Source organism: Castanea sativa, chromosome 1, assembly GCF_040712315.1.
Source record: "Castanea sativa cultivar Marrone di Chiusa Pesio chromosome 1, ASM4071231v1".
NCBI lineage: Eukaryota > Viridiplantae > Streptophyta > Magnoliopsida > Fagales > Fagaceae > Castanea > Castanea sativa.
The window spans coordinates 12,172,019-12,244,107 of NC_134013.1; the positions used below are offsets into that span (position 1 = coordinate 12,172,019).

The following is a 72,089-nucleotide window of genomic DNA, read 5'->3' on the forward strand; positions in this document are numbered from 1 at the left end:
TGAAATATATTGCAAGATTTATATATGGTGTGGGGTATTCTGAAAAATAAGTATGTAAAAAAAAAAAAGATTTGTATGCCACAATAGACATAAATTTTTATACGAACTAATACGAATGCTCTAGTATTGCATATCATTTAGATACAAGTTCTTCCTCCATGCATTGTGATGAGGTGTCCATTTCATTTTACTATCAGTATGAACAAATAGCATCCATATTACATACCGAGCAACTCAATCATTAGGACATTTAGGCAATGGCCTAAGGCCCTCAAACGGAATAAGGTCCCCTAAAATATAGCATACTATATATCTTTGTCTTATAATATTGCACAAAAGTAATTTTTAAAAAAATTAGGGTCTTTCACTTAGGGGGAAAAAACATAATTTATTGGCTAATAGAATGTTTTGTCTATCTATCTGTCTTATGATATAAAAATTTTAATTAAGGCCCAAAAATTAATAAATAAAAATCATTTTTTTAAATATTACACCCTTTTCGGATGTTCAACATATTATTATTACATTTTACAATGTTTTCAATAGTTTAAGAATATAAAAATTTTAAATCTTCCAAAAATTGTATCATTCCTATTTCTCTTTATCGAAATTAATATTATAGTTAATAGTTTTCGAGGCAAATTTTTTTTTGAAATCCCAAGGCAAATTTATTTTTGAAATCCATTGTTTAATAACTAAAGTTCAACATTGCCAAAAGAGACCATGGCCATCTAATATATGATATTTATTTTGATATTGATTGTCTCAATATTGTTAGAATTAAAAGTTTTAAAATGCGTTATATAAGTATATGAAAATAGTCCAATTAATGTCTCAAATTATATAAAAATGTTGGATTTTTTCCCTAATTCATGTATTGCTTGTAAAATATTAAGTAATAATACATTTTACATTTGAGCTTGGCCCCAAAATATGTTCTCTAAACTACGTTGTATTTTTGCTAATCATGAATTTGAACTAGATTTTAAAAGAATGTGTCTGAAATTAAATTGAGGTATTGTAAGCGCACAATTGCACCTGGCCCCAATAACAGTTACGGGCTCAAGCCCAATGAGCCTTAAACAATATGAATTTGTAGAGTGTAGGCTTGAAACCCAGGTTAGAAGTGACTAAGGATTAAATGACAAGTCAAAGATTGCTAACACTTGAAAACAACAAGGAATATTGTAAATCAACACCTTCGACGCAAGCCGAGAGCCGTTCTTATATTATCTCTTTCTCTTTTTTCTTTTCCTTTAGATTACAAAAAAGGCCTCCCTCTTCCTGTTCTAGGTTGCTCCTTAAATACTCCTCTTTTTGATACTTTGTACACGTGTTGTCCCAACTCCCCCTTAGCCTAGATATTTCTTTTCTCAGTACCTTTGAATAGTAATCAGAAGTTTCCCTTCCACTGTTCAGGTGTCACTTCCCCATTAATGCGGCCAGGGTGGTAGGTGCAGGGTCTTTAATGTGGAGGTGGCAGCCTTTATCTTTGGTATTTCTCCAACATCGGTGCTTCCAGGACATTCAAGGGTTCACCCCTTTTAACCCTTGGTCTTAACCGTGTCATTCCCTAACCTTTACCATGAAGTCTCGGGTTCTCCGGTGTCCGTCCGAGGGGAAGTTCACCCTCGGCTGGATCCTCGTATCCTCGGCGTATGGGCCGACCCGTAGTACTAACAAATTCCAAACCCAAGAGCAGGTCGGCCTTCCTTAGTATGGCCCAAAGGCCCACATCCCCATCAGGATCTTTTTACTCCCCACAATAGCCCCTCAAAACTCTAATTTTCAACGTCTGAGGAGAAAAATAGGGTTTTGATCTGACGAGAACTTACTCCACACACTTTGTGAATGATTGCACGTGTGGAAACCGTTTCGCGTCCCAGAAGATGCCACTTGGCGGTTTTATTTTCAAAAACGCGCGCATTTATTGTTGTAAGCTACACTTTGTTCCTCACGTTCAACGGCAAGATGGGTATCCAACGGTCCTCGTTACTCCACGAAAATTTGGGCGGGATGAATATAATTTCGAGGCCGCTTTTCCGCACATCGTGACGCTTCGGGAACCTGCGCCTCCATTTAATTCCCCAGGGACTAATCCCATTAAAACATCAGCAATCATACTTTACCTGCAGAAAACCGTGGAAATTTGCACACCTTCAACTTTGTAAGTTCTTGCTCTCTCTATTCTTAACATTTTCTCCTCGGACATAGTCCTCGGCTGTCCTCGTAGATATTCTCCCCTTTAGAGTTTAGCCTTTCGTTCTTTTCTGATGGGTAGGTTTAAGTGTCTAGTTGATACCACCGCTGGAATAGAAGGCTTCAGAGCCAAATATCACATTCCCGGCGATGTAGGTTTAAAATATTGCCCGGCAGAAGCCGTAGCCGGCTCTAGAAAAGAGGGAGAGGTTATCATCCCAATGATAGCCTTTATAGAGGGTGGGATGACCCTCCCAATGAAACCAGTAACCAGGGAGTACCTTCGCAGCCACGGTTGTGCCCCCGATCGTTGCCTCCCAAACGTTTTTAGAGTTTTGGGTAGCGTCGATGCTCTAAACGAGCAAATGGGTCTAAACCTCACTTGGCACGACGTCGTCTTTCTGTACGAATCCCACAAACTCTCCAAAGTAGGTTACTACATTAAATCCCGTTCCAGCGTCGTTAGGCTAATCTCCTGTCTGCCCAAATCCAACAAAGGCATGAAGGACGACTACCTGATCGTCTCTGGGAACTGGCACGACGGCCTCCACTGCCCAGTTGAGTGGGGAGATCCAGGTGCGACACCTTAGGATTAACCTCCCCACTTCACAACTTCCTTTAATACTCACAAACTTGCACACTAACATGTATTTACATTTGTTTAACTTCATTACTTGTTGTGTGAACCTGACCATGTTTGTTTGCTTTGGTGTCTTTTTTTCGCAGATAAGCAACACGTGCGCCCACGCTTAAGCCACTGCAACGTTGCAGATCTCAACCGAGTGCTTCGCTCCGAGGTGTTTGTCAGCGAGGACTTACAACTTAGAGCTGCTCATCTGATTCTGGGGTACACTTCCATCTCTTCGGATTTCCAGGAGATAGAAAACGCCATAATCGCGGGTGACCGAAGACGAAGGAGAATAAACGTAGCTCGGCCCCACTTCTTGGACGAACACGATCTCCCTGACGCCCCTGACACCGTTTTGTACAACCAACCCATAGCGGCAATTCCCCTCGCTGTGCATTCTCAGGCAACTGTTGTTTCGTACATGTGTCCTCTTCAAACACGCTAGACGAGGAGATAGAACAGTTCCAACTTGAGGACACCGAAAGACCTCGAGGGAGCCAGTTCGTTGTACTCTCTGACGAGGAAGAAGAAGCCACAAAGGCTTCAGGAATTGCAGGGTTAGTTGTTGCCCAGCCAGAGGACGAATCCAAGGAGGACATGGACAGGATGAAGGGTCTCCTGACTAACGTAGCCGCGAAGGTTGTTGAGAAAAAGACAGGGCGTCCCAAGCTCTTCCATATTTGCCACCTCCCCCTCCTCCGGCGAAACTCCCCTCGAGGACCCCAAAAGAAGAGAAAGGGGAGGCGAAGAGACGATCAGCAAGGACCCCAAGAAACCATGCCATGACGACAACCTCCACCGGCTCAAGACGAGCCGGACAAAGGCAAGGGTAGGGGCTCGCTCGTTGAAAGCGTGGAAATCGAGGACGAGGCCGAAGTGCGCCGAGCACCGACCACCTGGTCCCCTGACTTAAGACTGGACGGCGCACCCATCTCCTGCCAATCCAGTATAAGGGCGGTTCAACAAGGCCATGCTCACCACTTGGCAGAAGTGTTGGAGCGCCCCCTTCTGCTGCCCAAGGACATGGAAACCTTGGAGAAAATGAGCCAGCCACAATTATTCCTCTCTTTAAAAAGGGACTTAGCGCTGGTAAGTTTACCCTTTTTTTAGGAAAATTCCACTTTTAACAATATCAAATTATTCATAAGTGTCTTGCTATATCTGACTTCCTCGCACTTTACTGCAGGCCATTCAAGAAGTCTTCGTAGCCGAAAAATTTATAGAAGATACTCGGAAGAAGGCCAGAACTGAGTTTGAAGTCAGGCTGGAGACTGAGAAGTCCTTGGGCACAGCCCTTGCTGAAAATGAGAAGCTTACCTCGGAGGTGGCTGATCTAAAGAGAGAGAAGAATGGAGCCGAGGCGAATCTGAAGACCATGAAGACCCAGATAGAAGGGCAGCGCAAGCTCCTTCGCGAAAAAGATGATGAGCTCTCCCAAGCCCAAAAGGAACGCTCGGATTTGGAAAAGGAACTTGCGCTGATGAAGGAAGAAGCCAGCTCATTCCAACGCTCTTTTTACGAGGCGCTGCGGAGCGAGCTATGAGGCAGGGGTAGCAACCACCGAGGAGCACTCGACAGAGGCCTTCGCGGCTTTGTGCGGGAGTACCGTCGGAAAGTACGGGGAAGCCCTAAACGTAGCCGGAGTTCCTCTATCCTCGGATCCGAGGAAGTCCGAGAACGTTTGGCTTCCCCCGAGATACAAGAGATTGAAGAGGCTCCCGCTCGCTACTCCTATCCCCGAGTCAACTCTCCCCGCTTCGCTCCGATGGTCCCACGGCTAATTCCAGATCCTACAGAACCTTCAGGTTCCAACAAAGAGAAGGAAGGAGGTGGGGATGCAGAGAAGGACTTGAGCCAGAAAGTGGAACCCAACGTCCTTCCAACGAAGACAGCAGACAAAGGAAAGCAAGTCCTGACTCCCTTTGAGCTGGAGTTGAAAAAGACCGAGGCCACCAGTACCTCTCAGCAAGACCCCTCTCCAAAAGCTTAGGACCTAGCTTAGGACTTCTCTTTTTCCATATTTGAATTAAATATGTAATGTATATTCGAATGATTAATGAAGAACAATTTCATTTAATTCTCACTTATGTTGCATCCATCTTACTTTATTCTTTTTGTATTCCTCATAAAGATTGCCAACAGTATATAATCAAAAAGGGACAGGACAAACTCCAAGTATTATACAATCATAACCTCCACACAGTCACTCGCATGTTTTAGTATTAAAAACTTAACAGCAGATGATATGGTTGAGATATTTTAAACAACGCCTTGGTAAAAGAGAGAGACCTCATATAATGGTTAAACCCTTATAACGTGTGGTTTTCTTTTTAGTAGGATGTAAGATCCAAGGACCATTCCTTACATAAATTTGCTTAACGCTTAAAGATATGGAACTTTAAGATCCGATCTAACAAACAGTAAGGCACTAATTTCCAGACGCAATAAGAAATTAACTTTAATCAAGTTTGCAGTCCGAGAACAAGACTTAACCAAGTTGCTATTTGATTATTTAGATCAGTAACTTCAAATGTTAATTTCCCCAAAGTAGGAGGTCCGAGGACCCGGCATAACTAAGGTTCTGTTTAATAAATGACAAGACATCAATTTCCGCAAGGTTTGTGGTCCGAGGACTGCACTTAACCAAGTTTCTGTTTGATTCTTAAGAACAATAACTTCAAATGTTAATTTTCCCAAAGTAGGAGGTCTGAGGACCCGGCATAACTAAGGTTCTGTTTAACAAATGGCAAGACATCAATTTTCGCAAGGTTTGTGGTCCGAGGACTGGACTTAACCAAGTTTCTATTTGATTCTTAAGAACAATAACTTCAAATGCTAATTTTCCCAAAGTAGGAGGTCTGAGGACCCGGCATAACTAAGGTTCTGTTTAACAAATGACAAGACATCAATTTCCGCAAGGTTTGTGGTCCGAGGACTGCACTTAACCAAGTTTCTGTTTGATTCTTAAGAACAATAGCTTCAATTGTTAATTTTCCCAAAGTAGGAGGTCTGAGGACCCGGCATAACTAAGGTTCTGTTTAACAAATGACAAGACATCAATTTCCACAAGGTTTGTGGTCCGAGGACTACACTTAACCAAGTTTCTGTTTGATTCTTAAGAACAATAGCTTCAATTGTTAATTTTCCCAAAGTAGGAGGTCCGAGGACCCGGCATAACTTAGGTTCTGTTTAACAAATGAGAAGACATCAATTTCCACAAGGTTTGTAGTCCGAGGACTATACTTAACCAAGTTTCTGTTTGATTCTTTAGATCAGTAGTAACTGCATGCGTCAGAGGTACTTATAACTTCGAAATGTTAACTGACAAAAGCACATTTTATTAATAATAATACCTTCTAAGATTATTTACATTCCATGGGAGTGGTACAATTCTTTCGTCTAGGTCAGCTAGGCCCAGCGTCGATATGACCATATACCCGCTACCGACACAATGCGACGAGGCCTTCCCGGTTGGGTCCTAGCTTACCCCAGTTGGGTTTTTAGAGGTGCCAACAACTTTTCTTAGCACAAGATCACCGAGTGCAAGTGGCCTTAGCCTCGCGTGGGCATCATATCCTCGTTTTAGCTTCGTTGATAGTAAGTCATTTGAACCATAGGCTCTGCCGTCGTTCCTCAAGTAAATCAAGACCTTTCTCCAGAGTCCATCGTTGTTCTCCGGGCTAAAAGAACTTGTCTTTAGGGTAGGAAAACCGTATTCCAAAGGTATCACCGCCTCGGCCCCATAAGTCATGTAGAATGGCGTTTCTCTAGTGGACCCGCGCGGTGTGGTCCGATACGTCCACGAACATGAGGGAGCTCTTCAACCCACCTTGCTTTCGCATCGTCCAACCTTTTCTTCAGCCCAATCGACAATGACCTTGTTAACGGCCTCGGCTTGCCCATTTCCTTGAGGATAAAGCTGAGTGGAATATCTATTTATGATACCCGTATGTCACCACAATACTTCCTAAAAGCCTTACTATCGAACTGGACACCATTGTCTGAGATAAGTGTGTGTGGTATACCGAATCTAGTGACGATGTTTTTCCAGACAAACTTCTTGGAGTCAACATCTCTAATGTTTGCTAAGGGCTCGGCCTCAACCCATTTAGTGAAATAGTCCGTTCCCACGAGAAGCCATCTTTTGTTACATTTGCCCTCGGAATGGCCCCACTATGTCTAGTCCCCACCGTGCGAAGGGCCAAGGACTAGAAAGGGGTTAAGAACTACTGTCAGTTGATAAATATTGGGGCGAACCTCGACACCGATCGCATTTCCCGGCATAGTCTTGAGCCTCCCTTTGCATATTGGGCCACCAATAACCCCGAGTTAGAGCTGCGTGGGCTAAGGATCTTCCCCGTGTGGCTGCCACAAATCCGCTTCATGCGAGTTCTTCCAAAAGCCCTTCCGTTGAGTCGGGGTGTACACACACAACAAGTACGGTCCTAAAAGGACCGTTTGTACTGATTCTGTCCTCGAACAACCGAAACGCACGGGCGCCTTTCGGCGTATCTTATCGCTTTCCATTTGTCCTCGTGAAGGACATCATTCCTAAGAAAAGATATGACCGGTCAATCCAAGCTAGGTCCGTGCCTTATTAGATGGATGCGAGGTGTGTTGGCAATGACAACGGAGGGTTCTAAATAAATCCTCAACGAGGATAACCCTAGGTAAACCTTGAGCCGAGGTAGTTGCCAGCGTGGCTAAGGAGTCTGCATGGGTGTTTTCGCTCCGAGAGATATGAGTTAAGGCGAAGGAGTCAAATTCAGCTTGTTGACGTTTGACCTGGGCCAAATATTCCTGCATTCTGGGGTCTCTAGCCTCCATGGTCCCCATGACTTGGCCGACCACTAACTGAGAGTCCGAGAACATATGGATTTCCCTTCCACCCATTCTACGTACCATCTGCATGCCTACCAAAACTGCTTCATACTCGGCCTCATTGTTAGTAGCCGAGAATGCCAATCTTAAAGATTTTTCGAAAACAATTGCTTCAGGGGACATTAGATTAAGTCCAACACCGGACCTGCGATTAAGCGACCCATCCACATACACTTTCCAAGCCGAGGGCACTGCGGCCGTGATCACTCCAACTGATTTTGCATCCATGTGTGCTTCCTTTAAAGCTTCTTCTAGCAATGGTTCAGTAAACCCTGCCACCAAGTCAGCAAGGACTTGACCCTTCACCGAGGTGCGAGGCTTGTATTTAACGTCAAAAGCCCCCAGGATGGTCCCCCACTTTGCTATCCTGCCCGAGTAGTCGACACTACGTAGTACCGCTCGAGAGGGCAATCGGGGTCGAACAACCACTGTGTGAGACTGAAAATAATGGGGAAGCTTTCGCGTGGCATGAACCACGGCTAGGAGCGCTTTCTCTAAGGGTTGATAACGCACCTCGGCATCACCTAAAGACTTACTAACATAATATACCGGTCTTTGCACCCCGTTATCATCTCTTATCGCAGACCAGCGACCGCGTGGACGGCAGCCACCGCCGATAAGCAAACAAAATCTCATGTGCCTCCGGACGAGACGGAGAATGGGTGGCCGAGAAAGATATTGCTTAAGGTTGCCGTTGAAAAGCTAACTCGCATCTCGGTCCATCGAAACCCTTTCCACTTATTCAACGGTTGGAAGAAAGAAAGGACGACACCGGTCGGTGGCCGAGATATGAACCTATTCAAGGCGGCAATCATTCCCGTTAACTTTTGAATCTCTTTTGGGTTCCGAGGAGGCCGCAAGTCCCGAATAGCCTTGACCGCATCGGATTTACCTCTATGCCTCTATGAGTAATCATGTATCCCAAAAATTTTCCGTACCCCACGCCGAAAGAGCACTTTGAGGCGTTGAGGCGCAACTTGTACTTTCTCGCATATCCGAAAAGTGTCGGCCAAATCTTTCACGTGTGAGGGTATTGTTTTGCTTTTCACCACCATATCGTTGACATATACTTCAATGGTTTTCCCCATTCTTTGTTCGAACATTCTCGTCATCATCCTTTGATAGGTAGCCCCAAGATTCTTCAAGCCGAATGGCATGACCTTATAATGATAATTCCCGTCGGTGTAATGAAGGCAAGTCTTCTCCGATCCTCTAATGCTGCAGGGAATCGGTAACCCCGTAACCACAGGCGTCCAAAAAACTCATCCGAGGATGTCCGGACAAGCGGTCGCATCCACCCGGTTGATCAATACGTGGCATTGGGAACGAATCTTTAGGACAGGCCTTGTTCAGATCAATGAAGTCCACACATACCCTCCACGTTCCATTCTTCTTTTTGACAACAACCGTATGGGTCAACCACTCGGGGTAAAAAACCTCTCTGATAGCACCAACCCTTTTAAGTTTAAGAACCTCTTCCTTCACAGCCTCGGAATGTTCCCTAGAAGATCGCCGAGGTGGCTGCCTTCTCGGAACGATAGCTGGGTTGACATTTAAGTGATGACAAATGAAGCTCGGATCAACGCCTGGAGCTTCATAAGGATCCCACGCAAAAACATCAACATTGTCCTTCAAGAATTCTAACAATTCCATCTTCTCTTGGTGTGGCAAAAGTACACCGACTTGGAAGAATCTCTCTGGGTCATCTGCACCGGAAACTTCTCTAACTCCTCACAATATGTCTCCTCTCCTCGTCGCCATCCCGTATGAACCGGGAGCGCTTAATTGCTATAAACCTTTGGTGATCGGAGCCGAAGATTCGGCTTCCGTCCGATGCGAGGACGACGGCCGATATGCATTGCCTCGGCCACCGATTGGCTGCCGAGGACCTCTTCAACACATTCCCCCGAGGGAAATTTGACTTTAACATGCAAGGTAGAGGAGACAGCTCCAAGAGCGTGCAGCCATGGCCCGGCAAGTATGGTATATGGAGAGTACGCGTCAACCACAATAAAGTCCACATCAACCGTTTCGAGCCGGATTGAACGGCAAACGAATCTGTCCCTTCGGCACAACGGCTCTCCCTTCAGAAACTTATGAGCGGCGAATCATAAGGAGTAAGATCTTCCAACTTCAACCTTAACCCCTTGAATAGATCAAAGGTACATGATATCCGCACCGCCCCGGTCTATCATCACCTCTTCTCACATCATAGTTCCCTATCCCCGAGGGTGACCACAAGAGCATCGTCGTGGGGCCTGGATAGTCCCTACTTTATCCTCCTCGGAGAAACCTAGGACGGGCAAAGTGCCCTTCAACCTCTTCGGCTCGCTACCCATATCCTCAACCCGAGGATGGGAAACCACCATCACCCCAGTGGGACCTGAGCCTGCCCACTGTGTGCAAGAAAGATAACATTAATTGTTCCTAATGCCGGGCCGAGATGAATTGTTCCTCTACGGTTGTTCGAGCCAACTTGACTCCGACCCGCCGGGCCGACACGAAATGCCGCTTCAACTTTCCCTCACCGACGAGCCGCTCCGATGGTTCCACAAGGTCAGAGCTTCGGTAGTGTGGCCCGACATCCCGATGGTACCGACAAAAAAGGTTTTGATTTCTTTTCGCCGGGGTCCCCGCCATCTTGGCCGGGCCATCCGAAGAAGGGCTCTTTACGAACTTTCTAGTAATCGATGCACCGGTTCTCGGAACACGCATTTACAACAGGTGCCGCCGAGCCGATTGCCCGAAATAATCCCTCCTCGGCTTGTTGTTGTGATATCCGTCCGACCCGAAATCCCTTCTCTGCGGATAACCTTCTCCTTTCCCTTCCCCTCGCTCTGGTCTCTACCCTTTTATACTCATCAATACGATCCATGAGGCGGCGTACGCCGCGGACGGGCTTTTTGTCAAAGACTTTCTTAGGTCGTGGTCAGTAGGAAGACCTACCTTAAAGGTATTAAGCGCCACCTCATCAAAATCACCATCTATTTCATTAAACATCTCCCAGTATCGGTCGGAGTATGCTTTCAGCGTCTCCCCTTCCTTCATGGCTATGGATAGCAGCGAGTCCAATGGCCGAGAGACTCTGCTACACGTGATAAACCGCGAAGCGAATGCCCTAGTTAACTCCCTGAATGAGCCTACAGACCCCGATTTGAGACCGTTAAACCACCTCATAGCCACAGGTCCCAAGCTGGAGGGGAAAACTTTACACATCAGAGTCTCGTTGTGAGAGTGCACTGCCATCCTCTGGTTGAAGTGACTCACGTGCTCCACCGGATCAGTCCGGCCATTGTAGATGGTAAAGGTGGGCTGGGTAAACCTCCTAGGAAGCCTTCCTTTTTCAATCCTCCGTGTGAATGGAGACCTGGAGAGTTGGTGCAACGCCCTACTCATAGCGTTGTTGCCTAAGCCCCTAGAATGAAGCCTCTTATGTCTGCTAGTTGGCTGGTCGTCCTCCTCACCGGAGGACGTTGCACTGGTGGGGGATCGCGACCTCGAGCTGTAGCCATCTCCCCTATCCTCCTCAGAGGAAGGATTAGACGAGGACGGTGAAAACCTGCGTTTAGCACGGCGTAACTTCCTCTTCAACCGATTAATCTCTCTCTGCATGGATTTAGAACCCTCCTCGTGAGTGGTGCTACCCCCACCATGAGTATGGCTGGCGCCTGGGTACTCTGTGTGGACGCTTCCTTCACGATCCCTTCGATGTTCAAGACGCTCGAAATGGTCCTCCGGTTGTGATCCCTGTGACTCTGCATGGTAAGAGCCTAAGCCTGCCATAATATCCCTACCTCTTAGACTAGATTTCCCAGGACGGCCAATTGTAAGCGCACAATTGCACCCTGGCCCCAAGAATGTTACGGCTCGGACCCAATGAGTCTTAAACAATATGAATTTATAGAGTGTGGGCTTGAAACCCAGTTAGAAGTGACTAAGGATTAAATGACAAGTCAAAGATTGCTAACACTTGAAAACAACAAGGAATATTGTAAATCAACTCGCTCGACGCAAGCCGAGAGCTGTTCTTATATTATCTCTTTCTCTTTTTTCTTTTTCCTTTAGATTACAAAAAAGGCCTCCCTCTTCCTGTTCTAGGTTGCTCCTTAAATACTCCTCTTTTTGATACTTTGTACACGTGTTGCCCCAACTCCCCCTTAGCCTAGATATTTCTTTTCTCAGTACCTTTGAATAGTAACCAGAAGTTTCCATTCCACTGTTCAGGTGTCACTTCCCCATTAATGCGGCCAGGGTGGTAGGTGCAGGGTCTTTAATGTGGAGGTGGCAGCCTTTATCTTTGGTATTTCTCCAACATCGGTGCTTCCAGGACATTCAAGGGTTCACCCCTTTTAACCCTTGGTCTTGACCGTGTCATTCCCTAACATTTACCATGAAGTCCCGGGTTCTCCGGTGTCCGTCCGAGGGAAAGTTCACCCTCGGCTGGATCCTCGTATCCTCGGCGTATGGGCCGACCCGTAGTACTAATAAATTCCAAACCCAAGAGCAGGTCGGCATTCCTTAGCATGGCCCAAAGGCCCACATCCCCATCAGGATCTTTTTACTCCCCACAGGTATTCAACAGAAATGACGTTGTTTAGAATTTACAAAATTTTAAAGCTTTTATTTTATATTTAAAATACTTTACGCATATAACAAATCTTTATAGAAATGTGGTTATATTTTGAATTAAATGCATTTAACATCCCAATAACATTATTAATATTTTATGTTTTTGGCATTTATTGTAGTGATATTAGTACCCCAAAAAAAAAATCAATTTAATCGACGCTAAAGTTGTTTAAAAAGCATATATCAAATTGATGCATTTTGCAAATAAGTATTCAACAAGTACCACAATTAGACACCAGGAAAAAAACTAATAAATTTTTATAAAAGATCTCATTTTAAATTGTTGTCTTAGGCCACAAAATGTGTTAAGTCGACCCAGCTAGAATTCAAACCATTACTCTTAATTTTTTTTTTTTTTTTTTTGTATCTTATGATCCTTTTATCATTTCTTAGTTAATATTCCAACCTATACAGTTGATTTGATAAGAGAAGTGAATCCATTAGTAAGAGAATGAGTAGTTGTAAATCTCGTCAAATGCAATGTTTGGTGACTTGCTTTGTCTTAATATAAGACTCAAGGTCTGGTGCATCTTGACCAACCATTGCCGACGACGACTTTCCACTTCATGGGAAAGGCATAAAGCCCACCATCTTGGATCTAGTAGAAAAACCAGTATTCCTAACTTTTACGAAGTAAGACTGGTAAAAAATAGGTAAATGTACTCTTAGTACTTATATTTTGGATTTTTTTTATTTGGGTTTCTATATTTTAATTTTATCACTTTTAGTTTTTAAATTAATTAACTTATTTTCTTTTGATTTTTTCCGTTAGTCCACTAAATTGCTTAAATGGCAAACTAAATGTATTGCTGACACATTAAATGCTAATGTGCCCAATTAAAAAATAATAAAAAATTTTAATTAGAATTTAAAAAAAGTCATGTTAGGTTCTAAATATAAAAAAAATTATTAATCAATTTTAACAAAATTAAAAACAATAAAATACATCAATTTTGATCTAATTCACTTTGAACAATAACACAATCACAAATTTAAATATCAACACAAAAGCATAAAGCACAAGCCTAGAACCAAACACAAAAAACACAAACTCAAATTTAAACATTAACACAAGATCACAAACACAAAGAACATAATAACAGCATATCTAAAAACTTTCCTTTCACGAACTCATATTATACCTTTTCAAATTTATCAAAAATCCAAAAGAAATACATCAGACTCAATCTAGATAAAGAGAGAATGAGATGAGAAAGTGAGGGGGGAGAGGGGTTTCGGATCTACCTTGAAACCCACATGATGGCGCTGGCGTCGGCGTCTTGCCACCTTACCACGCTCCTCAACCTCACCCTCACACACGCCCACCCTCACTACCAACACCAACAGATGATTCTTGGCACCATGGTTGAGCACACCAAGAAGGATCCACACCAAATCAAACCCTCCACCCTTCTCTTGCTCACCTTCAAAGACATTCAAGGCCTCTGTGAAGAAGAACCCAAGCCCCAACCTGAATCCCCTAAATCACCCTCCATTTCCCACCGGGCCCGGGTCCCCACCTCACTGCTCCTCACCAGGTCCCACCGCAATGCATACCCATTGCCATCAAAACCGTCCATCACTCTCCTCGACCCTGATCAACACATCATACTCTTCTTCACGAGCCTCTGCGTCGTGCGCAAGGCTTTCAAGGAATGCAGAGTCGTCAGATCAATCCTCCCAAGGTTTCCGAGTCCCAATCGACAAACGAGATTTATCCATGGACTGTCAGTTTATGGACGAGCTACAGGGGATCCTAAGTTGTAATAAGTTGACATTGCTTGTAGTTTTCATCGCCGGGAGATACATTGGTGGGGCCGAGGAGATTAGGTAGCTCCATGAGAGTGGAGAATTAAAGAAATTAATCGAACGGTTGCCAGTGGTGGATCAGAGTATTTGTGATCTATGTGGAGGGCTTAGATTTCTTTTGTGTGATCTGTGTGATGGGAGCCACAACAAATGGTTGGTGTGCTCAACCATTGTGTTCTTTGTGTTTGTGATATTGTGTTAATGTTTCAATTTGAGTTTGTGTTTTTTGTATTTGGTTCTGGGTTTGTGCTATATGTTCTTGTGTTGATATTTAAATTTGTAATTGTGTTCTTGTTCAAAATGAATTAGATTTGAATTGATGTATTTTATTGTTTTTAATTTTGTTTTTTGTTTTTTAATTTTGTTAAAATTGATTAATAATTTTTTTATATTTAGAAGCTGACATGACATTTTTTAAATGCTAATTAAAATTTTTTATTATTTTTTAATTAGTCACGTCTGCATTTAATGTGTCAGCAATGCACTCAATTTGTCACCTAAGCAATTTCTGTTAGTGGGTTAACGGAAATTACCAAAATGGAACGCGTTAATTGATTTAGGGATTAAAAGTGGTAAAATTAAAAGGTAGGGACTAAAATGAAAAAAAAGTCAAAACGTAGGAACTAAAAGTGTATTTACGCCTAAAAAATATAGTTGTGTGAGATAAAATAAAGAGTTAAAGCCAAAAATTCCAATCCTGTAAAGGATTGTGCTGCATCACAAAGACATACCCAAAAATGAAGAAACATGAATAATAATGCATTAAAGTCAAACCATTCTATGAAAAGTCAAGAGAAGTGGAGAGAAAAAGAGTTCTATGACGCTGTCATGTTCACCTAGGCCTTAACATACGACCCAAAAATGCCAAACAACAAAAAAATGAAGAAACATGAATAATAATGCATTAAAGTCAAACCATTCTATGAAAAGTCAAGAGAAGTGGAGAGAAAAAGAGTTCTACGACGCTGTCATGTTTACCTAGGCCTTAATATCTATGAAGCACGGGTGCAGGTGCGGGTGCGGGTGCGGGTGCGGATACGGGTACGAGTGCGGGTACGGGTGCGGGACTCGGCAATTTTTGAAAAAAGTGGGTGCGGGTGCGGCGGGACTCGGCAATTAAAAAATTATTAAAAATATTTTTATTTATATTTTCTATATATTTTTACTATTAAAATATTCTTAAAAAACATATTACTAATTTACTATGCCTTGATTCACAAAACAAAGAAAGAAAAAAGCAAGAAACACAAAACACAACACAAAACCAAAAAGAAAACACAAAAGAAGCAACAAATATTCAAAATAAAATTAAGAAATGATAGATTTAGGGTTTTTGGGTCTCATTTAGAGCCGATTTCGGCTGTTGCAGCATGAATCAAGGCCTGTTTCGGCCGTTTCGGTCGCCGGCCGATACGGCCTGATACGGCCGAAACAGCCCGATTCTGGCCGAATCGGCCCGAATTTGCTTGAATCGGCGCCGCGTCGGCGCGAGTCGGCGGGAAAAATAAGATGCCACGTGGCCGACGTGGCCGGACGCCGCACCGACGCGCGAGCAGCGGCGTCCCTCGCGCGCCGGCGAGTCTCGCCGCGTCGGACGCGGGTGCGGTACCTCCGGTGCCGCGTCCGTGCATCCCAGCTTAATATACTAACTCTTCGGTTATTACACAACCATTCACCTCTTTAGTTACTATGAATGAATCTTGTGTTAGATAAGTTTCAAATTTCCTTTAGGCTCTGTTTGTGAGTTCATAAGGGAATAGAATGAAATGATCATAAGGAAATAGAAAGAAATAGAATGGAATGGAATGGAATGTATTTAAGTAAGGGAAATGAATGGAATAAAGTTAAGTAACTTTGATTGAATGTTTTAAAATAAAGGAATGGAAATAAATGAAAATGAATGGAATGTAAGTAATATTGTTTGGGAGCAACATGGAGGGAATTGAATGAAATCAATTTATGACAATATTACTATTAGATCCCTATTTTAAAATAAATGGTTGATATATAGGGGTATTTTGAGAGTTTTAGTAAAAAAATCATTAAATCTAATTTCATTCCATCTTATTCCTCCCAATTTCGGGAAGAATGAAAATTTGAAGTTTTAAAAGAATAGAGAGGAATGAGTGTTTCCTCCTACCCATTCTATTCCCTCCTAAACTCCCAAACAAGGGAATGAGCTTTTCATTCCCTCCATTAAAACTTCCAAACAAGAGAAGTGAATAATGTTCTAAATTATTCTTTTTATTCATTTCATTCCATTCCATTCCCTCCTCCCAAACGAGGCCTTAGCCTGAACGAAGAAAATAATTGTTTTAGTCGCAGTTAAGGACATATGTTGACTAAACTTGATTTTTTTTTTTTTTTTGGAGAGAGGACTAAACTTGATTGGTTGCACTTTCTTAACTCTTTCGATCATATGGAAGCGGCTTAACGTGGCATAATTCGTCAAAAACCAACCAATAAACAATAGTGCTTTTTTTGGGCTAAAAAAGGTTAGCTGAAACTTTAGCAACAAAGAGCAAAAGTTACAAATCTCATGAAAAATGGCGCACAATTTATTTCACGAATCCTCATAATTTGTAAGTGACCCAAACCCACATAATGAAATCCATATATCGGGTCCATAGAAAAGCCTAAATAAGCCCTATCATAACTTCTAAACCATGCTTTAAAGAATACAATATATTACAAATTATATATATATAGTGGGCACACAAATAATCAAGCCTTGTTTTGCATCGGACTTGTAGGATCTTCACAAAAATGGTTGTTTAATGACTTTTCCTATTATTTCCCCATAATCCACTACTAAAAAAATATGTTCACTTCTTAAAACATCTCATATACATAAGCAAAAATAAGAGAAGGGGTCAAATTTATCCGATAGTATGGAAAATGTAAATAACAATTTAGTCAAAAAAATGACATGGTTTACCAAGAGTTTGTAAACACCTCCTAACATTTTTAACAAATATATTTAAGGTTCAAATCCTTCCCAATTATCAAATTATATATATAATCCACACTAAAGAATATATTGCATTCCAACATATCGACCAAAGAAATTAAATCAAAACTTATGTTAGGGGTATGTTTTAGAGAACAAAATAGAAATTACTCCAAACTTTGAAATTATAATTTAGTTTATTATCTTTGTAAAAACTTGTTAATTATTAATTTATTATATATTTTTGGTCTGTATATAGAGAAATAATTGTGGAAGTAAGGTATTAAAGGATTTTTTTTTTTCAAAAATACACTGAATCTCACAAATTTTCGTTAGTTAGCATGTTTTCAAAACAATTTAGCAAATCAACATCTCAAGCGCAAATGACTCAATTTTGTTGTGCTAAATCGAGTGTGATAAACTCGAGTTCTGTGGAACTCAAGTCTTTAAGACTTGATTTCCCTGAGAGACCAAAGACTTAGACAAGAAAAACAACGAACCTGAACCTAAAAGACCCAGGCAAGAAAACAACGAATTAGAGGAAAACCTTTGCCTAGAGCTTCATCACCACCGCCGTCGCCTCCTCGTAGAACCTTCGTCGTTGCTACCTAGGTTCAGTCTAGGCTAAACGGTTTGGGTTAGGGAGATCTGGGTGTATGGGGTTTGCCTTCTTCGTGGTTTCTGTTTGGGTTTGATATTTCCAGTTTGTTCATTCTTCGTGGTTTGTTGTTTCTTTGTGTTTCTTGTTTGGGTTTCTTCTTTGTGTTTCTTATGGTTTGTTTTTCTTCTTTTCTTTGTGCTATGTAGTTTAGGTTTCTTTGGCTTTGTTTGATCTAGTTATGGAACTTGAGTTTGTAATGCTCGATTTCCACGCATAGAACTCGAGTTCATTATACTTGATTTAGCACAACAAAATTGATTCCTTTGCACTCGAGATATTAGTTTGCTAAATAGTTTTGAAAACATGCTAACTAATGAAATTGTTTGAGTTTTAGGGTTTGTTTTGATATCACTTATTTTACTGAAACTGAAAACTTATTGTTGAAAGTACTATAGATAAAGTTAAAAGTTAGTTGAAATAGTATAGTGGGGTCCATGAATAATACCAAAAGAGAAATGATACGTTCACAACATTTTCACAACAAATCTTAAGTGGCAGGTTGTTATTGTTAGAGCAAAAATGTAATTTTAGTGTTAGGTTCAAATTTGAACTAATAACAACTAATCACCTGTGATTTGTTGTAAAAATGTTGTGGACGTAACATCTCTCAATACCAAAAAATACAGTAGAGAGTTTCACACACATATACACTTAGATTAGATTATAATAGAAATTCTATCCGGTATAAATAAATAAATAAATATATATATATAAAATTTTAGGAACTATATTGAAATAATTTAAATTTTTCATCATGTTTAGTGTTATTTTGGAAAAAAAAAATCCAGGTATCAAACGCAGCTAGAAAGGCCCAAAACCCTGAACCCTATAGTCAAAAACTCAAGCTCAAGCGTAACGACGTGACCAAACAAGGAGACTCCCTCCTATTCCCACGTAACTAGAGAGTGAAAATGAGAAGGGTTAACGTTAACGGAGTCGCCGTCCTCGTTGGCCGAGCAATCGGAGGCGGAGCCACCGCCGCGTCAGCCAATCGGCACCGAGTCCTTCAAGCGGCGCTGTACGGCACGTACTCAAATGGCAACTCCGAGCGCTTTGGCCTGTGGTCACGGTCAGCTCCTCCCTCTGTCACAAACGGTGGTGTCGCAGGGTCTATGTTCTTCTCCACGGCGGCCACGTCTCTGGCTCAGGACCACGCGCACGCGCACGTGCACTCTCACACGCACAAGTTCTCACCCAAAGACGTGGTTCTTTACCAGTACGAAGCCTGCCCTTTCTGCAACAAAGTTAAAGGTATAAATCAAAATTCAATTTGCTGATTATACGGTGCGTTTTGATTACTAGTAGTAGCTTAATTTCACATCTTTGTAGAAACAATCAATGTTGCTCTATAAGTATTATTATTGATTAGCTGAGAAAATGAGTATTTGTTATTTGCTTTTTGGTGAAATGAACTTTGGTTTCAGTCTTTATACAATAAGTTTAATTCGGTATTTTACGTCTCTGTTGGAAACACTAGGAGGTGCCAATCGAGCTAATTGAATCTTTTGAATTTTGATTTGTTAACACTTAACAGGAACAATAGATATACATTTCCTCTCCATTTGCTTTGACAGAAAACATTTTTCGGAAAATATCTTGGTTTTTTATTTTGTGTGTGTGTGTGTGTTCAGTGGTGACTTTGAAAACAATGTTGAAACCATTTGCAATGTGGATGTTATCTGTGTTAGGTTGTTGAGTATTTGACATTCTAGAAACTGTTTTCAGCTATATTGGGCAATAGAAAATGTTTTCCGTTTACTTGTGCGTGGACAAACTACTAGAAAATGCAGAGAACATTCCGTTTGATGATCTTTTCTGGCTAAAAATACAGCTGATATGGTTGTTTATTGATAGAAACGCACTTAAATAATAAAATAACGGAACCCTCAGCAAAAAAAAAAAAAAATGCTATGTTAGTGTGATTTTCAGGAAATTAAGAATGGATGGGCAAGTCATTAACAATATAATTTTGAAACAAATTCCACTAAGATGTAGTACTTTGATAGTTTTATACTTTTTATATATTTATTTATTTGGAGTTTGGTATTCTTTCAGCGTTCTTGGATTATTACAAAATTCCATATGGAGTAGTGGAGGTTAATCCCATCAACAAAAAGGAGATCAAGTGGTCTGATTACAAGAAAGTGCCTATACTCAAGGTTGATGGTGAACAGATGGTTGATTCTTCAGGTTTTGCTTGATTTCCTATTTATATTGTTTGCGATTTAAGTGCAAATTTAAGGCTATCACCAAAGTTCTTTTCTTATATCTTGTGGTTGTTTTCGTTAATTTAGCTTGTTTTACTTGTGCAGACATAATTGATAAACTGTTCCAAAAACTTCATCCTGATAATCCTGTTGCAAATGGTGATGAAGAAACAAAGTGGCGTGGGTATGGTGGTTTATCTTTTGATTGTTCTACTTTCTCAGTTTTTGAATTTCTTAGTTTCTTCTGCAAATTACTTTGTAATAGATTTCAGAGCCGAGGACTGATTTGTAGGTACTATAAGCAAGAGTTTTGCGTAATTGAGTTCTTAATTCTTATATGAATTGTGTGCTACTGTTATTCTAAATGTTGCTGCATTTAAAGTCATAATTTTTTGTAGTGTAAATATCCTTTGACATAGATGAATTGATGACATGCTGTTATTGAAAATGTTAGGTGGGTGGATAATCACTTGGTACATGTTTTATCTCCAAACATATATCGAACTACTTCTGAAGCTATCGAATCATTTGACTATATCACCACTCACGGTACGTTTATCAAATTAATCTCACATCTCACATTAATTCAATTTATGGTTCCATTCCCCCTCCCCCCCCCCCCCCTTTTCCCTCTTAATATATAATATAACACCAGAAAGCATGGTAGTTTGCTGCTTGTGATCCATCATAGATTTTTTCTTTGTAACTTCTATTTTATCACATAGAAATGGTGTTAAATTAGTTTTATAGTTGTTAATTGCTTTGGACGTGAAAAGCAAACATCAACCATGATCTCTCTCTCTCCCCGTTGTTTTTCCATGAAAAGGTATTTGGAAGGTTAAGGCACCCTGTCGTGTCTCTTTCTTTGTTTGAACAGTCTCATGGGATAGGATTCTCATGGGAGATAACTTGCGGGTTAGGGGCTTTGATTTCGTTGACTAGTGCATTATGTGTCGTTCTTGTGGGGAGACAATGGATCATTTGTTGTTACACTGTGAAAAGGTTTATCTACTTTGGAGCTTTGTCTTTGGAACTTTTAGGATTTCATGGGTTCCCTCATGTTCGGTGACAGATTTTCTAATTGGTTGGTGGAATTAGTTAGGGAAGCATTCATCTTACATTTGAAATTTAGTTCCATTGTGTTTGATGTGGTGTATTTGGAGGGAATGCAATTGGCGGACTTTTGAGGACTTGGATAAATCTGATGACCACCTGCTCGCTCTCTTTTCTGGTTCCCTTTTTGATTGGTCTAGGGCTTGGGGACTCACGTCTAATGATTATCTCCCTTTGTTCCTTAGCTATCTCTTTCTTTGTAATTAGTGCTTCTTTTATGTATTTGCTTTTCTCTCTTTTTTTGTACTTTTTGATATGCTTTGTGCTACTTTGCATTTAGCAGTTTTTTGAATATACATTTTTCTTATTTAACAAAAAAAAAAAAAAATTTATGTAACAAGGTAACTTGCAATTCACTTGTTACTCGTTGGAATTTTTCACCTTTGTCTAATGTGGGAATTGTTTTGAATTTGTATAGACTTAAGTTGCTCACGGTAGTGAGGCAGTCTTTGAGCATGATTGTGATGTGTTAAACCACCGAATATGGTATTTGTCACTGTCAGGACTGAATTTGTTACACTATGATTTAAACATTGACCTAGTTAGAGAAGGGTGATGCATCATTTGTAAGGGCCACCCAGAAGCAATTCATATGAGAATTAGTTAAGTGTATTTACATCTTAATATTGGTAAATATAACAAGTGAGGAGACTAGAAATTGGTGTAATGAATATTCTGATGTATCTTCTTAAAGCATCTTTTGAAAGCACCCCTCTACTTAAACAAGCAAATTTTAGTTGCAATCAGCATTGCTTTATTCTCCACATTAAATTCAATTCACTAGGGACCAGGTTTTGCTAAGACTTTAGATCTTAGACCTATTTAGGAATTTCAATACAATTCTATGCTTTTTCAACAACTCCACCCAGATAAGAAAAGGCACAAATCTCTGACGCAGGACCGTTAAGAAAGTTCAGCACTATACTAGGTTTCTTGATACATTCTTGAATAAGGAGTGATGTTTAAGAGTTTAGGTTAGAAGAGAATGAATGTTGACGGCTGTTTGGGGCTGAAACGGGAGGATAAATAGAAAATAACATAAATAAAACACTAAGCAATCACACCTAGGTCTTCCTAAGCATCATACTTAGGGTTCCTTGGCATCACACCTCGGACAAGTTTGCATCACACAAACAAAGCTTAAAATAAGCAGCTGAATTTTATTAATCAAAATATTCTGCCATAACATTACTACAAAAGAGCCCTTTATATAGAGGCTATAGTTATCCTTTTTCTGGTAGGACTTGGACTCTAAATAACCTATTCCTATAATGAATATGAATACTAATAATAATTAAATAAAAGACTTAATAATAGGTAAACATTATATAAGACTCATGGGCCTTTGGTACAGCCAAGGACAGTACATTCCAGATTTCTAGAAATTATCAAATTGCCCTTATTCTAATAAACCTTAATTAAAACTGATCTAGCAGCTTCTCAACCTAAAAGACTCAATACTAATAACTAAAATGACCTATCAAAGGTGCAAAGAAGGTACGGCATCAAAACTAGACCACAATTCTTGAATCTTTGCATATTTAATCTTCTTTTTCCTTGAGCTCTTCCTTGTCCTCATCAATCTCACTATAATTCGGAGAAACCTTTTTATTACGTGGCAATAACATTTTTGCACTTGTTAGGGTTTTCCTAAATATGCCTGATCCAATCAAATATTTCTTTGCCTTGGTATGAGCAAAAAAGTATTGTGCTTGATTTACTCAGGCATGAAATTGCTATATAGAAAGGCCAGTTTCCAGAAGAAATGAATTTTAACATATTTATTTGAATTGGTGAGCTTTTGAATAAGATAATAGCTCTGCACTTGTCTCTTATACCTTCTCCACCCATTTTTACCACAGCTCTTGACTCAGTTTTGCCCCAGTGAGTAGTGACTTTCAATGTTCTGTAGGATATCCGTAACCCAAGCTTTGGCCAACACAATTACGCCCTCTGTAATTGAGCTCATACCTTCAACCCAATTTAACAGCAAAGGTCTATGGACTACTGCTACGCACATAGCTCCGGGGTTTATTTGCTCTGTCATACATGATATTGAGGGGGGGGGGGGTCTTGTGGCCCTTAAATCTGATTTAGACAATTATAAATTAATTAATTAAAAAGACTTGGCTTTAATAAGATTCAAAACAAAGTAATTTTTTTAGTTTAATTGACACATTACTTATCAATAAAAAAAAAATTCTGATTTAGACAAAGTCTATCGTGGATTATCTCAATTCTCAAATTTTGCATCAAACTTCACAATCATTAGAGGTTAGTTTCCTAATGACCTTGTTTATTTGGTCCTATTTTTGTCCAGTCCTCTGTAAAGTAAAGTTGCATGGTCCTTTAAAACTCAAGGAGATATTAGGCAGAGAGATCCATTCACCCTATTAGACTAGAGAGAACATATGTAACCCATGAAATTTCTCTCCAAGGCTTGAAGTCTAACAGAAGGGCACTCATATTAGTCATCTGACTAGCTGCTGCTTTTTGCACATTTCTGTTCATCAAGCCAGGTTTACTGTCAATTGTTGGATAAATCTTTATCCATTCTGCTTGTCAATCCTTTCAAGACCATGCTGTAGAATGTATGAAGGAGTTTCAGTGTTCTTTGCTATATTTTGATTGTTGTCTTATATTTATATATATCAGAGTCCAAGTTATTAACCTCACTGATAACCTCTGCAGATAGAACTTCCTGAATTTAATGTAGGACATGAATTAACTACTTTCAAGAAACCGTAGAAAAGTCAATCAGGCTTTCATGCTGGAAGGCCCATTTGATGCAAGAAAAGTTACACTTGCATTCTCTAGAGAAAGAGAGAATTCACAACTTAATCTAAACTCAAATCTAAAATTCTGAAATCTACTAAATCAATCTACAATGCATGTGCATGGATATTTTAGCCCATGACTTCTTTAACTAAACCACATTTATCACATGTTAGAATACATTTGTAACATATTAATCACTTGCTAGATATAATAAAGCACGTGGGTTCTACTTCTATTTACTAACTTCTTAAAGTATAGTATGTGCATGTGTCTCTAACTGATTTTCCTTCCAATTGTCAAATACTACAAAAAACTCAGTGCATGTAGATTTAGCTACAATAGCCATATGGCACATCAAATTTTGTCATGCCATACCATTCCACATATTCCATGTGGCACATGCTGCCATGTCAGTACTCTCCATATATGCATCACCATTGCCCTTCTCTTGCTGGTAACCACAGCAATTCAATTTGCATTCTGTTGATTTTCTCAATCACAATCTCGTTTAGGACGTCTGTATGAATATCCCAAAACAAGGGTAGAGAGTGTATAAACCCAAATGGGATGGTGGACTTGGTTTAAAACTAACATTGCTTTGTATGATTTGTCATTCCTCATCTAGAGCATTTATAATTTTGGAGCAACATCTACTTGATTTTTGTTCCAGTGTGCTTAATTTTTAACCAAAATTTGTTGAGTCTATCATCTTTCTTTAAACCAGTGACGGAGCCACTCTTGGAACATTGGGGGGTAATGGCCCCCCCCTAATTTTTTTATTATAAATTATTAGTATATATGTAGGTATTAATTTTAGCAATTTTTTTTAATAAAATTACACTTTGTCTTCCTTAACAATATCATTAATTCTTTAGAGAGTAATGCTATAGTAACAAACTTTTCTACAATATTTTCACAAACAATTAAGGTAGCAAATTCTTATTGGTTCGTATATGGAATTACCACTTACATAACTTTTTAAGTACTAGGAAATGAAGGCCCAAGCTTACTAATAACAGTGATGCCTTGTCCTTCAAACCAAGCCCAAATAATAGAATTTCAGAGAGTGGGAAAACAGTTCAGGTGCAATCCAAAACTAAGCACAAGTTTAAGGCCGAAGAGTACAAAGTACTAGAGAGATGTAATTCAAGTAGTTATTAAAAATAGTGCTCCCCCTGGGTTTGTCCGAAGGTTGGGTTCTTATGTATGAACCTTCTAGTCCTTATACAAATTCTCACTGTTTATCTTTCTCTCTCTCTCTCTCTTTTCAGGAAAAAATGTTCAACCCCTAATTTGGGAGGTCCTCTTCCCTTATATATCTTTCCTTCTTACATCAAAGCCCTCCACCTGTGTGCCTCATGGCTCTTCTCAGGATATTTGTCCCATTAGAGTTCTTTTGAAGGTGGTAGAAGGGGCTGCTAGGTGTAAAATCACTGTTCAAGTGTCACTTCTCATTAATGCAACTGATAAGGTTGTTGCAGGGCATTCAATGCGAAGGGGGGAGGTATACCTTTCCAGGAAGCTTCCTCCCACCATCTTTGCCCCCCTCATGGTCTTTTCTCTTCTCAACAGGCTTTCATGAAACTATATCCTATATCCCCTCTCATCCTCGGGTCGGTGAAGTCTTCGGGATGGATACACTTCTATGGGTGGGATTGTGCGAGATATTTCATGTTCTAATCCTCTTCGATCCTTGGACCTCCCACAATAACAATAACCACTAATCGTATTAGCACTTTATAAAAACGTTTGTAACTCTAACATTTTCATCATGTTACTATAAAAATTTATAGATGTAAAATCTAAAACAAAATATACAAGCCTAGAAAATTAGCCCAACAATAAAAATTACCAATAGAAAAAAAATAAATAAATAAACCCAATCAACCAATTTTACTCAAAACAAACAACTCGGCCCTTTAAAAATATTTTAACAAACTAATTTTGTCCTTACCCAGCAATACACATTAAAGACACTAAAAAAAAAAACCCTCATAGCTAAACAATAGATCTAGAGGCCGGAATTGTAGCACACAGTCAGTAGCAAAGCTGCCCTCCTAAATTCAGCCTGGCTCTGTCCCTGCTTTAAACCCTAAAATTGATTAAGTTAATGTTAGACTGAAATCTAGCACTCAACCCAGTTGTCTTGTACTAGGGTTGGCTACTCACAGTTCTCCTTTGAACACCAACGGTAGATAGGATTTGAGAATTGAATTCTAAACACAACTTATATACCATATGAATCTGCAAACCTAGCCCTTGGGACCTTCTTCACCCAAGGATGTGATGAGTTGACATCAAGGTGCCAAACAACTCTGTTGGTAAGAGCTCTTGGTAGTTGCCAAACTGTTTTCCCCAGCGTACCTATGATCGATTGAGCTAGAGCCCTTCCACACGGGACTCCCAAATTGCCATGGCCTACTTTAGCCTCTGTTCAGCACGTGAAGAAAGTAACAAGCTAGAAAAGGCCTATACATTTTCTTAGTAAAGGTTACTGAATCCTGATTGATTATAGTGACGGTTTCATTTTGATAGGAGTAGGTGCTTGCTGGGGCAGGGCACTCTTCATTCAGTTCTGACTTGCTGTTTGCTCCATTCTCTTGTTTAAGTTGGTGTCAAATTTAACCAATCAAAAAAAGAGTTGATGTTAATTTTTTAGCTAATGACCATAATTCAATGATTATGCAGGCAATTTCAGTTTCACTGAGAGGATAATAGCAAAGTATGCTGGAGCAGCAGCTATGTATTTTGTGGCAAAGAACTTAAAGAAGAAACACAACATCACAAATGAACGAGCAGCGTTGTATGAAGCTGCTGAAACATGGGTGGATGCTCTGAAGGGCCGGAAATTTCTTGGTCTGTTTAACTGACATCATGATGTAGTTAAATTAACAGAATGTGGTATTTGTTAGAATTAACTTTGATATTTCTTATCTTAAACAGGAGGGTCAAATCCTAATTTAGCTGATCTTGCTGTCTTTGGTGTTCTGAGGCCCATCCGACACCTCAAGTCTGGCAAAGATATGGTACAGCATACACGGATTGGTGACTGGTATACTGGAATGGAAAGCGTAGTAGGAGAATCTTCTAGAATCAAGGCATAAGTAGAAAAGAAAAGGGTTTTTAATTGGTTGGACTCTGTTATCTGCTTCAGCCATCGGGTTTGTTGAATAAATCTTAAGTTGATATGCAACTAATAAACTATTACTACAGGAAATTCTGAAGAAAAATGCAAACTCTTTTTCAGTAGACTGGCAGAGGTTTAATATCTGGTGTTGTGAACAAGTTATGGCCATATTGATACTTTCTGTTTTTGGTAGCTACAGTACATATTTACTTGAGAAAGATCTTCCTTATGTTTTAACTAGCGCTTTGAAAATGTGTACACAAAACAGATTGATAGTAGCCTAGAAGGTTGAAAGGCAGGTTTGCATGGCAAATATGGCTAGGGTATCGGGATGAGTTCACATAATTCTCAGGTTACTCAAACCCTTTTCGGAGGGCAGTGGTGCTTGTGCTACCGCAAATATTATATTTTATGTTTTACTGTCTTAACTCTTTAATAAGTAGGAGCAACATGCATATGTTTCACATATCTTATAAAATTTTCTTTTACGAATAACTCCAGTTTATAGAACTCATGAAAATGTAGTTGTTCCAAAATCCTATCTAATGAACACCTCCTAACAGGTAAATAATGTTTATATAATTAACTTAAAATAAGACAAGTTCTGTTCTCTTCCTTTCTCTCCTGAGGTCACAGCTCACTTGTTAAGGGGGGAAAAAGATATAAAGACAAGTTCAAACAAAATGGAACCATCTCTATACAAATATTATGATAAAACTAATAGTTATTTTTCTGGTTCATAGGAGGTGCATCCAAAGTAGGAGATAATATAGAGATGGTTCATTGGGGTAAAACTGGTGCATACAACAGTTTTACCCCAAGTAGAGTTAAATTTCTGAGATAACCTCTTTTTTCCTTCTTTTTTTTTTTGGCTGAGGACCTTTTCTTTCCTTCTAAATACTACTCTTCTGCTATAAGAAATATTTGATATTCGATTTTAGTTTTTAAAAAATAGACAACTTTCACATCCTTGATCATTCAATGTCATCGTGCTGTGATCTCAAAAAACGAAAAAAAGCTTTTTTTTTTTTTTTCTTGAAATCTCATTTTTTGAATTTTTTTTTTTTGAGGTAGGATTCTAAAAATAATTAATATAACTGATATCTTGTTGTATGATTTTTTTAGGTAAAATCTAAAAAATTATTATTATAAGGGCAAATTACAAGTTACCCATTTGTGGTTTAAAATTTGACATTTTACTCATTTAAAGTTAGTTAAGTTAGATTTCCTTAACCCACCTCTGCTAAAAACATGGCTAAATATGCGATTTTGCTTTACTTTTATGTTTCTTCTAAAAACACAAAAACATAAAAATACAAGATTCTCTTTGGTGAAGACCCCAGTGAAGGCAATGCTCAAAAAGCTGGTACAACAAAGTCCGTCGAGGATGGCACCTGTCAGCTCGAGGTCCAGACGCTTGATGATAAGGAAGAGGAAACCCCTGTCGCCCCACAATAGTTATTTTATTTTTACTTTTGTTCAAACTTGGAAACACTTGGGCGAACAGTACCTTTGTTAATTTTATCTATCGTCTGTCGTAGGCTTTTATGTAGACATTCCTTTATAACATTTTGGTTCTGTTTTATAATAAAAAAGAATCTAGTGAAACACTTACATTATGGGATTTCAAATCATAGATAATTAACTTAAATTTTGGTCAAATCTCAAGTGAGTAAGTCAAATTTTAAACCACATGTAGGCAACTTAAATTTCAGTCAAACCACATGTAAGTAAGTCATAATTTGCCTTTAATATAATTAAAAGCGATAAATAATGTGTTCAAGTTGTCTCCAATTTTTTTTTTTTATTTTAAAAAAAAGACGATGTTGCTTACTATTTTTCCCAAACCACGTAAAAATGTGAACTTTCTAATACTTTTTATTACACCCTTTTTATTAAGAATGTTTTAAGGACATATAAACATTCTAATACTATTTCAATTTTCATGGAAGATATCACCTATATACAGAATACATAATTCCTACAATAGACCAATAATATAGTGTTAAAAAATTAAGGACACATTCATACCAAGTGTCCGTTTGGCAAAAACTATTTTTGTCAATTTATTGCTTATTTTTGTTATTATTCATGAGTTTCAATGAATTTTTTGAGTACTATTTATAGATCTCACTATATTATTTCAGCTAACTTTTTATCTTTATCTACAATATTTTCTGCAAAAAGTTTATAATTTGCAAAATAAACTAATTCCAAACGGACCCTAAGTCAACAAGTCGACATGTCACCCAAAACATATGAGTCTCTCTATTGAAACAACAAAATCTCAAATTTTCACAACAAACTGAAGTGTCTAGTTCTTTTTTTTCTGTCAAAAAAAGTTCATCACAAATCAAAATAAAATAAAATAAAATTACACTTTTAACCCTCAAACTCAAATAAAGGTTATTGTGAAAGTTTTATTAGATATTGTTGTGCTCATAAGCAAAAATAAACAGCAATCTCTCTTGCCTACTATAGGTTTTAGCCTCCACAAACATCAGATTTGATGCCACAGAATCTTCGAACCTCAACCAAAGTTTCGACATAGATTTCTAATCAATTGTGATGCAAAGTTACAACCACATCATTGATGCGCAAAGAAAGATTTGTCGTTCTCATCATATGCAATAACTCAAACTCAACAAACCTAAATAAAGTTAGAATGCAAAGGATTATCTTCTCTTATCTTTTTTTTTTTTTGGGGATATATAATTAGTATGAATTAATGATTGCCAACTTAATGCTTGAATTTAATTTGTCCACTAGTGGTTTTGTCATCTAATGCACTTCTTGGTGTTTCTAATAAAAACATTTAAAGTTTAAATTTTCCACCTCCCAATTATCAATGTATAAAAAAAAAATTTATAATTATTTTTTATCAATAAATAATTAGATAGATAACTAATTTTTTTAGATAAATTGGTTGTTACTTATTATTATTATTATTCTATATATATATAACCGAAACCTTTGAAGCTCTCACAAATTTTCACTTCAACACAATATTTAAATAAAATTATTTTTGTTTAATCTAAACTTGAGTGAAACTCTATTTCTCTAACAAATCCAATTTAAACTCAAACTCATCATTTTTTTAAGACAAAATTATTTATGTTTAATCCAAATTTAACAAGGAGTGAAATTCTATCTCTCTAACAAATCCAACTTAAACTCAAACTCAAACATTATTATTATTATTATTATTATTATTATTATTATTATTATTATTATTATTATCTCTCTACTTCACCAACATGATATTTTATGATAGGGTGCAAACTTATAGCTATGGATTATTCTTTTGAATGTAACCCAATCTTTTTCTTATATTTTTCTATTTTTTAGTCATATATATATATATTTTCAATAATTTTTAGTATACCTCACAAATAAGTAGGTTCTCATACATATATAGCACGGATTAGCGACTAGTTATTATTATTAGTAAACTAGTTCAAGCATTAGATGCATCATTAATAGGTCATACCCAAGACCCCCTTTGGTCATTCATAAAATTTGTTGAGCTCTAGATTTTTGTGGATCTAAGAGTTTTTCTTTCTTCAGTCACTAGGAAAACAATTTTTGTGTGTTTTTTTTTTTTTGGTGGCTTTTGAAATCAATTACACTCAACATCGTATTGTTAGTATACCTCACAAATAGGTAGGTTCTCATACATAGCACAGATTAGCGACTAATTATTATTATTAGTAAACTAGTTCAAGCATTAGATGCATCATTAACAGGTCATATCCAAGACCCCCTTTGGTCATTCATAAAATTTGTTGAGCTCTAGATTTTTGTGGATCTAAGAGTTTTTCTTTCTTCAGTTGCTAGGAAAACAATTTTTGTGTGTGTGTGTGTGTTTTTTTTTTTTTGGTGGCTTTTGAAATCAATTACACTCAACATTGTCTTTGATTTTAGTGAACTAAAAAAAGTTTCTTACCCATAATTTTTCAATTTTTTAATTTTGAGAGAACAAATTTCAGGCCATTTTTCAGTATTAAGAAATACTAAAATTACAAAATCAATTCTTTTTGGGGTCATAACACAGTACAGCTTGAACGGATATTGACAAGAACAAGAGGACTACATTAGTACATTAGTCAATATTAAAAGGTGTAATATGTTATTTATTTATCTCAAAACAAAAAGATTAAAACTTGAGATAAACTTTGAGCCTTTCCCACTTTATTATTTCCATGATGTGTGTCTCCAGAGTTCCTGCTGAGGCTCCTACTCCTCCCCCAAAAGAGCCTGAGTGGGAACCTCAGAATAGGCTTCCCCTTCTCCCCACCGTCAGATCATACCCTCTCTTATCTCTGAACTATGACCCATCATTCCTGTATTGGCTATATATAGGTTGGTAGTGCCTAGGTCTTGCGCGTGCTCCACTTCCTGTGTACGTCAAAAACCTGTTTGCTGCTCAGGTGTTTGTCGTGGTCTGAGGCTTGTCTGTGCGTTCTACCACCCATCATTGACCTCTTATGGCATGATCTGTCTTTTGGTCTTTCATTCCTTATTGCCCTGCTCCTTTTCAAGGGCTAGGCCTTGCTTGGGTTTCTCCTTTTAGTCCATTCTTTACTCCACCCGTAGTCTTATTGTCATTCCTGCCACACCATTCTGCTATTCTTGCCACGGTGTTATTGGACCCATGTTTGCTGGGCCTCTTTGGACCTGCTGCCCATCCTTCTTTTAATGACTCTGTATGGTCATTCATGCTACTTTGAGCTTTCCCAATCCGTTACATTGCTGGGCTATTTTGTCCCATTTCTTTCTCCCTAGGCATCCTTGGCCCATTTGCTTTTTTTGGGCATCCTCGATCCATTTCCTAATTTTGCATTTTCATTGGCACCTTACTAACTCTTTTGGGCTTCCTTGGGGTTCATGGGCTTTCCATCAACCTCATTCTTTCTTACTTCATTACATCGAGCTTACTGTGGCCTATTCTTACTTTTCTTCATTACATAATGCCCATGGGCTTACCACTTTCTCATTTGGGCTCCTCTGGGCCCATTTGCTTTTCTTAAGACCCATTTATTTCCTGCCCGTTAATGGTTCCTTCTTATCAATCTACTAACTCTCTTCTTGCTCATATTGTTGGGCTTCTTCCTTCTGCTGGGTTTTTTAAAAAATGAGCCTCAACACATGTGAATTTTGATTAAACCGTGCATTGCACGGACATAATGTTAGTATATATATAAAACCCGAAATCTCTGAAACTCTCACAATTTTTTACGTTAGCATAATATTTAAATAAAATAATCCTTTTATTTAAATAAAATTATCATTTTATTTAAATAAAATTATTTTTTTTAATTCAAACTTAATAAGGAGTAAAACTCTATCTCTTTAATAAATTCAACTTAAACTCAAACTCATCATTATTTTTTTTAAACAATTTTTTTTTAATCCAAACTTAATAAGGAGTGAAACTCTATCTCTTTAACAAGTCCAACTTAAACTCAAATTTTGATAATTTATCTCTAAATTTGCAAGGTTAATCATGAACACTATAAAAGCAATGCAAACCCCGTAGAGGTATGAGCTTTTTTTTTTTTTTTTTTTTCTCCTCTACTTTGTTAAGAAAGAAGAAGTTATTTTATGATTTTTCATATATTTGTTTAAAAGTAATTTTCGTACATGAACCACCAAACTCTCTTTAGCCGTTTTTTACAAGATAAAAAGGTAATTTTATGGTATTTCTCTATCTATTGTTTAGTCATATATATTTTGTTTTGTTTCAATAATTTCTAAGCAGTGAGTCATTTGATTCTTTAATATTTTTTGGTCTTTCAAAAGTTTTAATATCTGAATTTTTGAGTTTTTTTTTTTGAAGTATCTGAAACTGGCTGACAAATTTTTTGTAAGCCATTGCAAGTTAAAGTAATGACTTCTTCATCGAATTGTAACACAAATTGAAGTCATACAAGAGCAAATCATGCAATACTGTAGTTTCTTAATCAATTTAAGATTTTATAAAATTATTTTAGTTTACCTCACAAATAGGTAAGTTCCTGTGCATAGCAAGAGTTAGCGACTACTAAGTAAAAATAAACAGCAATCTCTCTTGCCTGCTATAGGTTTTAGCCTTCACAAACATCAGATTTGATGCCACAGAATCTTTGAACCTCAACCATAGTTTCGACATAGATTTTTAGTCAATTGTGATGCAAAGTTACAACCACATCATTGATGCGCAAAGAAAGAGTTGTCGTTCTCATCATATGCAATAACTCAAACTCAACAAACCTAAATAGAGTTAGAATGCAAAGGATTACCTTCTCTTATCTAATTAGTTTTTTTTTGGGATATATGATTAGTATGAATTCATGATTGCCAACTTAATGCTTGAATTTAATTGGTCCACCAGCGGTTTTGTCATCCAATGCACTTCTTGGTATTTCTAATAAAAACATTTAAAGTTTAAAATTTTCACCTCCCAATTATCAATGTATAAAAAAATAAAAATAAATCTTTATAATTATTTTTTATCAATAAATAATTAGATAGATAATTAATTTTTTTTAGATAAATTGGTAGTTACTTCTTCTTCTTCTTATTATTATTAATATTAGTAAACTAGTTCAAGTATTAAATACATCATTAACAGGTCATATCCAAGCCCCCCTTTGGTCATTCACAAAATTTGTTGAGCTCTAGATTTTTGTGGATCTAAGAGTTTTTCTTTCTTTGGTCGCTATGAAAACAATTTTTGGTGTTTTTTATTTTTAATTTTTGTGGCTTTTGAAATCAAGTACACTCAACATTGTCTTTGATTTTAGTGATCTAAAAAAAGTTTCTTACCCATAATTTTTCAATTTTCTAATTCTGGGAGAACAAATTTCAGGCCATTTTTCAGTATTGGGAAATACTAAAATTACAAAATCAATTCTTTTTGGGGTCATAGACAGTACAGTTTGAACGGATACTGACAAGAACAAGAGGACTACATTAGTACATTAGTCAATATTAAAAGGTGTAATATGTTATTTATTTATCTCAAAACAAAAAGATTAAAACTTGAGATAACCTTTGAGCCTCTCGCACTTTATTATTCCCATGATGTGTGTCTCCAGAGCCCAGACTCTCTCCTCTCTCCAGGTGTAATCAGCTTTGCATGCTGTGTTGGCAGAGCCATCGACCCACCCACCTACCCCAAGAATCCTTCCCTGACTTGTGACAATGCTTATCTTTAAGAAGTATGAACACAACCCCCATTAATGGATTGCGAAAGTCTCTGTTATCAATGCCTATCATAGCACCTAGTGGTCCTAGTGAGCTAAGCTTAATTAAGCCTGATTTCTGAACCCACATATGTGGTTCCAGCTCTTCTAGTGTCTGGGCTCTAGAGCCCATCCCACTAATGACAGGACATGGACGTGGGGGCTCTGATTAACTCATTGAGTTAACTATTAGCCCGTAGTAATATTGCCCAATGTACATCAAAACTGTTTTGTATACAATATTAGAATATAATATTAATTTTTATATGATAATAATAAAAAATTTATATCAACCTAGGTATCGTGATGTAAAGTTACAAATTAATTACAATAATCTTGTAAATTTACACAATATTATTTATTTTATAATTAGTTATTTTTTATTTATTTACATATTTTAAGAATGAAAGAAAAAATAAAAAGGTAGTTATTGTACGTAAAAAAAAAAAAAAATTTAAAAATTATAAAAAATTGATATTTAATATAAAATAAATAATTTGATATGAGAAAAAAAAATGTAAAATAGAAGAAGTAAATTATTATGCTAAAATAGACATAAATTTTTATACGAGCTGATTTAAATGTTTTTATGTGTAAATTATTACTAATTTAATTTAAATTTACTATTAAAATTTCTTAAAATTTGTTTTTGATAAAAAAATTTCTTAAAATTTGTTATAAAACAATGCCAATAAAAATGTTATAAACGTTACATTTTTCAATTAAAATTTAACCAAAGGGCGTAATCGCATCCATGTGGCACCGACAAGAGGGAACACACATCAAATCCACTTGTACAATTTACAATGCAACAAATAGTAGAGTCTTACGTGAAAATTTTTTGTCGTTTTTTCAAACGGATACAAGGAAAATTTGTATTTATTGAGTTAACGTGGAAATAGGATTCAAACTTTTCTCAAAATAATAAAAACAAATTTGCTATTCTTCAGCCTTTCCCAATGACAAAAACTGACAACAATATTTCTCCATTCTCTGATTTCGTCCCATAACGTCTGACCCCTATATTCAGTATTCACGCCTCAATTGAGTGAATTCCTCTTTCACCTACGTTTCTTTAGCTTTTACACTCTCTCTCTCTCTGATAAAAAATCACTCTGACCCGAGAGTTCTGTGACTTCTGTCACAAAATCTGCATGTGTACGTCGTCGTTTTCGCGCCACCCTCTTATCTCCGTCTCATAAATGCTACTTTGTTGGTTATGAAGCCCTTTTGGGATTTCACAAAAATAAGATAGAAAAACAAAACTCTAACCCCCCCCCCCCCCCCCCCTTTTTTTTTTCTCACTGTTTTGTTGTACTCTCATTTTTTTAGTTTCCTAATTAAGCCGATGCAATCAAATTATTATTCAAAAAATCTCATTTGTTATTTATAATTGATTGTCATTAAGGTACAAGTCAGTTTTTTTGTTTTTTTTGTTTTGTCCACTATAAATAAACCAAACCACGGGTGTCTTTTTATAAATTGGTCTTTTTCAGTTAAACCAGAAACCACAGCAAACAAAGGAGGCAAAGTTTATGCTTATGCCCTATAAAGAGAGCTTAAAGAGAGAAAGAGAGAGAAAAGGTCATGCATTTTTTCTGATATAACAGGAACATGAACCCTCTTCTTGTTTCAAACCTACCTCTTTTCGTTTCAGTTCTCGTTTCTTATTAATGTAGCCCATCAAATACGTGAAGGAGAAGGGAACGTTTTGGGTGTCAAAGCTTTAAAATTTCTGGTAGTGGTTAAACATGGCTGTTCAGGCACAGTTTTATTCAGAGAATATGGGTTTGCCTATGTGTGGCTTACAGGATCCTGCTTTTGGAGTTGTTGATGATCTTCGTTTTAGCTTTCAATATCCCCAACAAGCCACCACTCACTTTCATCTTCCTCAAAGCACTCAAAAGTTGGCGCTTGATCACAACGAAGGGGTTTCGTTTTCATCTTCTTCCACTTGCAATAGCTTTCATCCCATGGCGTTTTTACATTCTTTGGATGCTCAGTTTGAGTTGCACCGCCATGAGATAAACTGCATTCTTCAATTACAGGTAAATATCTCTAATATTATTGTATAATCTCATGTGGGTTTTCTTCAAATTATTTTTTTAGAGCTTGTGTTTTTTTGTCTTTTGGCGTAAAGGTTCAATATTTATGTGCTTTTATTTTGTGGGGGTCTCTCTTATTGCTTTTATTTTTATTTTCTTGGCAGAATGAAAGGTTGAGAATAGCATTGCAAGAGCAAAGGAAGCAAGAACTTGCAGTTCTATTGAGTAATGTAGAATCCAAAACGTTGAGTTTATTAAGGCAGAAAGAAGAAGACTTGGCACGAGCATCAAAGAGGACATTGGAGCTTCAAGAATGCTTGAAAAAGGCAGAGATAGAAAGGGAAACGTGGCAAAGAGTAGCAAAATCCAACGAAGCCATGGTCATAGATCTAAACAACAGGCTTGAGCAAGTCAAAGAGAGAGTGGTCTTAGCCAGCAATACAGCCGAAGATACAGCGTCGTTTTGTGGTTCATGTGATAGAGATCGTGATGATGATGAAAGTAACATTGCACAAGAAAAGGTGGGGGTGAAAAGAAGTAGTAGCAAAAAAAACAACATGACTTGTAAAAGCTGCTTCTCTCGGCGCTCTTGTGTTCTCTTTTTACCTTGCAGACACCTCTGTTCGTGCAATTACTGTGAAGCTTTTCTTGGTTCTTGTCCCGTATGCAATGCTGTAAAGGAACATAGCATGGAGGTTTTCTTGATCTAACAAGAAAAAGGCACCAAACAATGAAACCCACAAAAAAAAAAAAAAAGCAAAGCAAAGATGGATAAGGCAAATTTTATTTTATTTTTTGAAAAGTACACAGTACACACATGCTGATGGAAACATGTACTGTCATTATGGTGTCTTTTGTTTGGTTTTGTTTTGCTTTTTCTGGGTCTATGCCTCTATGGTATCGGATTTTTTTTTGTACTGCAACGGCCCATTACATGATGAATCGAAATGATGACAAGGGTATAGTAAGAATCTTTTTTTTTTTTTTTCTCTTTTTCTACTTGTGGCTTAAAATATTTTTCCTGATTTAGATTAATATCTTTTCAGAGACTAATATGGGGTGGTCCATTTGGTTTTTCTACAAGATATTGCCAGCTCTATCTCTCCTAGCTAAACGTAAAAGTGTACAGTTTTTATCTGACAAAAAAAAGATTTGAAAGCAATGTTTTTGACATGTTTCAAGACTGCCACTGTCACGGTGTCACCGCCACTGAGAACTTTCATTTATTGTTCCAACAAGCCATAATACGAGTCAGGCTTGTGAAAGAGGCAAAAGCAAAAGCTGGATTCGTGCTACTCATGTCGAAAATGTTGAAACAATCAAGGAATACGTCTTGTGCAAACCTTCTGATATGCCTTCAATTTTCAACAACCCCCGCTCCTAGAAAATAAAAACATTAAAAATAGAATCCCAGGATTCCTATCCCATATTCCTTGAAATCAAAAGCCTATAATCCAGTAATATAAAACATGTAGGTAATGCAACATCTTAATTAGCCTATTAATAAGTCCAACGACTTTGATGCGATAATAGCTTTATTGAGGCTCTAGTAGTAGAGGTAGTATTATTAATTACCGTTGCGAAATATGGGGCCAATAAATTTGTATTGATAAATATCGCATTTTTTTAGCAAACAGAAAGAAAAATCTAACTTGATATAAATGGTTTTCTTAATAAAAATATATCAATGATGATTTGTATAAAAAATGATATTAATTTAACTACAACAAATAAATCTAACAAGTTGGCCAAAAAATTGTGCTGAGCATGATATTGTAGCAAAAAAAAAAAAATTACACCCATGTATGCTCTTTTACTGTTCAAATTTATATACATTATTATTGTATTATCTAAATATAGATGATCATTGTAACAACATGTAAAAATTAAAATGCATATTTTATTCAATCTCACTTTCCGGTCTCTTTCATATCAATTTTTTTTTAACTATTCAATCATCACCAAGTACCACCCATCTCATGTCACTCGTATAAAAAACATCTCAAGATGACATTGGTTCCACCATCGTTCCTCCACCATTGGCCTTGTGGATTGGCCCTAGCTTATCAAATATCTCAAAGATTGGTGGGTTACTGATTTGGGTTAATTTGGGTCTTGAAGACCGGTGGGCTATCGTGTTACCAATGAAAGTTTTGTGGGTTTGAGTGATTTGATTTGATTTTGGATTTGGGTTGCAATTTGGATTTTGTGTTGATGAGTTGGTTTAATTTTGTGATGGGATGATCGCAATGGGTGGTGGTGGCTGGTTGATTTTTTCCATGAGAAATGAAATTAAAAAATAGAGAAATGATATGTCCACAACATTTTTACAACAAATCCTAAGTGGCAAGTTGTTACTGGTTGTTATTGTTGGGACAAAAAAGTAATCTTAGTGTTAGATTCAAATTTGAACTTTTAACAACTAACCACCTATGATTTGTTGTAAAATTGTTGTAAAAATGTTGTGGACGTAGCACCTCTCTAAAAAAATATATTTCTTTTTAGGGAAACATGTTAAAGTGATTTTTTTTTATAAAGAAAATAAATACAATGAAAATTTAACTTATGAATTCTAGTTTTTTATAGTTGAACTAACCGAAATATGTATGAAAATGATTTTATAAAATAAATAAAACGACTTTTTTTAAGTAATGTAAATTGCATTTTATTTTTTCATATTTCTGAAGTAAATGCTAATAATTTTATTTATTTTTTTGAATGCATTATCCTTTTTCGAATTGAGCAAAATGCTTCTACCCTTTTGTTGACTTCCGGAGACTCCTTCGCTTATATAAGTGTCCGTTTGGTTGACCTTTAGGACCCAAAACGTAACTTTTAGGAAAAGCTGGCAGTGGCTGGGCGTTTGGTGAAGCCTAAACGCAAATTTTAGATAAAAGTTGCGTTTTAAGGCAAAGGCAAAAACGCTGAAATCAGAAATGGTGGTCTGGAGGTCCATAACGAAAACGCGCATCAACGTTGGAAGCTATCCGTTGAGCTGAGACCTAAAATTACAGAATCACCCTCTCATCTCATTTCCTGCTTCACTGAAATTGCTGTGTAATAATTCCTTTGGATTCTTCTCTGCTCTGCCTTCTCCGTGCTGCTACCGATCTCCCTGTGGTAAGCTTCTTCTTCTTCCTCTTCTGCTTTCTTCTTCCTCTTCTTCTTCGTCCTCTTCTTCTTCTTCCTCTTCTGCTTTCTTCATTTCCTCTGAAGTGTAATTTTTTTGTTTTAATTTTTTTTTTCTGATCTGAGACAGGAATCTTGAAGGTACGCATTTGATCAAAAAGGCACCAACCAAGACTGATCTGCTACCAAAATCCACCAGGTACCAACAGTGATCCGAAATTTTTTTTTTTTTTTTTTTAAGATCTGAAACAGGGTGTATTTGATCTAACAGCTTTGTACCTTTTTGAGTTTTTGAGGGTTTGGAGATTTAATGATGACCCATTTGGTTCTTTAGTTGATTGGGTTTTGAAATTTGTTTGTTGATTGGGTGTATTTGATCTAACTTTGTTTGAAACCATATTATGATTTATTGATTTTTTTTTTTAATGTTTATGAAACTCTGCATGTGTCTGTTAAATGCTAAACACAATGCATTTTGTCCAATAGTTTGCACACCTTAACAAATAGAAGAAAAAAAAGACCAAATAGCTTGAGGGAAATGAAGTTACTATCTTTAGCTAAGACCAACCGCCGTCCGCCTTGCCGGGCATGACCCATCAGGAGGCCAGCATCGCCCCCGTCGCCGCCGGGCGTGCCCAGCAGCCACTGCGCCGCGCCGGGCATGACCCATCGCCAGCGCGCAGGCACGCCCGCCGCCGCCGAGGCGTGCCCAACAGCACGCCGCTCATCGCCGCCGCCGCATGCCCAGGAGGAGCCCAAGAAGGCCGCATCACGCTGCCGATGGGTCATGCCCAGAAGCCAGCCAGCTCGATGCCGCATCGCTCGCGCGCGTCAGGGGCATGCCCAGGAGGTACTGCCATCACGCTCGCCGATGGGTCATGCATAATATACTTCATATATACTCTAGGAATGCACTGCATAATAAAAAATATGAACTAGTTACTTGAGGAAATTGACACATATTTAATTATTTTCACTCATTTATGTGTAAACTTATTTTTTATGTTATTGATTGTGTGTTTTTTGTATTTTTTTCAATTTTCTATTTTTTGCATTTCTTATGGTTGGTTAACTTTATAGATGGGAAAAAATTCTACTTCCAACCCCGAGGTAAAAAAGGCTAGAGCAGATTGGGATATTAATCCATCGTGGACAACTACTTTTTGTAACCTTTGTGTGGAACAAATTCAAGCCGGGAATAGAACAAAAGGTGCTGCCTTTAGACCCGAAGGTTGGTTCAATTTGGTGACCAAATTTAGTGAAGAGACCGGTCAAAACTATGATAAGTACCAATTAAAAAGTAGGTGGGATGTATTAAAAGGTGATTGGAGAGTGTGGGAAAAATTGAGGAATCTTGACACAGGTTTAGGTTGGGATGCAGTGAAGGGAACGATTGCCACTCCTGATTGTTGGTGGGACCTGAAGTTGAAGGTGAGTTTAGTATTTTATTAATATGTAGTTAGTTGGAGCTAGTTTTTTTTTTTGTTTTTTTTTTATATTATTCTTATATGAGTGAAATTACAATTACATTTTGTAGGAATTACCCAAAGCTAAAAAATTCCGAGAGAAAGGTCCACAATTCTAGAACAACTTCGAGATAATGTTTAGGGATGTTGCAAAGAATCGGGGTAGCCGCATGGACCCCTTCTTCGTGTACATTACCTCCAACAATGCCAAAAGAGGGTGCTGTGATTCAGATGGTAGCTCAATTTAAGGATAACCAATGTGACATGAGTTTAGACATTGGTAGTTTGGATGCAAGGAAATACTAGTCAATCACGTAGTTCAGACAAAAGCGAGCTAGTGAATCAATACCCTCACAGAAGAAAAAGAAGAAGATAGGAGGAGCCAATGTTGGACAATCGTATTAGTGAGTTAATAACTGGTATGTCGAATAGGTCCGAAGGTACTTCTCGAGAGTCACCAAGTTCAATTGATAATGTAATGGCGATTGTGAAAGCACTTCCTGGAGTGGATTTTGCGTTTGTGGTTGAAGCTTCCATTCTCTTTCTAAAAAGTCACGTAGGGAGATGTTCCTAACTTTTAAGGACCTGTAGTCATACAAAGTGGCTACAAGCAATAATTTATAGGCAAAGAAGTGACTAACCTGATGTGGTATTAACTATGTTGTATTAGCTTTAAACTAAGTTAGCTATGTTGTATGAACTATGTTGTATTTGCTATGTTGTATTAACTTTAAACTAAGTTATGTGATATTTAGTATTAGCTTTGGACTAATATATGTGTAATGCAAACATATTTGAAATTTTCATTACAGTGTTATGTACTTGATGTTGTGAATTGTCTTGGTATGTTGTGAATTGTCTTGATTGAATATTTGTTATTTTGTTGTGTAGCTGAAACCAATATGGATGATTATAATGGTACTCATGAGAGTGGCCATTTTATGGAACTATTAATGGATGGGGATTACAGAAATTATTGTGATGATCATGATGGTAGTGATTATAACAATGTTGACAATAATAATGATGGTGATAACAATGATGGTGATAACAATGATGGTGATGATGATGATGATGATGATGATGATGAAAGTAGTGACAGTGATGATGACAGTGATAGTGATTCTGACAGTGATGATAGTAATGACAATTCAAACGAGGAGTTTTACCAGCTTGTGACAAGCATCTGAAGGCAGTTGTGACATATTTCAATAAGTACATTAGTAAGACTCCTTGTCATGATTCTGAACAAACGGGGTGGGATTGGCTGAGACGCTGTATGGAAGGTAATGAGACTTTGTGTTACAATATGTTTAGAATGAGAAATGAGGTGTTTCATAATTTGTGTCAAGTTTTACAACGTGACTTTGGACTTCAACATTCAAGGAATATAAGGTTAGAAGAGTTAGTGGCAATCTGTTTACTGATACTTGGTCATGGAACATGTAACCGAATGGTTCAAGAATTATTTCAGGATTTCGGGTGAAACCATAAGTAGACATTTTGAGAAGATGATCACTCGTTAGGTGCTCGCTTTGGGAGAAGCATATGTAAAGCCTTCGGATCCAACTTTTAGTGAAGTTCCAACCAAAATACAAGACCATCCAATTTATTGGCCACATTTCAAAGTATGTGTACTATTGTATATTTGAATAAGTGTTATTGTCTATAAGATAATACAATGCATGTGGAACTGAAAACTATTAATGTTTTTATTAGGATTGCATCGGTGCGATTGATGGCACACATGTGATAGCGATTGTACCTACTGAGAAGTCTATTCCATACTTTGGAAGAAAGGGATATCCAACCCAAAATGTGATGGCTGCATGTGACTTTGATATGTTATTCACATTTGTTTTGCCTGGATGGGAAGGTGCAGCACACGACACCCACATTTTTCTTGATACTATTCGTACACAAAGTAACAACTTTCCGCACCCACCACCAGGTTTGTAATTGGTTAATCAATTGTTCATTATAATGACATATTGTGTGTGTGTTTAATACAATTGAATTTCTTTGTTTAGGGAAATATTATGTAGTTGATTCTGGATACCCAATGATGCAAGGCTATTTGGCACCATACAAAGGGATATCATACCATCTTCAGGACTTTCGAAGGAGAGGTGGAGGCCCTAGAACTAGACATGAAAATTTAATCATGCTCACTCATCTCTTTGATGTGTGATTGAGCGCACTTTTGGTGTGTGGAAGAATAAATGGAGAATTATTAGAAACATGCCATCTTTTCCATTCCATATCCAAATACTTATTGTATCTGCTACTATGGCTCTTCATAATTTTGTTAGACTAAATGATAGGGATGATAAGGAGTTCAACAATGCCAATGAAGATTCAATTTCTATAAGAGAACGTAATAAGAAGCATGTAGCTAGCACGAGCAAAACTCTAACTTTATCAAGATCCCGCAATGGTGGTTCTTCGTGATTCCATTGCAAATTCTATTTGGGGGGTTAATAATTAGTAGTTGTATTTTTTTTTTTGTATAATATCATGTAGTACAATTTATATTTGGATTATTGGTATGTATTTTATATCTTTTTACATTTTTATATAGCACAATTTAAACTTGGATTATTGGTGTATATTTTATCATCTTTTTACATTTTCATTTTGTGTTTCATGATGATGAAAATTGTTTAGATTTAATTAATATTAATAAGAAGTCATTAATGGTAATAACAAATAATTATGCCACTAAAAAAGAATAATTGCCCAAACATTATTAAAATAATACCAATAATATAAATTTATTATTATTATTATTATTTAGTAAGTATATGAAGGTATATGAATTATGTTATTTAAATAAACTCCCTTATATATACATTGTCCTTTTTGCAATTTGTCTCAAACCGCAACTTTTATAGTTTTAGCCAAACACTCAGCTTTTTCAAAAAGCACTTTTTAACAGCTTTTACCAAACACTCAGCTTTTTGAAAAATCACTTTTTCATTATGCACTTTTTCAAAACTCAACTTTTTCATTATGCACTTCTTTAAAAAGCCCAACCAAACTCACCCTAAATCCTTTTCCTATATAAAACACGACTTTGAGTCTTGGAACTTTGATATGGATCCAACGACCTGTTTAATGTCGATGGGACCCACAAAGTGTATCAAATAACCGTTTTCTATGGATTATCTTTATTTTATTTTTTTGTTAAAAAAAAACTCTTGCATCAAAAAGCGTAAAATGTGGTGATATGCTTTTGTGTGAGTTTATAAAGTAGCCAAAAAAGGTAGACACCAGGTTGTCCTTTTCTTTCCTTTAGTATTCTTCGCTTTGTTGGGTCTCGGAGTCGGACTCTCGGACCAATATTTACTACGCGTGGACTCATACGTGGATGATCCAAATGCTCGGTCACTTTTCTTTTCTTTATTAGTGCAATGATCTTCCTCTGCAACCATGTGGACCCCGCACGCATTTACTTTTGACGCAAAATCAGAGTCCCTCTGTCTCTGAGCAACTGTTTTCTTGGGGATGGATCAAAGTTTCCACTGATTTGGTTTGTTTCTGGTTTCTCTATGGTTTCATAATAAAAAAGTGTTGCAATTGCAAAAGCCTTGGGAATTGGTATCAAAGTTCCACACTTTTGGTTTGAATGGTTTTTGCTTTTGCATCAAGTCTTGCACAGCCCGTTTCTATGGTTGCATAAGTCTAGTGATGGATCTATTGCAAGCTCTGTCTAAGTCCAGTCCAATATATGACTAGGAATGTGGTACTAATAACTATAATTGGGTCTCATGCTCTCGGAATAAGCCCATGTCCAATTGGGCTCAAATACAATTATCTTTTTTTTTTTTTTAGGTGAGCAAATACACACAAGAAAGAAAAGAAAGATGTTCTAACACAAAAACTTACTATAATTCCATGTAATACATCTTTTTAATTTCGAAGTATGAATAAGGGTCCGACTCCTCTCCTAAATAGAGATAAACACATTTCCGTTAAAATAACTAATAAATAAATAATTTGACAATTGAGAAATACTATATTGCAATGTTTTCATAACAAATCATAAATGACAGATTATTTTGAGTGAGTAAAAAAATAATAACAATTTACCATTTATGATTTATTGTGAGAGTGTTATGAAAATGTTGTCGACGTAGCACTTATTGAACATGTAATATAAGCATGTTGGGGACTTTTCGTTGTTGGAATGCACAAATGTTTTGATAAGTTGGTGGTTAAATCCAAGGTTTTTTTGAGACAGTGGAGCCTGATACTTAAAGCTAATGAATTGTCTGCTGGCCGCTACTACTAGTGTGTTTTCCATATACAATAAGACAATGTAATCCGTCTTCCTAATGTGTAAGTAAATTGTACTACACAATATTTAAGACTAAATTGTAAATTACAATTTATTAAAATTTTAGGTAGTTTTGATTTTGCCTCTTAAAATTTTAAAGTTTGTGTGGGGAGTGGAACCGTCTCTATTCAGGCCTAGTGCCTAGGAAGTTACTAGGTCATGGGAAAGTGATTGGGCTTAGTCTTTGGGCTGAAGGGAAAGTGTAACAACAGCCTCACTTAAAATGAATTTAATTGCTTTTAAAGTGAAATTGATGAATTTTTTTAATTTATTTTGAAGGCGATATTATTTTATATTATGATATCTACATAGAAAATAAATAAAAGAAGATGTAACGTAAGGGTTATCTTTGTGGATTTTTCATATTAAAGTTTTAGTCTCCTTATCAGTTAAGGAAAAGGATAAGAGATTAAAACCTATTTGGATTAGGAGTTTAAGTGTTATTAAAATTCTTTAGAGTTCTAGCCTATTTAAACAACCTTAATTCGAGTTTAATTGGGAATTAAAGTCTTGGAAGCTTATTTAAATTTTAGTGGATCTTAAACTCTAGCCCAAGTGGGAGTGTTATTCAAGAGTACTAATTGGAGTTGGATTGATCTTCCCAGACTGAATTGGAGTGTTATTTTAAAGGTATATATACTTGGTCTTTTAAGTCAATTTCGTGATAGGTAGAGAGAGACTGCAAGATTAAAAAAAAGAAAAAAAAAGAAAAAGAAATTAGTGGTTAGCATATAAAAGATTAAGAGTAGAGAATTAAAGTTTCTCAAATTGAGAGGATAGAAGACCGTGGCACTGCTAGGGGCAGCCAGAAAATTCGTCATATTAAGGTAAACATCTATATATGCATACCTTATTAATATCTTTGAACACATACTTGATTAAGGAACCTTCATCTCTAGGCTACTTGAAAATATTAGAATTATACTAACAGTTGCATAAGAATAGAAGTTATCATGGAAGTGTTATTATAGACATGCATTATTTTATTCGATTTTGAAACAGATCCTCATACATGTATGTGGAGTAGCATCACATCCTATATAGGTTAAGCACTTGTAGATGTCCTAGGGTGGTGTTCAGAGAGTCTACGTGTACTTATATATAGGTATAACAGATTTTAGTTTTAGGGAATGCATTACAATTATATAAAATCTAGAATAGGTATAATGTATATTAGAAAGATATGTTAAGTTTTATAAGGAAAAGTTTTATCAGAGGACTTTTTGGTTATTCGAAACATGTTCTTATTGAGTTATTTAATCCTTAATTAGGTGCTAGTTGACATTGTTTCGGACAGTTGAGGTGAAGCTTGGTTTAGCAACTAGAGGTAAGTGGACTTCAGAACATGACATCTCTTAAGACGCGTATATTTATGGATATATTTTTGGTAAAAATATATTTATATATGTATATATAATTGCAAAAGTGAATTTTTCAAAAACTTATACCATTGTTAATGCTTTTTACATACCCGAATTCTATTATTTCTTGTATATTATTTTGAAACTATATATGCTAAGAATGACTCAAAACTATATTTTTGAGAACGTATTTGTCATATAATATATGATTGATATTGACAATATTATAATAAAGTAAGAATGTTTTCAAACGGTCAGCTAGACAGTCTGCAACCTTTGCCAACACAGGGTTAAGTGTTGGTCTTCGGCCGATGTAGTGTTATTGTGATGTGGTACAGTGTTATCGTTTGCTCTTCGGAGGTAGTGTTATCGTTTACTCTTTAGAGCCAGTGTTGCCACTTTGAGGTTAATGTTATTGTTCCTTGTGGGAATCACACACCGAGTCTTTAGCAGCTTATGTCTTTATCTAGCTAATGTTTAATGCTTTTCATATCGAATTACTATTTTATTGTTATCGATCGTTATAAGTGGAAAAATTGTTTATCGTTATAATATATTGTTTCTACCTATTTAGTGTAATTTTTACTAACTAAAGTGATTACTATTTTATTTAATGATTACAGCATTATAGTTAAAATGTTTTATTCTTGACAGTTTTACAAAGTATATTATATTACTGTTAAAACTATTTGTAAGTGTTTTGTAAAGACTATATTTTGTCAATGATACTAATGTTTTGTTTTGAAAGACATCCTCATGTTATGTAGTCTCTCATTGCGCTTCTAGCTCACCCCCCCCCCCTCACTTTCTCCACCCTTTTAGATTAGAGCAATGAAATATATTTTGGTGGTAGATCATTGGAGCCATAGATTGAAGACTACTTTTGGAGTTATGTTAGTTGATGGACTATTTTAGCATATTTTCTTAGGATAGTGAGTTTGACATTTGTGGAACTCTTTCAGATTGTATTTGGAGACTTTATTGTTAAAGTTTTGTTTTAATGGATTTCATAAGAGAGATTTTGATGGTTTGTGGATATTTAATTTCGCTCTATTCCATTATATTATTGTTGATTATTTCTAAGAAAGGTTATGCATCTAAATCCTTGGTATGAGTTTGGGGTGTTACAAAAAGCATGGAGGGAGATAATCCGTGGAAGGCTGGAAAGTTAGGTCATCCAAGAGGTTGAAGACAAATTTGGATACCACGGTCAACCCATTCATGAGGAAAATGAAAGCATTAGCTTGTTTGGAGCATGGATAATCAATGTATGACATCCCGGAGACACAAGTGACCACGCGAAACTTCTAGAATGCGCAAGAAGAAAGAAGATCTTTTACCTCCGTATTAAAGAAGGGATTCTTATCTAACCTCTGCCGCATTAATTGTGCAAAAGATAGCCTGAACAGTACACAGAACCTTTGGGCAGTCAGAATTCTAAGATAAGAAGAAAAGGAAACTGACAAAATAAGAAAAATATCCCTGAGACTCTGAATAGGAACAAGATAGCTGTAGGGATAAGAATAAAGGTTGTAGCTATAAGAGAAGGTGAAGGGCAAAAGGCAAGGGGATCTAGAGGAGAAAGGAAGAGAAATCTATTTAAAAAAATAAAATAAAAAAGAATGAGAGGAGAACATTATGTGTAACACCACATGAACCAAAGAAAAACTATTTTCCCATGCATATGTGGGCATTTTGTAATTGTAGAAGTAGTAGTTTAATGGTCAAAGAGATCCACTGTTTGTGTTTATCATTGTAGAGTGACTTTTTCCCGTTCTTTATATCTTTGTTATGTGGATTCTTGTATAAGCTATTCGAAGAGTTTTCCATAGGAACTAATTTTAGTGTCCATACAATTGGTGCCGTCTGTGGGAAGTACTCTACCAAGCAGAAGGCACAAGAGTTGGGTTATTTGAGGTCATGGCTAACCAATCACGAAGTGGTCCCACACATCTGGAGCGGCCTAGTATATCGAAGGAATTTGTTCATGTGGATAGATGCGTGAAGTCTGAATTTCATAGGGATACTCAACAACACCCTAGCCCACCTCCACAACGTGAGGGATCATAAACCAATATGGAGGGGTCGTCCTATGCGAATAAGGATATGGAGGTGGAGAGGTTGAAAGAGCAAGCGGCTTTGTGATAACGCCTTAAAATGTATACTTGTTATATATTTATGTTGGCGTTATCTCCTTATTACTATGCTTAATTAAGTCATGATTTGCATTAGCCTCTATTATTTATCTTTACATAATTTCTTGAATAAGATGTCATTCATTGTGTGTAATTTTCTACTTTTAGGAAATCATGTGAGAAAGATGAGTTTACATGAATTTGTGAGAGAATGGAGGCCAAACTAAAATTAAGTGGAGCTAAAAGACCATGCTTAAATGTCTAAGGAGGTGCAGCTGCAGTGCTTGGATCGTCTACCATGATTGGAAGTTTCAAATAAGGAAAGAAATCAAAGAGGCAGAATTTGAAAAGGAAAAATCTGATCTGAGCACCGATCAGTATTTTGGGTTTATCTCTCTCCTCAAAATTCAATTGACACAAGGCTAGATGGGTTGGAACCGTAACTTAATTATCTACAACTTTCCAATTTTGAGGTTTTCGAAATTCTCAATTTTTGAAGGCCCAAATTAACTCACAAGTTACCGCCGTAAACTTGGACGGAAATTAAAATAGTAAAAGTTTTATTTTCTTTGGACACTTTTATATGAGGGTTTTGAAGGGAGGCCGGGAGAACGAATTTTGGGGTAGAGAAAACTTGTATTTTTATTTTCTCTAATGGCAGCCTAAACTCTTTTCTAGGGCTACGGGTTATGTTTCTTCTATACGGTATGAATATTCAATGTGATTCTTTCTAAGATTTTATCAACAATATATTTGATTGTTCAATTAGATTTATTTTGATGTATTAGTTCTTCCATGCTTTCAATAAGTTCAATCATGTTTTTCTTATTGTTTATATGAATTTTTAATAGTTTCAAATAGAAATAAGATTTTAAGGTGAATGAGTTTTACTGAAAAACTTTTCTAACCGTATTATTAATCGAGGTTATCATGCGTTCTTGAATTGTCTCAGTTCAACCGAATCATAAGTTTTTAATTGTATAAGAACAATCAATTATGTAATAGATATTTTCTTAGATCACAAAGAATCCCATATCGATATAGGGAAACACCCCGATGCCCTAGTATTTACATTATTGATTTAAATCGGCTTTTATTAATATTCTTGTTAACAATCACCAAGCAAAAGTACTTTTCTTCTTCACCAAAATTGTTTTTTTAATTATATTGTCTTTGAATTTATACTGCTCCTTGTACTCCGAGAATTATATTACTACGATCTCCTGCACTTGGGAGTGAGCAAGCACTTTGTTACAAAGAAATGCTGAGAAGGATAAAGAGTTGCTACGTGGTAAAGATAAGGAGTTGCACTGCCAGAGGAGACCGAGTTGGGCACCTAATCACTCTTGAGGAGATGAACGCCAAAAGGATGATGGAATTATAAAGAGGGATAGGAGATCACCCCATTCTCGGGAGGAACGAGAGAAGACTTCTCCCAGAGAGGGAACAATTTCTCCACCTCCTTAAAAGATTAGGAAGGAGGAGCAAGAAGGGAATAAATTGAAAGGCCTGGTTTCTCACTCTCAAGCCTTTTCAACTCAGGGTGTTTTGGTGAAGATGCCATGACTAAGGCTTTGCATCAAATATCTTAATCTCTATTCTTAAAGGAAATAGAGAAAACGGATTTACTGAAGAGATTTACTAGGCCAACTTTTACAATTTATGATGGCAAGATGGATACCGTGGAGCATGTTAGTCATTACAATCAAAGCATGGCCATCTATTCTAAGAATGAGGCCTTGGTGTGTAAGATTTTTCCTTCCAGCTTAGGCTCGATAGCTATGAGATGGTTTGATGGGTTGGAGAAAGGAGATATCTGTGGTTACGATAAGCTTATCAAAACATTTGGGGCCAGGTTTATTACGTGTAGTAGGACTCCGAAACCATTTGCTTCTTTCCTCTTGTTAGCAATAAAGGAGGGAGAAACCCTTAGAGCTTATTCGGATCGTTATTGGGAGCTGTAAAATGAGATCGAGGGAGATAATGAGGGAATTGCTGCAAGTACCTTCAAAGTGGGCCTTCCCATTGATTCTGATTTGAGGGCTTCATTGGCCTTAAAGCCAGTTACGGATTTAAACAAACTGATGGACCGGGTGGAAGAATATAAGAGATTGGAAGATGACTAATTGCAAGATAAGGCTAAAGCAAAAGCATATGTAGGTGAAAAAAAGGAGAATAAGGTAGATCATGTCCTTCAACCTCGGAGAGATTTCTTCCCTCAGGCTCAGAAGCAAAGGACAAAGATGGTTAACTTATTGTATAAAGAGTCTGTTTATCAAATTGTGGAAAAGATAAAGAATGAGCCATATTTTCGTTGGCCGAACAAGATGAGTGGGGATGTAACCAGACAGAATCAAAGCCTGTATTGTTCATATCATAGGGATTGCAGGCATACAATCGTAGATCGTCGAACTCGAAAGGAACACTTGCGTCAGCTTAAGAAGGCAGGGTACTTGGGGGAATTCTTATTACGGGATGGTTCCCGCCCACAAGACCAGAAAGGTGGGTTTACCTCAAGCACATCAACACTAGCTCGGGGACTTATAAGGGTAACACATATAGCCCGGAAGCAGGCGAAAATAGTTAAGGCACCATCTAGGGTGTTGGCCGTGAGCTCAACTTCTGACTTAGAATTAGAGGGGCCTATGCCTAAGAAAAGGCGTTAGGAGGCTGAGAGTATTGACTTTACAGGAGAAGATTTGAAGGGTATTGTGCAGCCCTATAAAGACGCCTTGGTGGTGACATTGCGAATTGGGGGTTTTGACGTTAAAAGAGTCATGGTAGATCAAGAGAGCGGGGCAAAAATTATGTACCCAGATCTGTATGATGGGTTAGGACTTACTCCCAAGGATTTAATGAAGTATGATAGTCCCTTGGTGGCCTTTGACGGAAGTATTGTTGTGCCAGCTGGATAGTTGACCCTACCCGTAGAGGTGGAAGAAAGGAGAGAAATGGTCCACTTTATAGTGGTACACTCATATTCTCCCTACATAGCAATCCTCGGACAACCTTGGATCCATTCTATGGGCACGGTACTCTCTTCCTTACATCAAAAGGTGAAATTTTCAACTATGCATGGCATTATGGAACTAAGTGGAGATCAGTCTATCGCCCAGAGGTGCTAGATAGCTATTGTATGGCATTAGCAAGAAGATGGGCCTGGAACAACAGATCCCTTGTAGCAGTTACAGTCCTTACTAGAGGATATTTGTGAGTAATTGGAGAAGATACATGTTGACCTCGGGGATAAATATTTCCAGGTGGGAGCTAAACTCCCTATGTTTGAGAAAGTAGAGTTAATCTTGTTTTTAGTAAACAATTTAGATATATTTGCATGGAGCCCGTATGAAGCACCTAAGGTGGATCCAGACCTTATCTGTCATCGACTTAATGTGGATCCCCGGTGAGTGCCAAAGAAGCAAATGCCTCGTAGGTCCTCGGATAGACATGTAAGGGCAGTAAGGGAAGAAGTTGACAAACTTAAAGAAGCGAGGGAAATTGAGGAGGTCTATTATCCCGAGTGGTTAGCTAACACGGTGGTAGAAAAGAAGAAGAATGGGAAGTGGAGAGTGTGTGTTGACTTTACGGATCTAAATAAGGCATGTCCCAAAGATCCTTTTCCCGTACCAAAGATAGATCAGCTTGTTGATGCAACATTTGGGCACCCTAGGATGAGCTTTCTTGATACTTTCCAGGGATATCATCAGATAGCGTTGGCCCTCGAGGATCAGGAGAAAACTTCTTTTACTATCCCCATTGGTAATTTTCACTATAAAATCATGCCATTTGGTTTAAAGAATGCGGGATCTACCTATCAAAGAATGGTAACCAAGATGTTCAGACAGCAGTTCGGAAGGAATATAGAAGCATACATTGATGATATGGTAGTTAAGAGTAAGGCTGCTAAGGATCACCTGAAGGATCTCGTGGAAACATTCGAGACACTATGGAAGCACCATTTAAAGTTGAATGCATCAAGGTGTGCCTTTAGGGTTAGCTCGGAAAAGTTTATGGGTAACTTAGTGACGCATCAGGGTATAGAAGTTAATCCGGACTAGATTACAGCCCTGCAAAATTTGAAATCACCTCTGAATCCCAAGGAGGTCCAGCAGCTTATGAGCATGACCGCAGCTCTCAATCGTTTCATCTCTAGGTCTGTGGATAGATGTCGGCCTTTTTTCTAATTGTTGAAGAAGTGGAAAGGCTTTCAGTAGATGGATAAGTGCCAACAAGCGTTTGAGGAGCTGAAGTCGTACCTATCACGGGCATCCATTCTATCAAGACCAGTTCCTAGGGAAACGTTGTATATGTAAGTGCTGTTATGTTGAAGGTGGATCAAGGAATTCAGAAACCAATCTTTTATGTCAGTAAGACTCTAGTGGAAGCAGAGACACAGTATCTACCCTTGGAAAAAGCTGCTCTAATAGTAATTCATACTGTATGGAGGTTACCCCACTATTTTCAAGCCTATATTGTAATTGTGCTAACTAAGCACCCTTTGCAAGCATTGCTTAGAAGGTCAGATTTTACAGGAAGGATAGCTAAGTGGGGGGCTTCTTTGGGAGCCTTTGAAATACGGTATAAGCCTCGAAAACCTCTATCAAAGGGAAGACTTCATTGCAGAATTCACACCCAAATGGCCCGAAGTCATGCGGATAGATGAGAGTAAGACAGTGGAACCTCAAGAAGACATATAGCAAGTGTACGTTAATGGGGTGTCGAATTCTTGAGGAGCAGGGGTCGGGATCATACTTATCTTTCTAGAAGGAGTTAAGGTTGAAAAATCTTTTAGACTGGGTTTCCCTGCGTCTAACAATGAGGCTGAATATGAAGCTCTCCTTGCAGGACTCAGGATGTCAAAACAAATTGGGGCAGATAGGGTATAATTGTATTGTGATTCACGGTTGGCTGATAGTCAAGTTACGTTAGAATTTGAAACTAAAGATCAAATAATGATAAGCTACTTGAAGGAGGTTGGGAAGATGAAATGTCAGTTCAGAAAATTAGAGATATCACATATCTCTAGGGGTGGCAATAGTCATGTTGATTCTTTAGCTACTCTAACTTCTACGGTGGCTGATCCACTTCCGAGGATTGTGTCTATTGAATTTCTACCTTTTTCCAATTTAACTCCCTCCAACAATTTTATGGTACTAAGCATACATCTGTCCACTAGTTGGATGGATCCTATAGTGGCATATCTCTGGAATGGAAGTTTGCCTGAGGATAAGAAGGAATCCGATTGAATCAAGTGCAGATCATCGTGGTATTGGGTATCCGAAGATGGGAAACTATATAAGAGATCGTATTCATGACCCTATCTGTTATGTGTACACCCCAAGGTAGTTGAAGTGCTTCTGGAGGAATTACACGAAGGAATATGTGGAAGTCAGATGGGAGGCAGGTCGTTTGCATGCCGAGCCCTTACATAGTAATATTGGTGGCCAAACATGCATAAGCAAGCAATGAAATTTTCTAAAAAATGCGATCAGTGCCAGAGGTTCACTCATAGCATCCATTAGCCTATGGGAATTCTCAATCCCATATCCAGCCCGTGGCCCTTCGCACTGTGGGGGTTGGATATAGTAGAACCTTTTCCTAAGGCCACAGGTAATAGGAAGTTGCTTTTGGTGGGAACAGACTATTTTACTAAGTGGGTGAAAGCCGAGACCTTTGCAAACATTCGAGATATGGATGTTAAAAGGTTTGTATGGAAAAACATTGTAACGCGGTTTGGTATGCCGAAAGTCCTCATATCAGATAATGGTTTGCAATTCGATAGTAAGGCGTTTTGGAGGTACTGCTCAGAGTTAGGGATTACTAACAGGTAGTCAACTCCATCTTATCCCTAAGGCAATGGTCAAGCTAAGGTGACCAATAAATCTATTGTGAATAGTTTGAAAATGAGGCTTGACGATTCGAAGGGACGATGGACGGAGGAGCTCCCGAGCGTGTTGTAGGTGATGTGGGATGAAAACGCTCAGATCGTCCCTGGACGGTTATCACCTCGGCAGCCGTCCAGGAGTTATCCTCAGGACGAGGGTAACGGACAAGGCCGTCCTGAGGGTGATAGCGAAACTACATCCCTCGTCCGTGGGATGCGCACAGCCTGCCCCGAGAGGACTCGTCCACGTAAAGATTCGTGGACGAGGATGCTACACTTGGAATTAACAGGCACACTCGACGAAGGAATTCCAGGACGAGGGTATCATACTTAGGAGAATCTCCGAATATAATGTGACAATCCCTTATCCCACGCATAACTGTCATGTATCCGTTGTGAAATGGAAGTGTAACTCCTAAACGGTTATGGCAGTTACGTTTAAGCCTCCTTGAATCCAGGGGAGGTTCCAATTTCGATAACCGTATATGAAGGCACTATATAAAGACTGATTCAAACAAGGCAAAGGTATGTGAATTTGACTCCAAAAAAGTTGGAACTCCAAAAATATAGAGAGAAAAACTAACTTTGCCATCGGAGGGTTTTTGGCCAGCAACCCCGGTCACCTTTGATTCGCTTTTCTTTTTCTTCAGGCCGCAGAGAGAGCAAGTGGTCCTTTCAAGTCCGAAGCATCCAGCCTACTGATCTTCTTTGCATCATCAGTAGGCATACCAAACTACTCCATGACATTCAACTGGAGAAATGCTTTTGTCAATAACATATGATGCGGAAGCTGTGATACTTATGGAGATAGGGTTGCTGACCTCGCGGACCAAGGTATTTCAGGTCGAAAAGAATGACCAACTGCTTTGCAAGCATCTAGACTTAATAGAAGAAAATCGTGATAATACTTTGGTAAGGTTGGCAAACTATCAGCATAAACTTAGCCGATGATATAATAAGGGTGTCAAAGGTAGAGAGTTTATTCCGAGGGACTTAGTATTGAGAAAAGTTGTGGGGAATACCCGAGATCCTACTATGGAAAAGCTTGGCCCGACCTGGGAAGGACCGTACAGGGTAACATATAATACTAGAATCGGTGCGTATCGGTTGGAAGATATGGACAAAAGGGCTGTGGCAAGGTCATGGAATGTATTTAATTTGAAAAAGTATTACTTTTGAGCATTATATAAGAAATATGTGCTATTTTATATTCTATTGTGTTCTAGTTTTGTAAACAGCATAAAACCCCATGGAGACTTAGGTGGAAATGCCAACACTATAAAGGGAAATAAACCCCGAGATACTAGACCCTGTCTTTGCTTTAGGTAAATTTTAAACTGAGTTTCTTGGCTTAGTATGACTTCAGGGTCACCACAGGAAATAAAATTAAAGCTTCATATAAATAAACCTCGAAGTACTAGACCCTAACTTTGCTTTGGGTAAGTTTTAAACTGAGTTTCTTGTCTTAGTATGACTCCAAGGTCACTATCAGGAAATAAAATTAAAACTTCACATAAACAAACCTCGAAGTGCTAGACCCTGTCTTTGCTTTGGGAAGTTTTAAATTTAGTTTCTTGTCCTGGTATGATTCCAAGGTCACTATTAGGAATAAAATTGAAACTTCACAGAAATAAACCCTAAGGTACTAGACCTTGTCTTTACTTTGGGAAAGTTTTAAGTTGTGTTTCTTGTTTTAGTGTGACTCTAGGGTCACTATCAGGAAACGAAATTAGAACTTCGCAAAGATAATGTCCGTGGTGTTAGGCCCTATTTCTACTTTGAGAAAGAACTAAGTCTTCTACCACAGTCTGATTTTGGAACTGTTCTGAAATGAACAAGGTTAGAACTTCAAAGGGGTTCTATCGAAAAGCAAAGTAAGACACTAAGGAAATATGAGGGATAAAATTCTGCAATTAATGATCCACACCTTGGTAAGAAACAAGTCAAGCTTGACATATCTTAAATATTTCTAAGATATAATAGTATGGTTGTTAAAGCTAGATCCCGAAGAGCAAATGGTGCAACTTCCGCGGGGTATGTTGTGAATAAAAATTGTTAAAACACCTTCAATAGTTTAGAAAACATGAGTAGGAATCATACAGTTGATTAAATAAGCTGAGCGGAGTTGACCGTCAGGATGAGAATAGATTAGAGATCTCAACAATCTATTCAGGTCCGTGGAGTTGATTAATTGTCTTTTCAACTTGAATGTGTGCTCTTCTGAAAAAGAAGTAAATAAAGGTTAGATACCATGAATGCTAACAGTAGCTCATGAATGAAAAAATTAGAAAACAATGAGTTAGTAAAAAAAAAAAAAATGATGATGAGTCCTACAAAATCTACCCACCTGCTTTACCCGCCTTAGTGGGGCAATGGATCTCGCTGGGGTACCAGTTCCCCGAGATGACCAAATAGTCTCCCTCTGTCTCTCTGTCAAAATCTGGAAGACTAGAGATGAGCCTCACTTCCCCATGTTGGATCTTAAAGTACTACCCTGAGGTCTTACTATCTTGGTAACTATACACATAGTTGATATCATGCTCGGTAAGGTTCAATCTGAGCTTTTTGTTAAGGGTGTCCACGCTACTAATGACCCTAAAGACGTTATGGGTACATTGGTCGGGGTAGACCTTAAAATGACGAAGAAAGTTAGTAAGAAGGTCACTCATAGGAATTCTAACTCCTCATTCTACTATAGCCACGAGGGGAAGTACTACTCTATCCTCCCTTATTGAGAGTATTGCCTCATCTTCCGGGCAATTACCTCAACATCATCAGGGAAGTTATACTTCCTCTTAAACTGAGCTAATCTCTTTGGTGTATTAACCATTGATTTGAACTTCCTTATAGAAGGCAATGTAAGAATTAAGAAGAAAGAGATAATAAAGATTAAATCTAAAGAGTGAAGGAGTAGACAAACTTACAAGATAATAGGAAGGTAGATAAAAGGAAGGCCGCTGGAAGTTGCCAAGAGGTCGTCAGAAAAGAAGGTAGTGAGGAGGGGAGAAGGAGAAAAAATTTGCAACGTTTAAGGAAGGAAAAAGCGTAAAAGGAGCTAGAGAGGAGGTTTGAGGTCTCCCTTAAATAGGAAAAATGGGGGAGAGGAAGGGACAAAAGAGGCCCTTTCTTTTGCTGCCATTTTTCCCGTTTTCCAAAAGGCCCATCTAATTGTCCATTCAAAGACACACGCAGAAGATCATGGGGCGAGAATCTTGAGTGTGTCCGCGGCATTTAGTGCCTGACGCCACCACTATTCATTAATGCCAGTTAATGACTGCTATGATTCCTTTGAACCACGATCCTCACGTCAGTAATGATGACCTGGAGATCGTTGGGGGCTATTGTGGGGAGTGGAACAATCTCTATTTAGGCATAGAGCCTAGAAAGTTACTAGGCCACGGGAAAGTGATTGGGCTTAGCCCTTGGGTTGAAGGGAAAGCATGGAGGGGGATAATTCGTGGAAGAGTGGAAAATTGGGTCATTCAAGAGGTTGAAGACAGAGTTGGATACCACGGTTAACCCATTCCCGAGGAAAAGGAAAGCATTAGCTTGTTTGGAGCACGGATAATCAATGTACAACATCTCGAAGACACGAGTGACCACGGAAAACTTTTGGAATGCACAAGAAGAAAGAAGATCTTTTACCTCTGCATTAAAGAGAAAGAAAGAGAGGAGAACATTATTTGTAACACCACGGGAACCAAAGAAAAAATTGTTTTCCCATGCGTATGTGGGCATTTTGTAATTGTAGAAGTAGTAGTTTAATGGTTAAAGAAATCCACTGTTTGTGTTTCCCATTGTAGAGTGCCTTTTTCCTGTTCTTTAAATTTTTGTTGTGTGGATTCTTGTATAAGCTATCCGAAGAGTTTTTCACGGGAACTAATTTCTGTGTCCCTACAGTTTGATTTACTCTTCTAATTTTACCTGTCATTTTTTATTGGGAGCCCTTTTGTTCTGTCCATACATGTTCTAATGCATTCATTAAGTAACACATCCTTTAAAAATGATGTAGTTTTACTATATTAAAACTACATTACTTTTGTTCATACTGGAAAGTACATAGTTTTTTTTTGTTCTTTCTAATTTTTTTTTCTTCACTTTTTATTTTCCCAAAAAATCTAAATTTTATTTAGAAACAAACTTGTAAAAAGGAAACAATGAAAATCAGATATAAAAAATAGACTGAACAAACATCCAGTCCAAAGAAAATTATATCAACAATTATTCAATCTCTTCCTAAAATAAAACTAAAATTTATATCCCATATGATATTTTCTCTACACCACCAACCATGGCCACCATAGGGCACCCACAACCACTAGTCAAGTTGTTTGCATTGAACCCTAAAACATGGTCGCACCCATAGAGCATGAAACTCAAGAACCATGAAAATCCATGAGAAACTTCTCGCCAATTGGCCTGCTAGCCCATAAAAAACCCACCACCACCAAAACCATCTCACAAATCAACCGTTGCCATGCAAAGCCTATGAGAAACCCGCCCATAGAGCACAAATCGATGACAAAGCCTAATATAACCTGACCATGGTTGAGTCATACACAACCCAAACTCGAAACACTATGGTCAAAACGCAACCTTCATCCACAAAGATAACCTAGTCCGTGACCATTGTGGAAATCTTACATTGCTAATGCTATCACTGCAACAAATGCGTCTCCGTAAAAACCCACCTGTTATCTGCCAAAAGTGCTAAAAAAAAAAAACTGACCCTGTTGAATTTATTTTGACCATTTTAAGAGTTAAAACTCGCATCAATGAGCTTGATTGGCAGCGGCTACGAGCAAATGCTTGTTCTCCAACACTTTAGTGATGTAAAAGAGGAAAAATACATTGAAAGTAATAAATATCAAATTACATATGCTACGTTTGGTTGGAGTGAAAATAGGAATGATGGAAAATGGAGGAGAGAAAAAATGAGAGATTTTGGGGGAGAGAAAACGGTGGAGTTAGACTATTTTCTTCCTGGGCCCACCATTTTTTAGCCCTTCATATTGGAGATAAAATGGGGAGAAGATGAATTGGATGGAAATTACTCATCTACCTTTCCCCCTAATTTTTCGAATAAAAAAAATAGAATTATGAGAGTAAATTTATACAAACTCTATCTTCCATCCCTCACTTTTCCACCTTCCATCAAAACACAAATGAGAAAATTAAAATATCTTTTATCTTTTTATTTTTCCATCTTATCCCTATATTTTATTCTCTCACTTTTTTATACCCAAATAAATGGGATGAGAAATAGGAGAATGTAATGAGTTTGGTGAGAGAGTGAGAAAAATGGCGCTTGAAGAGTGTTGCTCAATGAAGGAGAATATTACTTTCGGATTGTTGAATTAGAGAAAAAAAGGGCGTTGACCTAAGTCTTCTAATCTTATTGATGATCGTTGGAGTTGTTTACTTTAAAACATTGGTGTTCCTCTTTCAGCCCATATGGTTTTCATAATGACCCGTCTTGTATACCGTGTGAAATCTTTATTGGGCCACGTTATTATTATTATTTTTTCTAGAAACCAACTTGATTGAGCTTTGGGCAATGAAACTTGAATGGACTTAGAAATCATCAGTCAGCCGTACAATCAGCTCCAACCAAGTGGCCCAAGGAAGATATTGTGCACTATTACTCAAATCCAAAAAAAAAAAGTCTATAAGCACTGAAACTTCCGTGCAAGTATTTACACACAAGAGACTCACCCAAAACATTATTCCTTTCCTTCCTCCGATTGATCATCACTGTTTCATCTTTTGTTCTCTCTACCGAAAAACAATCATCAAACAACAAAAAAAACCTGTTCCTCTTTCCCTTCTTCCAATTTCCAAAAAACCAAAAAAAAAAAACCCCTTTCTCTCTCTCTCTCTTCTTCCGATTAGCGATGCAACAAGGAGATTACGGCTCTGCTCCATATTACCAACAATACTCTCACTTTCCAAACCCGAACCCGAACCCGAACCCCTCCGATCCTCTCCCGAATCCGTACGCCTCAGCGCCGCCGTTCACCGCCACATACACCTCATCCTCCTCCGCCGATTACTCGGCTTATCCCTCCACATACCCTCCCTTTTCTCAAAATCCAGATCCCATCCCTGCCCCAATTCCTACTCCCACAGCTCCTTCATATAATAATACCTCAGCTTCAAACCCCAATTTGAACTCGCCTTCCTTCAATTCTCCGCCACAACAATCGTCTTTCCCTCCTTTCGATTCTCATGTGCCGTATCAACCGCCAAATCAGCCTCAATCACAACCACCACCACCGCCGCCCTATTATCCACCGTTCGATCACCATCAGGCGCCTCCTCCCAGCTATGCACCTCCACAAAACCCAATCCCTAACCCTAACCCTAACCCCAATCCGATGTACTCGGCGGCTCCGTACGGTCAGGTGAACTCTTCAGTCCCACCTGTGTACGACAATCCGGTGAAATTCGACCACGCAGGTGGGTATTTCGACGACAGGTACGGAGGGTTTGGTCGGAGCCGGTCCGATTTGGGGTCCGATCCATATGGGAAGCGATCGGAGGAGTCTCCGCGCTACGATTCGATTCGCGATGACGGTGCGTATGCGTATGAAGGTGGTAAGGTGGAGCCATACGGGGCTCGGGGCACCGCGCCGAAGTCTTCGACGTGGGCGCCCACGTTCGACGATTATGGGAGGTCGATCGGTTTCGGTTCCGGAAAAGAGTCGACGGTGACTTCGAATTCGAGCAAGATCGTGAGGGCTGTCCCCAAGGCCGAAACTCAACAAGACGTGAAGAGTGGGGTCCAGAAGTTTCGGGTCAAGTTGCTGCCCGAGAGTCTTGGTCAGAACACCATGGATGTTCTCTGCCAGGTATGGCTTTGATTTGTCCACAAAAATGTGATTAGTCTTTTCTTGATTGTAAACTTTTATGCATAACTACAATATTAATCAATGTCATCGAGTTCGTTGGATTCAATTGTTTAGATTTTTTCAGAGCTAGCAATTGCTTGAAGTTAGTAATGACAATTTCCTACTATTGATTAGCTAGTATCTTTAATTTGGATAAAGTATTAAGTTTCCCCCAATTACCCAATTAAATTCAAAGGTATGGCTGCGTCAACCAATCTTTCCATAGGAGAATTGAATTCAATGCACTTATGTGTTTAAATTAAACGTGGAACCTAAGGAACTTTACCTAAGTTGTGAAGGGTTGGGTCATATATTGTAGACTGTCTTTAGTTTAAGAAGAATAATGGAAATGCATCTATGGTGGTTTTTTAGTTACAAGTCTTGTTCAGATAGTCCAAGCCTCAAGGTTAAAGTTGAACGGTGTTAAGATTTTAGCTTGTCTGACTCTTTACATTTTATTTTCGGCTGACTGTTGATGTTAAAAGCATAAATTGATCATGATTTTCTCTTTCAGATTGGTTTGGATGGAATTCGCATGCTTGATCCCAGTACAAGTCGGACATTGAGAATATATCCTCTTGAGAACATTACAAGATGCGAGGTAAGTTGGTTGACTCTAGTTGAATTTCTTTGTCCGCTTCCAATCTTTGGCTATAGATTAAGTATATGTTATCTTCTCACTTAGGTTTCGGATTCATCGACGCTTGCAATTTGGTCCAAGAGCTCTGTGGACATTGAGCCTAGACGTATCAGATTGCAATCAAATAGTTACACTACCAATACTCTTCTGGACACAGTGACTGCTGCAACTGTACAGGTTTGGGTCCTACTAGTAGTATTTCTTGTTTTTGTAATAGTAGTGATTTGTCTTTGTTGGCAAAATGCCTCAGGGATAGTGCAATTGCACAAAGTTTGTAAGCTAAAATTCTATGCGAGTTGTTTCAATTCTTACTGGATGAAATTAGAATTAGAGTTAATTCCAAGTTAGAAATTTGGTGAGATGCTCTAGAATATAAGGGTTTTTAGATTAAGTAGGACTAAAATAGAGTACATGTGTAAGTTTAGTAAAAATAAAAATAATGAAAGGGGCAGCAAGAGCTGATGGTCAAGAGATATAGAAGAGCGAGAGCTTCCGATATCTTGGGTCAATAATATATAAAGATGGAGAGATTGAAGAGGATGTGAATTATAGGATAAGAGTATGGTGGGTTTACTTATAAAAAAAAAGAGTAGGGTGGATGAAGTGGAGAAGGCATTAGGAGTTCTGTGTGATTATAGAATACACATTAGGAAAAATTTTATAAGATTGGCATAAGACTAGCTATGCCTTATGTTATTATATGTTGGGCTGTTAAGAAACAACATATTTATAAAATGAGTGTAGCTAAAATGAGAATGTTAAAACGGATAAGTAGAAATAATTGAAAGACTATATTTTAAATGAGGAGAGCCACCTAAGGATAAGGGTGGTTAGATTGATGAAAAGATGAGGGAAAGTCTCTTGAGATGATTAACATAATTTTTTTTTATAGAATTCTCTTGTGCTTTATTAAAATACATCACTTTGAGAGCTTGTGATAGCTATAATCAAAATGAAGTACGTGGTTCAATCAAAATATTTTCAAAGGCAAAGGCAAAGGCCAAAAAACATAAGAATAGTAAATTTATCTGTTTGTGTTTAATGAAGTTTATGTCTTTTATCAAAAAAAAAAAAAAAAGAATAGTAATTTTTTCTTGTTTCTCTTTAGATATGCAAACAAAGAAAATTGTTTGTGTAGTACAGTATCTTAGGAAGTTTCTTTGTATGATACATCAATGGTCCATATAATTTCCTTCAAGGTAAATTTTAATGTCAAAAATAACTGTGGCTAAGTGTGCTTTGTAAAGCACTAGAAACTCAATAAGCTCTTTGTTTCGGCCAAACAAAGTGCGTAGACCTTGGGGCTTTGATCTTTTAGGTTGAAGCATGCCTAAGCCTGCTTTTAATAACACTTAAATCTTTTAGGCATCTAGGTGTTTTGTATTATGCTTTTTTTTTTTTTTTTTTTTCTATATTCTGGATTTTCAGATCAAGGGTTCAAAGTGGCTGTCCTTTTAATTTCACCTTTCTAGTTTATGGAGATTGGATTATTTTCCTGAATTTGCAAAGCTGGATTATCTACTTCTTGAATGATGAAGTACATTTGAACTTGAAGTACTGAATTTGCAAAACATCTTATATTTAAAATACATTATTGTTAATATTATTTTATTATTTAATAGTTATAAAGGAGAGCAGACAATGCTACTGAGCTACACTACTCTTGGCACATTATCATATATCTATACTTGAGCAAATACAAATAAAGAATTGAAATATAGTCATTTGAAAATATGTTCGAGTGAAAAGGTGGAATTTTGGGAAGTGAAAGAATGGACTTGTGTTTAGTTCATTGCTTCTCTGTGTGTTTGGTGGGGTGGCGTGTACAAACTATTTTCGTAAATTGGCCTTCCCAAATGGATGCTGCACGTGAGATAGTTATGATGATAAATACCCTTGTACATAAACAAAATAAGCTAAAAGCTAAAAAAAAAAAAAATCTCGTGGCGAAGGATACTTCATAAACCATATAAAGAAGCTCCTTTCCTTCAAGTTGAACTGTTTAGAATCAGTTTAATATTAGTGTTGGCCTATTCTTATGTGTGCACTTGCATTCATGCATGTGCAAATATTCATGTTAATGATGAGCTACAAAAAAGGCCCTTGCATTTGAATTCTCATGTTTGTATGTTTTTGTTGCAATTCTCAAAGGTTGTTCTTGTAAAACTTGATGATTGTTAGTGATTCATGATTTTCTCCTCTTTGTCAAAATGCAGATCAAGGAGATGGGTGGAAGAAGCAGGCCAGCTGATTCTTTCAAGACAAATGAACAGCCTACGGATAAGAAGAAAGGTTTTGGAGATTGGATGAACATAATAAAGCCTGGCAATGAGGAGAAAGATCATTGGGTAACATAAATACTAATAATAATTATTTTCTCGTGCATTGCATTTGTTTCCGCATAAAACCTTATGACATCTGCATATATAAATTTTACACAGAATTTTTTGGTGGTTAATTAATTGCTCTTTTGTAAGAATATTTAGTATGTGTTTCTAAACCATGACTACAAGTAATAATTTGTTTTTCTCTTTACAATTTTTTTTCCTGTGGAAAAAAATTATGCCATAATTGACAGGGCCTAACAGTTCCTCTAAAGTATGTTAAGTTAATTAAGAATATGTATGATGAAGCTGTAACTAGTGTGAGAACGATGTAACTAGTATGAGAACAAGTGAAGGCATCACATGTAGGTTTCTAGGTCTGCATCAACTATCATCATTAAGTCTATATCTCTTTGCACTAGTGATGGATAAGTTCACTAAATTGATTCAAAAGGAAGTCCATTGGTTTTTTTTTTTTTTTTTGCTGATGATATAGGTTTTAGCGGATGAAACAAGAACTGGAGTTAAAGTCCAATTAGAAATTTTGCGACACACTTTAGAATCTAAAGGCTTTTGATTATGGACTAAAACAAAGAATATGGAATGTAAGTTTAGTACAAGTATAAATAGAGATGGTGTGGTAAGACTCTATTGTCAAGTGACAACAAAGAGCAAGAGGTTTGATACTTTGGATCAATAATCTATAAAAATTGAGAGATTGAAGATGTGGAGCATAGGATAAGATGAGGAGAGTTTCTTAAGATGGTTTGGTCATGTTCAGAGGAGAGTGACTAATGCACTGGTAAGAAAGAGTGAGTTAATTCAAGTCAAGGAAATGAAAAAGGGTAGGAAGACAAAAAATGACATTAGTAGTACTGGAGTAGTAGTAAAAAAAAAAAAATTAATTAAGTGACAAAGATTATGAATTTGGATAGAATAGAATAGAGGAAGGGAATACATGTGGCCTATAATTTTTTGATGATCCATAGTTGACCCTAAAATTTTTGGGACCAAGGCTTTGTTGTAGTAGTTGTTTTTCTTACATTCTTAGACCCAGGAGCCTTGTGCTCTCTCTTTCTCTCTGCCTATGGTTTCTTTTATATACTCATTGACCATGTTATGTGTATGTAGAATGAAGTCATTCTATCAGTGCTATTTACTTTTTGGCATGCAAATTCATGGAGTTCTTAGGTATGTCCCTTTTATCAATTGTTTCCTATTAGGTCCCTGATGAAGCAGTTTCAAAGTGTACAGGATGTGGGACAGATTTTAGTGCTTTTGTGCGCAAGGTACATATTTTTCTTGATTTGTGTAACAAATTTCTCCTTGTGCTTGTATCTTGGGTGGCCTTATGGTTTCCACTCGTTTTCAGCATCACTGCAGGAACTGTGGAGATATTTTCTGTGACAAGTGTACCCATGGTAGAATTGCTTTAACTGCTGACGAGAATGCTCAGCCAGTAAGAGTTTGTGACCGATGCATGGTATGTGCTCTCAATTTATGTCTAGCAAAAGAGAAGTGCTATTTGGTTGTTTATGTATTTGTTTATTTTTTAAAATAAGTTTTCTCTTTCTTACATCTGCTTTTCTAATGATAGAAATTTGTTTAGACGTTCCTACTTTTGTTGCCAATCAGGTAGTCCTAAAGCCTTCCTAGGATGGTAGTATGGCCTACTAAAGAATCTAAAGTGATTGCATTTATCACTTGTGTGAAGAAAATATCAGTATTAGCAGGGAATGGTGTAGTTATTATTGTTTGCTAGTGTTTGTAATGTTTAGGACATACATTAATCAGCTTCCTGTGAAGTTGTTGGAGAAGATATGTTGGAGGATCTATGTTCCTTGTCTTTCTGTTTTGGGGCAGGGGTTGGAGTTTTTTTTTTGTCCACATCTGAGAAATGATGGGTAGGGTAACTAATGGTTAGTGAAATAGATATAATTCTATTTCTTACTAGCAGTATACATTAGGGCAGCTTCAATGCAGTTTGGTCAGCTTGGGGATTTTTTTAGACTGGACCACATCAGTCGGTTTTGGCCTTTGGGGGGACATGGCACTGAGACTGACCACACACACTGGGCCCCTGCACCAAACTGGTTTGGGTCATTCTGGTTGAATTCGGTTGTGATTTCAATTTGGGCTTTTATCACATGTAATGGCATTGATTACTGATTTATGAAACCAAATAATTGAGGATTTTTTAAAACCCCAAGTCTCATAGCAAATCACATATAAAAACAGAGAGTTGTGGTTGTTGATACACAGAGAGAGAGAGAGAGAGAGAGAGAGAGAGAGAGAGAGAGAGAGAGAGGTCTTACCCATGAGGCTTAGGCATGGGGTTGCCAGTGGCAGGATGACGAGGAGTGGTGGTGTCTTTGGGGTGTGAGGGACTGAGAGGAGTGGCGGCCATAGTTTTGAAGAGAGACTGAATGAATGAAATGTTAGGTATGTATTTTTTTAATTAAGTTTTTTGATAGGTTTGGTTTGGTGTTTCTTTTTTTGTTTTGGTGAGGAAGATTACATTTCCTAAGGTACAACTCTCTATAATATATATATATGCTACTTCATTTGATTTAATTATTTATTTGATTCTTTTTCCCTTTCATTTTTTTTTTTTAATTTAAAATTTCATTCCATCATTCCTTAAGTTTCATAGGTTTGATCCTGTAGAATCTGGCCCATTTTCTCTGAGTGAAAGGAATGAAATAAATAAGATATCCTTTTCAGGTAAAATAAGAACGGCCCCCACATTCGAAGCCCCCTTTTTACTATAGTTTGTATATATCATTTGGTTGGTTTCAGTGCAATTCGGTTTAAATTTTTCTAAAACTGCAACCGCAATTCTTGGTTTTTTGTTTTGCAAAACCAGACTGGGAAGAAAACCAGTTAATTTGGTCTGGTTTGGGCGTTTTTGGTTGATTCATTTGGTTCACCAGTTTTTTCTACAACCCTAGCATACACGTGCATTAAACTTCATATGTAAATTAGGCAATGGCTTATAGGCCAATTGACATCTGGATCTCATTAATCTCTTTGAAAATTGAACCTATAAATTCTTTAAGGCTTTGTTTGGTATTGGAATGATAGAGAAGAGGGAAAAAAAAAGAATGGAGAAAAAGAAATGAAGAAGAGATTAATATTTCCTATCATAGTAAGTGTTGTAGGAGTAATTGAAAAGTGGGGAGAGAAACGAAAGGGCCTTTCTCTCTGGCTGAAAGAAAAGAAAGGGTCTTGTATTAAATTCAATTATATCCTTGGATTGAATTATTGTTGATAAATTTGAGGGGTAAAATTGTCAAATCACCTATGCAATACATTTTCTTCTCTTTTCCTCTCATTTCAGGAAGATTAAAAATGATGGGTCTAGATTGAAAATTAAATAACACTTCTTTGCTTCTACTTTTCTACTTTATCAACTAAGAGAAAATACCAACCTATATGCCATTTTTCTGTTCACCTTCTTCCATCTTCTATGCTAAACGCACTAAAAGTTATGTGGTAGATGCACACTGTGTATTCCCAGCTTTTTATCAAAATAAGGGTCTATTTGGGATCCTCTTATTTTTCTGAAACTAAAAAATTTTCGCTGAAAATACTGTAGATAAAGGTAAAAGTTAGTTGAAATAGTACAGTGGGATCTATGAATAGTACCAAAAAGTGTAGTGGGACCCATGAATATTGTCAAAAATAAGTTGAATAGTAAAATAAGCTAGCAAAATTAATCATGCCAAACGTACACTAAGAGTGGTAGAGTATTAAAATAATTTAAAATAAATAATAAAAGTGATTTTAAAATTCTCAGAACTTTAGGTAATAAATTTGAACAAAGTTTTTTTGCAAACTAATTAGGTAGTAGATTTGAACAAAGTTTCTCTCCAAACTAGTTTGGAGAGAAACTCTACAATTTCATATATTTTTATATTGAGTGTGAATTTTGAAAATTTAACTATTGGATTGCATGTTCTTATTATATTCTTCATGCTTGCAAAATTTCAAGAAGATCAAAGATCAATTGCTGTGTCATCAAACAAAAGTTGAAATTTCAAATTTTTGTGATCTAAAATTGTGTATAGAAAATAAATTTAGAGCAACCACATCAGTCCAGTTAAAATCTTCTAAAACACAAAAAACTACCAATTTTACACATTTTGAGCCAAAAAACGCACACATCAGTGGGTGTAAAAATATGCAAAATTGTGCAAATCCATCCCCGAGCTACAGTAACCGTGTATATTTCCACGGTTACTATAGCTCGTTTATAGATTATTTTATTAATTTCCGTTCACTCGTTTTTTTCTCTCTCTTCTCCGTGCTCAACAAACAATTAACTGCACACAAACATACACACCCATAGCTGCACACAAACACACCCACACACAAACCCATCCACACAGACAAATCAACACAACATAGAGATACACTTGCTCAAAAAAAAAAAAAAACAAAGATACACAAACAAGATTGGTGCTTGGATCGGAGCTTGGAGCTTGTGGAACGGAGCTCGGAGCTTGCGGAACGGAGCGGGTCGCTTGGATCGGAGCTCGGAGCTATGGAGTTGATCGAGAAGGAGAGTTTTTCAGGGGAGAGGGAGAGTTGATTCGGAGGGAGAGTTTTTCAGGGAGAGGGAGAGTTGATTCGGAGAGAGTGTGGGTATAGAGAGAGAGAGCAAACACAGAAATGGGTAGAGAGAGAGAGAGAGAGAGAGAGAGAGAGAGAGGCGCGTATATATATAACGGTAGTTAGAGAAATAATAAAAAAATGTGAGGAAATTGATTATTTAATTAAAAGATGTGTAGAATAGATGAACTGATGTGGGTGTTTTGTAAAATTGAATGTGTAAAATAGAAAAAGTAGGTTCTTAGTGTAAAAATGAAGGTGTAAAATGAATGAGCCGATGTGGTTGCTCTTATTGATCAAATAGTAAATAACATTGGATTTGAACGAAATATGATATGCATGTTAAGAATATAAAGAACATGAAATTTAACTGTTTGATTTTGAAAATTCACAAAAAAAAAAAGAAAAAGAAATATATGAGAAACTTTGTTTGATAGATTTTTAGTTGTAGGAGGTATATAAAGGTGTTGAAACTTTAGTTTCACATATAGTAAATTATCTTAATCATTTTAATATACCATAACAAACCACATGGTGAAAGCACATTATATGTAACACTTGCATTGAATTACATGATGTAAGCATGACATGTAAGGTCAAACTTTTATTATATTACTAATTTTTAGCAAAGTGCTTTTCTTACACACTTTGAAATCTTACTTGATGATGTGGAGTGTTTACGGTCAATACTGATGTAATAGACAGCCTCACCTTATTATATCATGAACAGACTTTTGTTTGTGGTTGCAAACTTAGATATAAATTAAAAATTGGTTTAATACCTATGAAAACAAAATTATGAACAGACTTTTTGTATTTTTATTGTTGAAATGAGTGGAGTTCTATATTTTTATTGTCGAAACAAGTGGAGATCTAATATTCCATCAGTCCTCTGTAGGTTTAGGTTCGGACTCCCTTTCAATGAAGGGAGAGCCTAACTTGGAATATTTAAGGCTCCGTTTGTTCTGATGAGAAACATTTTCTGTATGTGTATCATTTTTCTATCTATCATCATGTAGGCGTTGGTTAAACATAAAGGGTGGTTGATACTTTTCTTTCTTAATAAAAAAGAAAAAGAGAAATTTTATGTATAGTTCGAGTTTGCTGGTACAACCATTAAACAAGGACACTTTCTTGATACTGCCTCTTCAATTTTTATATCTGGTGAAGCAAAGAAGACATTGCAGGGTTGTGAAGTAATTGTTGCTCATGGCGCTGCTGGTTGACTTAAATATTTGATTGAGCTTGTTTTGCTTTGTCTGCATGGATAGTGGTTCACTTGGTCACTCTTTTTTCAACAAGTAAAATTTTAACACAAGAAGGAGGGACATATTAGGGACGAAACATTATCTTATGAGACCGTCTCATTGAGCGCCTCTCCCACAATGTGGGTCCAACTAAATATGAGAAGAGCGCTCCATGAGATGGTCTCAAGAGATGCTTTCTTGCTAGGGACACATTTGCACGTGTGTCTCTGTCTGGAGAATAAAAGAAACGTTTTTATTTTGGGCACAATCTAAACATGGGGCAGGCTTGATGTTGAAAAGTTCAAAAAGGAAAAGAAAAGGCAAGTCTGAAATTGAGGAGTTTGATGCATGATGGCCTACAAGTTGATGTGGCAAAGTTAAGAGGACTGGATCTTGTACCCAGCCGTCAATCCTAGAAGGTGGCAGAGGAGGCCCAACTTCCCCTGCTCCTCCCCCTAATTATGTTGTGAATCTTGTGGAAGGGATTTTTGTTTTTGTTTTTGTTCTACAGTGAGGAAAGTGAGATGGGATTAAGAAATGGATTAACAATGCAAGACTATTTAAGAGTGATAGTGGACGGATCAAGCCAACTGGTTCCATAAATACTGGGCCTTTTTTGTTTTTATTTTGTTTTGTTTTTAATCAAGGGCCTTTATTTTGAAGCACCCAAAAATGCTGTGATATGGGGTCCCCCCCCCCCCCAAAAAAAAACTCGGGATTTAAATGAATTTTAAACAAAGTTTATCATAAGTTATACACAAAGTATACAACATATATATTAATTGATGTCGTGTCCATGCTGTGTCCTAGTTTTTAAAGAATTGTCATGTCACCATATCAATATCATAATGTGTCCTGTGTTCGTGTTTCTGCTTCTTAAGTTTTTCTAGTAGGCGGCCATTTTATGATGAGTTTGTGGCAATGACACATGTTCTAGTTATGAAAATTACAGTGGTCTTGTGCTTTAGTAAGATTGTTTATCATCCTTTGCAGGCAGAAGTGACTCAGAGGCTGAGTAATGCAAAGGAAGCGACTAGTAAACCTGCAGCGCTGCAGAGTCATGAGGATCTTGCCAAGAAGCTTCAGGTAAATAACGTTTTGCTATTATAGCCTTTGGTATTGTGTGCCTTGTTTTGTATTAAGTGGTCCTTAATAATTTATAATTATTTTAATCGAGTTAAATGATTTTGTTTTATTGGCTGTGCTTATATTATGAAGTTGGAGATGGATTTGTTTCTGTATGTTAATATGAATTCTCAAAATTCAAGTAGATGTGGCATTAATTTTTATTTGTATTCATGTGGATCTGTGCATGTATTTGATTGCGATTGTTTTGATGTTAATTGTTTGTAACAGGAGGAGATGGAAAAGAATCGAAGGGCATCATCAGGTAATCTTCGTTATTATCATTATCAATGTTATGATGTTAGCATTAGCTGGGAAACCTTGGAAATAAGTCTTGGGTATTTATTGGGATGTGGACCAACCTGTCCTTGGGATTAAATTAATGAGTCCAGTGAAACCCCTATTATGGGATTTGACCTATAAAGCACGAACATTTCATTTGAGGTGTCATACCCGATTGGGATACTTATGCATACGTGACCCAGCTGTGTCATTTAAAAAAAAAAAATGCCGGACACGACCAGGACACAAGAACAAGAGGAATCAAATGCCCTTTCACAAAACAAAAAGAACATTCTTGCTCTAAAAAGTAATAATGTATTTGAAAATTAATATCTTATTCTTGGTTTTTATTCTAATTTTTAAACATCATTTAATAGTCATGGATTTGCTTTATTATCCA

The 72,089-nt window shown here is 37.3% G+C and overlaps 4 protein-coding genes and 1 long non-coding RNA gene across 5 annotated transcripts in view; all 5 read left to right on the plus strand.

The window, feature by feature from the left end:
• The first annotated feature begins 18,517 nt into the window (after positions 1–18,517).
• LOC142626205 (uncharacterized) lies at positions 18,518–27,219 on the plus strand. The gene is made up of 6 exons (XM_075800003.1): positions 18,518–19,008; positions 19,813–19,947; positions 20,070–20,148; positions 20,419–20,513; positions 26,544–26,711; positions 26,799–27,219. The coding sequence occupies exons 1-6, from the start codon at positions 18,669–18,671 to the stop codon at positions 26,957–26,959; spliced, it is 978 nt and encodes a 325-aa protein (XP_075656118.1). The 5' UTR covers positions 18,518–18,668; the 3' UTR covers positions 26,960–27,219.
• An 8,535-nt stretch (positions 27,220–35,754) lies between these two features.
• Positions 35,755–37,014, plus strand: LOC142631391 (putative BOI-related E3 ubiquitin-protein ligase 3). Its single transcript, XM_075805576.1, has 2 exons — positions 35,755–36,256; positions 36,418–37,014. Exons 1-2 carry the CDS (start codon positions 35,960–35,962, stop codon positions 36,961–36,963), a joined length of 843 nt encoding a protein of 280 aa, XP_075661691.1. The 5' UTR covers positions 35,755–35,959; the 3' UTR covers positions 36,964–37,014.
• Positions 37,015–42,390: 5,376 nt separating this feature from the next.
• Positions 42,391–43,008, plus strand: LOC142637125 (uncharacterized). The gene is made up of 3 exons (XR_012844553.1): positions 42,391–42,476; positions 42,568–42,799; positions 42,879–43,008. It is a non-coding gene; the product is annotated as an uncharacterized LOC142637125 (long non-coding RNA).
• Positions 43,009–50,926: 7,918 nt separating this feature from the next.
• LOC142610972 (uncharacterized) lies at positions 50,927–51,598 on the plus strand. Its single transcript, XM_075782991.1, has 2 exons — positions 50,927–51,292; positions 51,401–51,598. Exons 1-2 carry the CDS (start codon positions 50,927–50,929, stop codon positions 51,596–51,598), a joined length of 564 nt encoding a protein of 187 aa, XP_075639106.1.
• Positions 51,599–60,288: 8,690 nt separating this feature from the next.
• Positions 60,289–72,089, plus strand: part of LOC142641238 (protein FREE1) — a 12,601-nt gene continuing 800 nt past the window's right edge. Inside the window, exons 1-8 of the mRNA XM_075815642.1 lie at positions 60,289–61,418; positions 61,972–62,058; positions 62,143–62,274; positions 64,314–64,445; positions 65,645–65,710; positions 65,794–65,904; positions 71,276–71,368; positions 71,639–71,672. Of these exons, the coding sequence (XP_075671757.1) occupies positions 60,462–61,418; positions 61,972–62,058; positions 62,143–62,274; positions 64,314–64,445; positions 65,645–65,710; positions 65,794–65,904; positions 71,276–71,368; positions 71,639–71,672 (1,612 nt within the window). The 5' untranslated portion in view covers positions 60,289–60,461. The remainder of the gene's footprint in view (positions 61,419–61,971; positions 62,059–62,142; positions 62,275–64,313; positions 64,446–65,644; positions 65,711–65,793; positions 65,905–71,275; positions 71,369–71,638; positions 71,673–72,089) is intronic.

Excerpts from the sequence above, each read along its gene's own strand:
- LOC142626205 (XM_075800003.1), top strand. The coding sequence starts at position 18,669 with ATGAGAAGGGTTAACGTTAACGGAGTCGCCGTCCTCGTTGGCCGAGCA. Across the intron at positions 19,948-20,069 it reads ACAGATGGTTGATTCTTCAG|ACATAATTGATAAACTGTTC; the intron begins GTTTTGCTTGAT and ends TTACTTGTGCAG. Across the intron at positions 20,149-20,418 it reads GAAGAAACAAAGTGGCGTGG|GTGGGTGGATAATCACTTGG; the intron begins GTATGGTGGTTT and ends TGAAAATGTTAG.
- LOC142631391 (XM_075805576.1), top strand. The coding sequence starts at position 35,960 with ATGGCTGTTCAGGCACAGTTTTATTCAGAGAATATGGGTTTGCCTATG. Across the intron at positions 36,257-36,417 it reads ACTGCATTCTTCAATTACAG|AATGAAAGGTTGAGAATAGC; the intron begins GTAAATATCTCT and ends TTTTCTTGGCAG.
- LOC142610972 (XM_075782991.1), top strand. The coding sequence starts at position 50,927 with ATGGTTAACTTATTGTATAAAGAGTCTGTTTATCAAATTGTGGAAAAG. Across the intron at positions 51,293-51,400 it reads CACCATCTAGGGTGTTGGCC|CCCTATAAAGACGCCTTGGT; the intron begins GTGAGCTCAACT and ends GGTATTGTGCAG.